This window comes from Cupressus sempervirens, chromosome 3, assembly GCF_028749045.1.
Source record: "Cupressus sempervirens isolate cs-2001-9-10 chromosome 3, ASM2874904v1, whole genome shotgun sequence".
Taxonomy (NCBI): domain Eukaryota; kingdom Viridiplantae; phylum Streptophyta; class Pinopsida; order Cupressales; family Cupressaceae; genus Cupressus; species Cupressus sempervirens.
In genome coordinates, this window is record NC_143120.1 from 536,785,632 (window position 1) to 536,857,720 (window position 72,089).

The window sequence follows — 72,089 nt, forward strand, 5'->3', positions numbered from 1 at the left end:
AGGAAGCAATTGAAAAGAACACTGGTGCCAAATGGAACAAGAGAGGAATGATAATAGACACTATCCAAGACCCTCTTGTTGACTTTGCTGTTACAATTATTGCACATAAATTTTACCAATCTAGCAGACTTAATAGTGTACCTTGCATTGTAGTGGATGTGGGTTATAAACTAGTGAAAAAGGATCATACTTATGATCTTGCAGAACTACAACTACAACAAATTAATGAGAATTTAGATGCAATAAGAAGAAAAAAGGGAGCATAGTGCAAGTTTGGTGCAATTTTGATTTGCGTATTTTTCTATGTATAGAATGAATTTCCATGTTTTGGTAAAGTCGTTTGGAAAGAAAATAGGTCTATAATAGCTCAAGTTAATGAATACATTGAACAAATGGGAGCTAATTTTGAGACTCTAATGACTAGCTATTTTGAAGATTACAGGAAGACCATGAAGCAAAGCCTAAGAATACCAGTTTCATTAGTAGAAAAGCATGTAAATGATGTATGATTTCTTGTAGATATTGATTATACATACATACAAGTAGCAATACCAAAATTTAGATGGTTAAGACCTCTTGGATGTGAGATAAATATAGATGAGGCATTTGTAGCTATAACTACATTATTAGCTGAGGAAGTGGACAAAAGTGCACCACATTTTGGTACTTATGATGTGGTAAGTGTACACTTGAAAGTGTCCCACTCTAAACCCTTCTATCCAAATGATTCCATGAGTTTAGAATGCTTGGATGCTGGCTTAGAGCTCCCTATCCATGAAGTGCAAGAGAGTATATTTCAAGAATAAGAAGGCTCTCAGATGAGCCTTAGAGATACTCTTCTTGCTAGTAAACCATGCAATGGGAGGTTCCAAAGACAAGATGCAAGAATGTAAATGTCCCAAGGATTTCCTCAAGGATGCAATGTAACTAAAGATTAAGCTAGAATGAATATGAAAAGTGCAACTATTCTAAGCATGGATGAGAGTGTTACAATCCAACTATTAGACTATGTGAGATAGATTATTGCAAAATAGAAGCTACAACTAACATGAAACATGAATTTAAGCTAAAATGCTATGGTACAAGAGAATGTAGACAAGAAATAGAAGTTCTCCACAAAGCTCCAAAGAAACCTGTTAGAAAACCTACAACATAACCATATTCAAAAGATGGATGGTTTGAGGGGGAAAACTCTCTCCCTTTTAAAGTCATACAGATGGTAGAGATCAAGATGAAGATGGTGGATGATCAACGGTGGAATTTGAAAAGAGGAGTGATCCATGTGCACACACAAGTCAACCAATAGAATATAAGTTGACTTGTCATATAAGACAAAAGTCACAAAGCCTTTTCTTTTAATTGCAAAATAGAAAAAGGACTTTATGTGTGCACTTTAAGTGGGTTAGAAGAATGGGGTATTTTATTTAATTAAAAGGGGACATGTTATTTTAATCAAATAATGAACTTAGGATAGCATAGTCAAACTATAGGTTATAATCAAATAAATTGATTATTAGCAATTTGGTCTAGGTAAATGATTAAATTAATTTAGCCAAAATGTTGAAAAGGGGGTTAATAGCCTAGATGACCATTTTTAAGTGATTACATTTGCCCCTCTTTGACTAATGTGTGATCAATCTGGGAACACATTATGTCAAAGAAAATAGAAAGGCAAGTAGGCGGTGATAAATAAAGATATCTAATTTTGAAGAACAAAATGTAGAAAAAGATAGCAAGTCCTGAATGTATAGCCTGATAGTGGTAGTACTGAACACTAGGAAGAGAAAAATATTAGAATTCAAGAAGAATTTTAACACCTAGAAAAGATGATAGAGTGAGAGCAAGTGAGAAGATCAAACAAATGCTCCTAAGCAGTGATAGAGTATTTCTGCCGCCTCAGGATCGAAATTGAAATGATGTAAGGGGACATAGAAACAAGCTAGATATGAGAAAATTAGAATATATAAATGTACAAGATGATAGATAGATGATTATAACCCAAGAATGAATATTAAAGAGACTGATAAAATGCCCCAGTTTGACTAGAGTTGACCTTGAAGGATATAGCATTAAAATTAGGTCAAAACGAGCAGAAAGGTGATTTTAGACATGAAACAGTGAATTGAAGTAGATATGAAGTATGGAAATGATGAATACATGAAGAAATGAAGATGCCCCAGTGATGATTTGGTGATTAGACCTCAAAAGGTCAGCTAACACTCAGAAGAAAGTAGAATTTTAAAAGACAATTTTGACCATCAAGATGAACTCAGAGTTTGATTTTGATCTCGAAAATGAATCCAGGATGTCAAAATTATTTAAGAGGTCAAAAAATTATATAATGTGATGATAAGATAGAAAAGAGATTAAGTGAAAGATTAAGAAGGTGAAAAGACATTAACAAGAAGAAAGTAAAGAAATATATGAAAGGAGTTAGCCGATATGTCTGTGAAAAGATGAAGAGAGAGCTCTCCCCATATGCAAGAATGCAAGACTTAGCTAGAAAATGAACCTAGAATGAAAGCTAATATGAAAACTGTTTTACCAGCAAGAAGTGAATAACATTTAGACTCTTAATTTCATCATTGAGCATTTATTAGGGGCATCATGAGATCATACAACCATCACTAGTATAACTATAAGGATATGAATATGATCGATATCAGATAGGTATGTGGAAATCCAATCTAAGCATCAAAGACATGTAAGTCAAGATAACTACATGATTAGATTCCCTAAGTTTAATTTAGCAAGATTACACCTGTATCAAGACATAAGCACCAAGATAAACCCCAAGTGCAATCTTGCAAAATAGTCAAGGATGATACATTTGTAAGTCAAAATGTTGAATAGGACAAGCATAAATGCTTACAACACTATAGAAAAAAAAAGTATACCCACAAGTAGAAATCAAGAAAACATGCCCCATGCCCCCAGTCTTCTAGTCAATGACATCCTTGAAAGACTATTAGGGATGGAACATATATTAAAGAAATTTTCATAGACAACACACAAAGTAGATAAAGATCAACATAGCTCAGTTGTTTAAGTGTTAAAGTGCGTGTGTGTAAGTCACTTGGCCATTTCTTCAAGACTTGATTCTGATAGTGAGAAATATTGCAAAATTGGAGACCGTAGATAAACTATCTAAAAAGTGTTATAAAACACTAGATGTCAAGGTGGGGGAAGTGTTGAGAAACATTGTTTTGTGAGTTGTCAAAGAAACCCTAATGCACAAGAATACCTCAATAGGCTAAGTAGCTATGCCCTCGAGATGAGGACAAGAAACAATTCCAAGCTAGGAAATGTGTAGCGAAGTGGATGATTGAGATTGATAGACATAGGTGCGAGGGTTTCAAGTAGTGCCTTGTTTCTAGGTTTTCACCACTTGACAGATTTTTTTTTTTAGGACTTTTTTTTTTTGGGGTGATACATCAAAGCACCTATTGCTAGGTTTTCACTAAGATGATCATTTTTTTAGGAATTTTTCTAATTTTTAGGATTTTTTCAGCATCATATATGATTTTTTGGATTTTTTAGAATAATTTAGCGATCACTAGTTCTCAAGCAAGATCACATCATTTTCTTCCAATGTCTAGCAAGGTTTATGAAATGATGGAGAAACAAGCCAATGGATAAGCAAAGATGAATAAGAAAGGAATGTGAAGCAAGTGAAAGTGATCCTCAAGAACTGACTCCTCAAGAGTACCCAAGCTAGGGAAAGAGGTGAAATAGGCATATGAAGCATATTTTGGATAAGCAATGGAAGTAATGAGAAAGATAGCGTGTAGGATAAGCAATGAAGCCAACAAGTGAGATAGCATGAAGTGTGTAGTCCAAAAGATTAGCCATGTCAAGAAACCTATGAGAACCATGATTTATTTTATTATGATCAAGACCAAGGGGTCAACTAGATAGGATAGCGATGGGATAGAGTAATAAGAATGAAGCTAGATGTGAACGATATGAGAGAATGAGAAAGCACAAATAGAGAATCTCATGGATAAGATAGCCAATATGCAAAGATAGCTCAACATTTTCAAGATCAAAGAGAGAAGAGGGGATAAATGGATGATGGAAGAATTATGCATGATGCCTATTTGCCAAGTTTTCATCATGGTACTTATCCAAGGTGCCACACAAAGTAGTTTTCACCATAAGATAAATTTATTTCTCTTTAATTTTGCTACCAAGGTGCCACAAGAAGTGGTTTTCACCAAGGCACATTTTCATTTTTTTCATTTTTCATTTTTTTTTTTGAATTTTTAGAAAGAGCTCAAGTTGTTTGAATGTAGATAGTGCTCCTATAGAAAAGATAAGTCATGATAAGCCAGACCATAGAAAGGTATGCTCAAAGATGTTGATAGGGTTATGAAAGAGAAATGGTAGTAGGAAGAGTATATGGAGGATAATAGTTCATGTATAGAAAGTAAGTGTAAGCTTTAGAGGATTTCATGAGGGTAGTTGAAATATTGGACAAGATCAACATTGACACACACCTTGAAGGGTATTGGAATGATGGAGGAATCATGGATGAAGTAGCTTGAGGTTTAGATGTATGAGGTGGTAGAAGAAATTTGGAAAAAAGTGGAGTGGAAAGCTTTGGAATATTTTTAGAAATATTTTTGGAAGAAGAAGGAATGGAATCCTTTGGAAGCTTGAATGTCAACTTTGAAGTATTTTCAATATTCAAATCTTCTAAAAGAGACTTGGGAATCCATATAGCTTCAGATTTTCCTTTGGATACTTCGAAACACATTTCTTCAATAATGGGTTTAGGAACCCATATTTTCTTTGATTTATCTTTTTTAATACTGGACCTTTGTAGTCTCTTTTGTGTATTCTCCTTCTTAGCATTCACATGTCGATTAGATGGGATATAGTGATCTTCATTTTTCAATGGATTCTTATGTTTATTCTCACTTCCAAAGGACTTAGGATTTTTGGATGAATAAGGTTGATATGACTGGTTTAGATGTATAGATGTGTGAAAAGTCATCAAGGATGAGTGTCTTTGTTGATCTTGAGGTATTATAGGAGAGCTAGGGAATGAGCTAGGAGTGAATGTAGGAGATGGAGGAACATAAGGCCCCAATATGGATGGAAGGTTTGAATGCTTTAGCTTAGATGGATAAGGACCAAGGATAGATTTAGAAGATACAAAGGGATAGTGGGAAGGGATATCAACATCTTTAGAGTGAGAAACATGGTCAAAGCCATCAATAGACTCATGAGTGGATTTTATAGGAACATCACTTTTAATAGGAGTAGTTGAAGCTTGAGCACAATTTTGAAGTGGATATATAGAAGTAGAACATGAGGGGATGCTTTGATCTTGACAAGTAGCTTTGGATAGCATATGAAGAGAACTTTTCTGATAATTTTTAGTAAGCTCAAGGGATATAATGGATGTGGTATCTTCATCATACTTAGGAGGTGGACAAGATATAGGATATGGAGGGGAAAAATCTTGAAAGAGATGAAAGGGTACTTGATCTTGATCTTTCTTGACATATATAGCTTTTTCTTTTTGAGGGTCCTCTTGACATGGAGCTCCTTCTAAGGACAAGGGAGAACGAAGAGTGAATGAAGTAGTGCATGGATTACGCATAGTAGTGCATGAAGGTTGAGGATGTTTAGGATTAGTAGCATGGAAAAGGTTTGCAGCCAAGTGAAGGTTAGCTTGAGTTTCTTTTAGAGGTAGCCATTGAGGGTATGCATATTGCATATGGAAAGCACTAGGTTTTTTTTTTGATGGGGGCATGTTGGAAAGCTTTGAAGTGTTGGGAGATGCGCAAGTGTTGGAAGAAGTGGAGTTATCAAGGAAACCATCACTAGACATAGGTTCATTAATATTATCTTTCTCAAGAAAAGTATCCTCATCACGTGAGTCATTAGAGGTATCAATAATTCCATTATCAATAAGATCTTGGATTTTATGTTTTAGCTCAATGCAATCTAAAGTCCTATGCTCATTATGTTGATGATAAGTAGAATAGATATCCAAGAATCTATTTCCATATGAGCTAGCCTTGGGTAACCTGATGAGCTTGGTGCTAAGAAGTTTTTGCAAAGTGTCATCATAAGAATCTTCCAAGGGAGAAAAAGTTCTATTAGAATTATCTCTAGAGTCCTTTTGTTGTTTCTCAAGTGAATGGTATGCATCCATGCCTTCATCATTATCTTGGTCAAAGATAGGTCCATCATGAAATTTTAGCATAGGCTCAAAGGAGGTATCCCTTGCTTGTTCTCGAAAGAGGTCTTTAGATCTAGAAGATGAAGACATTTGATGTCTTAAAGTAGAGCATGTAGACCTAGAAGAAGAGGATGACTTTAAAAAAGGTGAGTCACATGCATGTAAAGACCTTAAGGAAGATTCATTTAATGATGTAATATTCTCCTCTAACCTTTTCTCAAGTTTAGACTTCATTTCTGTCATGCACTTAGAGAGATGAAGGTAAGAAAGATCATTTGTCTCTTCTAGTTCTTTGTATTGTGCATATAGATATTGAAACTCTTTAGTGACATGGAGGATATCATGATCATCTATATTTGGTTGAGGTTTGGTAGCACAGGCTTTGAATTCCATAGTGGTAGATAGATAATCAAACATGAAGGAGACTAGAGGAAGCTAATAAGGTGACACAAGATAACTTGATGTCCAAACTAGAGAGGTAGATTATTCACTTGCCAATATAGTAAAGATAGAGTAAAGTGAATTGTCAAGAAAGTGTCCAAGTTACTTATGACACTAGTGACTCAAGTCAAGAGCTAGGCAAGAAGCCAAATAGCCAAGTAGATAGAGCAAGTGGGGTAACAAGTGAACAACTTTCCCAACCCAAGAGTGTAGTCAAGAAATCAAGGTAACCATTTTAGCAAAAGGACAACTAGCAAGAATGCATAGACCATGAAGACAAAAAGACCAATAGCACTAAGACCAAAGAGCCACTTTAATCATGTTTAAGCACTAGAGACATAAAAAATTACAGCCAAATGATGAAACCCCCCTTAGTAAGTAACACAAGAAAATTTTTTCACTTGACATTTTGACTTGGTTGACAAAGTTTGACAATAATTGATAGCATAGCAAGTTTGATGTTCAAAAAATATTTCTTTCCAAGCAAGATAGTGACACATGGAGTAGTCTTCAAACAATCAATCAAGGGAAAAAACAACCTTGCATGATACAAGCATATGTGAGGTCTTAAAAGAAATCCTTAGAACTATCATCATGTGTATGTTCAAAAGATTTTCACAGGTCTAGCACATTCGAGAACACATCAAGCAATATCTACCTAAAAGTCATGGTTCATTACTCAATAACTTGGCCCACACTTGATTCTCCTTTGCCTCACACCAAGTGGTTTCCCACAAGAGATATTGGGTTTGTCATGAAAGTGCCATAAGCACAACCAATGGAACACATATGGTGAGTGTAAAATCTTGGGGTGATCTGGGTAGTCCACTAGGATCAATCCTTGCACCAAGAAGTTGAGTGACTAAAAAAGGTAGTTACTCACTTAGGGTGTTTAGATATGGCTTCCATTCATAGTGTTCCTCTTGTTCCCAATTACGAGACACCTCACCTTGCGATGAGTAACCGATCTCATGACGACAAGAGTACCTTAAGCATTCTTGCCTAGTGATCTCCCTATGGTCAAAATCTCATACGTGATCACACTAGGCAAAGAAAAAGACTATGTATACCAAGGTTTTGTGTCCTTGGTAGCCTTGAGTTTATAGTGGGTTGGAAGAGCCAGGTAATCAGCTTGTCCCCACTTGGGTCGTTCTTCTCAAGTTGTCTGAGAGCAGGCCCTCTAAAGGATTCTAAACTACAGAAAGAGTGGATCAACTTTTGGAAGTCAAGATTTTTGATTCACTACAAGGGTGAAGAGCATACTCTCCTATTCCATTAATTTTCTCCCAAACAGACCAAGAAGATTCAGTTTCCTCTTGCTCTTGAAACCAAATGGTAAGTCAAGATTTCTAATTCACCACAAGGGTGAAGAGCATACTCTCCTATCACCAAAAGATCCCAATTGTAAGTTTTAATGTGCCTAAAAATAAACAAATAGTATATGCCACACATGTAAAAGTAAAGAACAAGCAAAATTGGGTTTTTATGCATTGGGTAGCTTTGCAAACAATCGTTAGTAGCCCTTGTGCATTTGAAGCTTTGACATGCGTTCGTTTTATGCAATGTTTCAATTCTTTTCACAAAGATGGCAACCTACAATCACAACTTTTTAGCACCACAAGTTAGTGTGAAATAACATAAAATACTGCAATAAAAAGTGGTTGGTTTCCTCAAATATCCAAGTTATCTTCCAATCAAGTGTATGCAAAGAAAGTGCAAACTAATCACAAATGCTCTCATTTTTACTCTTTGCTTTTGACCTAGTCAACAAGATTAGACTTTTTTCTTATGATTTCGGATTCAAAAATAGAAATTAAAAGAAGAGATCCATAATAAAAATCAGAGATCTTTCCAAAAATGCAAGAAATTCAAAAAAATCTCTTCATTTGTGCCCTAGGGACCCATTTTGTCAAAACAGGCCAAATTTATTAAATCAGGTTTTTGATCCCTAATACAACCTCAAAAGTCAAAAAACAAAGAAAGTACCCCCATTAGAATTGAAAAAACTTTCTAAAAATGTAATTTTTTCCAAAAAATGCATTGATTTGTGATCAAAAATGGCTTTTTATGAAAAAAAAGAAGAAAAAATCATAACTCTCGCAAATCACGTCAAAATGCTCTGATATGATCAAATCTTTAAACCAACTGGATTTTTGGCTTTCAAACCAATCTACTTATGGGTTGGCCTTAAAACCAAAATGATAATTCTAAAAAAGCACTTGATTAGATCTAATATGTTGTTGTAAAAAATTAGAGATAAAAAATAAAAGCAAATGGAGCTAGAAGCTTGAATGAGATGCAAAGTGTAGCTATGCTAAGTATGTATGAGAGTGTTAAATCCAACTATTAGACTATATTATTTAAGCTAAATGTAAAAATTAAAGCTAAGCTAAGCTAGAATGTCATGGATGAGAGAATGTAGACAAGAAAGAGAAGTTCTCCACAAAGCTCCAAAGAAACCTGTTAGAAAAATTGCAGCATAACAATACTCAAATGAGGGTGGATTGAGGGGGAAAGCTCTCTCCCTTTTAAAGTCATATGGATAGTAGAGATCAAGATGAAGATGGTGGATGATCAATGGTGGAATTTGAAAAGAGGAGTGATCCATGTGCACACACAAGTCAACCAATAGAATATAAGTTGACTTGTCATATAAGACAAAAGTCACAAAGCCTTTTCTTTTAATTGCAAAATAGAAAAAGGACTTTATGTGTGCACTTTAAGTGGGTTAGAAGAATGGGGTCTTTTATTTAATCAAAAGGGGACATGTTCTTTTAATCAAATAATGAACTTAGGATAGCATAGTCAAACTATAGGTTATAATCAAATAAATTGATTATTAGCAATTTGGTCTAGGTAAATGATTAAATTAATTTAGCCAAAATGTTGAAAAGGGGGCTAATAGTCTAGATGACCATTTTTAGGTGATTACAGTAAGGTCAAAGGTGGATATGGAGTTGAAGACTGCCTCCACTAAAGAAGAAGGATAAACTTGTGAAGAAACTTAAAGCCAAATTTGGTGAGGGCACTGCAGAAGAAGAAGAAGATGAAGAAGCTAAAGATGATGAAGAAGAAAAAGGACATGAGACATTTGATTTGACCCAATGCATGGATGAGGATGCAGAAGAAGAAGAAGGTGCTGAGCAAGAAGCATCGAACGCTAAACCTAAGAAGAGAAAGGCACAAAAACAACCTACTACACAACCCAAGGGGAAGAAGAAAGCAACACAGATAAGCTTATCCAAGCCAACTACAAGGGCAAACACAAGGGAAAAAACACAAGTGACAAAGGAACAAGGGAAGCAAAAAGCCATAGGGCAAGGAGGGACTATAGAACAAAAGAAAAAAAGAAAAAATGTTGCACCACTAGAGTCAAATGAAGAAAAGATAGAATCTGACAATGATCAATTTAGATTGGTAAGACATTTCACCAAATCTAATTTGGAAAATATTTGTGATAACATTAGGGACAATGCAGATTTGACTGGATTAAAAGGAATTGATTTTAATAAACTGTCAAGAGAAGAACAAAACATAGTGGAAGAGTCTATCTACACTATGATGGCCAAGTTGAAGACTACCCCACTTGAACATGACAATTCTATGCCTAAGGAGCTAAGATCCATTGTAGAAAATAAATGGCATTACTGCCTAAATATGGAAAGGGAAATAAGGGAGTCAAAATTGGTTCATGTGATATCTAACCTAACTAAAGGTCAAATAAGAAATGCTAGTAAGAAACATGGGAACAAATTTTCACCCAAATATAGAGCCTTCAATATTTTATAGAATAAGATAGAGGATGTTATATAGAAATCCACACTAATGTGGAAATTAATTTATGGATTGACTACTATAAAGGAAGGGTAGGAAGATCCCTTTGAGGGAAGAAATCATGAGAAAGAAGAGGAGAATGAAAAGGATGAAGACGGAGAGAAAGAGAAAGAAGGGGTAACCATGGAGAAGACACAACAAGGTGAAGAGACAACATCTAAGGAGCAACAACCAAAATAGAGTGTCCAAGACACCCAATTGCCACCACCAAGTCCTCCACATACAACAAATTTAGAAACTGTAATTGTCAAGGATGTTCTTGACACCTCAGGTTAGAATATCAATCCATTAACTGCAGAGGATTTCAAAAAGATCATTCAAAAAATAACATTGCAATTATAATTATGCACAAATCCTATTTTGGTGAGTTTAGAAGAGTTGCAAAAAATTATAGTAGAAATTAATATAGAGAAGGTGAACACACAAGAACCACCTTCACAACCTCCCACAGCTACATACAATCAACTAAAACAAGACACAATAGCTAAGGTTGATCTCATGGTAATAGAAGGAACAAGACACAATAGCTAAGGTTGATCTCATGGTAATAGCAAGAACAACTGCCAAGGAGCCAACAAAGGAGTAGACAGGACAAGATGTTCCTACAACACAAAGTCAAGGTGCACCTTCACAAATCATTATCATTGACCAGGGTAGAAGAGAAGAAGAAAAGGAAGAGGAGAAAAACCCCAAGGAAAGAGAACAAGAGGCAATACAAACATTGGTAAATTTTCCTACTATGGGGACTCCTACCAAGAAACCAAGCACTAATGCAATACTGATGCAAATCTTAGCACTAGGCTCAAGCTCCACCAAGGTAGCAAGGGTACTTCACTATAAAGACCCTGCACTTGACGAAGAAATAGTCATACCAAGTTATGACTTTAAAACAATGAACCTAGCATAGAAAAATGAAGTGCAAGAGGAACTGGAGAGAAGGAAGAAGTAGGAGATACTCAGAAATGAGTATAGACAAAAGCAAGAGCTACTAGAAATCAAAGACATATTCCTTGATGCATTCAGCTTGCCTATACCTAATGAAACAAAGCCCATCATGGAGAAATTGTCCAACATAGTGGACCAAGTACAAAATAAGGACCTTGATACTAATGTCAAATTATTAGAATGGTTTGAAAAGAAATTTCAAATTAAAGTTAATGAGAAGATATCCAGTGAGATAACACTACCACAAGTGGAACTAGCTAAGAAAGTAGAAAAGGTTAAAACAGTACTTGAGAACATATTCTCATTGTACTCAAAATTGTGTGATTCATCATATTTTACACAAGAAAATAGCCAGAGAATACTGAGCTTGGAATAGAATATTAAGATATCTAGCACACAACTACCTAAAGATCCAGCTCAAAGTGAGAAGCATTTTGTCACAATGCTTCACACTTAGAAGGAGTTAGTTGTATTGATAGCAAAAGATACCAAATTAATAAAAAATAAATCTACTATTACCCTACATCTAGAAGTACTACATAAGGAAATGGCCTATGAAAAAAATGTTTTAGTGAAAGACCCTAATATTTCTACCTTAGAAGGCCTTGTACATCTTGGAGCAAAGACAACCATCTAGCAAAAAGCACTAGAAATTGCCTTAGACAATTGGGATGCTTCTCTAAAGATGATAATGGAGGTAAAAAATTTTTTTTTTGGCTAAATATTCTATTCATTCTTTGGACCCTTTGACATAAGTTTCAAAAGGGGGAGATAATACATATGCATATAATAAAAATGGGGGAGATAATACATCCTTTGATGGAGGTAATAAAGAATATCCAAAGAAGGAGATGTTCATGCAAGGGGTAGATATGATAAAGATAGGAGATAATAAGAATGGATGTGTAGATAAAGGGAGATGATATTCAAATTTTGAATAAGGAGATGCAACAAAAAGGATACAAAAACTGTAAGAAGATGTAAAAAGGGGGAGTAGATATAGATTATAAATAGACTAGAAATAGGGTACACAAAAATAGAGGCAAAGGAATGATAAGACAAATAATGGAACCATCATGAGATAAATTTTGGAAATTTTGGTTACATAAATGGCACATCAGCTTAGGGGGAGTTACAAATTTTTAAGGTATATAATCTTTTGAACAAGTTTTTGAAGTTTTGTACATATGCTGAATAGATTATGTATTATACTCATAGAGATTAGACTCATAATTCTTAGTTAAATGTTTTTGGCACTCATGTCAAAGGGGGAGATTGTTGGTCTCAGATTGGTTTTGACAATTGAGTGTCAACACACTTAACCAATTCTTAAGTTGATACTGAGTATAATATAGATGCTGAGCTACAATGTGTGCCAAGCCAAAAATTTAGTAGGTGTTGAGTGAACTTTAGGTGCTGAGCATGTATCAATTTTTGAGTGATAAGTGATGTCAAGTCACTATAGGTGTTGAGAAAAGTTTAGATGCTAAGCAAAATAGAATTAATATAGGAGCTGAGAAAGAGAAAATTTATATATGTGCCAAGCATTAGCAATTAGTAAGTGCAAAGTAATGTAGAATCAACATATGATTTTGTGCCTTCACAAACTTAGATGTAAACCATTTTTGAAGCTGACTCAAGATGAATCTCAAAGGATCTTGAAGATAAGATCAAATCTTTTGCATTACCTATGTAATCAACATTAAGCCAATCAAAAAAATGGAGAAGGCATGCAACCAATAGGAAAAGTGAAAGAATTGAGTAGGAAAAGAAGAATGAATATTGATCATAGATTCATACCTAGCCCTAGGTCTTGAAGCCTTTAAAAGGAGGACTAAACCCCATTGTGTGTGTCCATGAGGAAGATTTTATGGGAGAATGCTAGCAAAGTGTAGAAGGGTGTAAAGACTTAGAAAGAGTAGAACAACATTGCATAATTTAGTTGATAAAGAATAGAGTATTTAAATTTCAAGGAGAGACATATCAAATCAAGCAAGGATTAGAACAGATAGAGAAGAAAAAGGATTTGGAATTAGCAATTGAAGATTGCAAGTCATCGAGTCAAGAATTTCTAATACTCTCTAGCCATTGTATTAGGAATAAAAATCCTATGCTGTTAGGTTGGTTTAATAGCCATGTTGTAAGCCTTTAAACAAGGTGTTAGATCTTTTAACAAGGTAACATTCCAAGTGAGTGTATGGAAATCCTTTAACTAGGTCACTTTTAACAGGGTGTAAATTATTTATCAAGATAGGCCTTTCATAGGGTAGACCATTGGAAGTGGTCAAATTTTGTAACCTTTAATAGTTACATATTGTTATAGTGATACTTTGTGGGTGTCATCCCCACCCTAGTTTTGCCTTCTCATTTTGGAGGGTTTCTGGGTTACCAAAATCTTGTGTTATCTTTTGTTATGCATGTCTTTAATTTCATGTTTATTAGATGAATTAGATGCATGTGAATGATTTCAGCTAAAATATTTTGAAAAGGTTAAAGTTAGTTACTTCACCCCCCTCTTAGAAGTAAATCTTCCCACTTTGTAAATTCCAACACTTTGGTGGGACCATGGGAGCATACTCTACCCTTGGTGGTGTACAATGCATAGCTACAAATTTGCATAGTGTGTAGTGCACACCACCAAGGGTGGATGGGGCTATATAGACCCCATCCATCTTCATTCCCCACTTTACATTTTTATGTAAAAAATCATGCCCTCCACACTCCTCTCGCTCTAGCTCTATGCATCCGTGCACACCTCACCAAGTTGTGCATATTGTGCATCATGTGCCTCACATAGTGCCTACTACTGTGCCTTCACTCATCCAAGTGTTTCAAAATTGAAAAATGTAAACTTAAAAATCTTAAAATTGTAAAACACACAAAATGAGGTCCGGTTTGGTGCACAGGCATACATGTTATCTTTTATTTTTCTTCAATAAATAATAGGAGAGATAATTAGATGTTTTTGTGTATTTTACGATATTAATAAGATTTATTATGAAAAAATAATAAACACCTTTTCTTTGTGTAGATATAATGGCATCCACATTTGGTGAAAAGATGGCACCTAAGCCCATGGTTTTCAAGTTCTAAGGAGTACCGTCAAAGTCAAAATTTCAAGATGAATATGCAAAAATTAAATATAATAATTTGGGACAAACTAACTTGGGAGAGTTCTTCAAAATTTGCAACAAATCCAGAGAGAGATCAACTCTGGTATATGCTTTGATCCAATCAGGGTTGGTGAGTGTAGCTTTGCACCCAACCTTAGTACAATCAACATAATTAATCATGACATTGGCACAACACTTTGTTCCTAAAGAAAGAGTGGTGAAGAGTGTAATAGGGGAAGTTGTACTAGACCTACCACCTGACAATATTGAAAGGGTCTTTCATCTCCCAAGGGTAAATCAGTTCATAAGACTTGTATGAGGCATTGAAAAGGTGGTATAGGGAGCACCTAAAAGAAGCAACAAAAATCATTCAATCATCTTACCTCATTGAGAAGACTCCTCTAGGGAGGGTAATAGGAAAGGTGGACATGACAAGAGGATACATGAAGGAAGATATTGGCTACTCTATTCATTTTTTAAAGTAGATTCATGGGTCTACTAGCAATTTGGCACATCAACATTTTCATGGTCAATTTCATTGAGACAATGAAGATAGCCAAAATGCTACTTGACTGGGCCACCACATTAAGTGAGAATTTGTGTGAACAATTGGCAGTCATTAAGGATAAGAAGAAGTTGTATGTGACTTCTTACATTGTATATTTACTAGTATCTAGGGCCACAAATTATCCTAGATTGTACAAGAGAGGCAACACATAGGATCCCAATGCCTGGCCTTATATTGTTTACCCTCAACTAGTGAGGAAGAAACTCTCAGCATAGAGCAAGGAATATAGGATCATAATGATGTGTTCATATTCACAACCATCCAATTCCTAGAGGGAGACTATGCAAAGAGGTTATCTGATGAGGAAATAGTAGAGATAATAGCTCTTGGGGCCTACTACATCCACTTTAAGACATTCACATATCTATGAGTTGCTGGTGCCTCTGTCAACCCTAAGAAGCTCCCTAGATATCCAAGTGATAAACTAATTTTTTTGGAGATTGCACAACAGATTGAATCTACATATGATAGGGTTAGGAAACAACAAAAACCATGTTGGATGTGGCCCCTGATCATAGGACCATACTAGGTGAAGTGAAAGAAAGATATTTTGTCTTTTGAGTGGGAGTGGGAACATTATCCCCTTGAGAAATACAATTCTCCTCGAGCCCTATTTTGATAATTTTGGCAAAGTGTAGAGTCTGGCTAGCAAAGAATTCCATTATGAAGAGGCCATTGAATACCACTAGATGAACACAACAAATGAATATGATGTCTGCATTAGGGACTATTGGAGGATGACTTTGTATTAGGTAGAGAAGGCTCTCAAACTAAGCATTCTAGAGGAAATAAGGTAGAAAATTTTTGGGAAGCTATTGGAAGCCCTGTTCAACTTATACAAAATTGGAGAGAGACCCATCATGAATACCGAGATTGACAAGGAGGGCGATGATATAATTCATTGGGCAAGGCATGTAATAAAAATGACAAAAGATTGGATCAAGAAACCTTTCCAACTTGATCTAATACCTGATACTATGATATCTCACATGTAAGCCCACCTAGAGAAAGGAAAAGGAAAGAAAGTTACAATTCATACCTTCATAGTGTAGTCTCCCATTAGGCTTGGAATAGTATACCAACTTGACTACTTAATTGGATACTATCACCCTCTAGAGAGGAAAGGAAAGAACAAGAGAAAAAGGAGCTCTCCTTGAAGGGTTAATACACAAGAGGGTGAGGTGCAAGCACCTTCCCAATAGAAGGAAGAAGATGTATAAGGGCCTGAGGATACTGTAGCTACCTAAGTCTAGGATGACCCTCAATTGCCTCCCTTTGTGCCTGGCTAGACTGAAGGAAAAAAAATTCAGCAGGTTTCTATTCCTCCTCCATAAGAAGAGCCAGCATCCCCTTCGATCTCTATGAATCTAAAAAGGATCAAGATTTGAATGAAGAAGAGGCAAAGGGTGACTAAAAGAATGGTGTCTTTCCCATCTATCACTAAAACCATTCTAGAGGGAGAAGATGAAGATGAAGAGGAATAGCTACCTTTACAACGAAGAACCTAGCTAGCCAGAGCAATAGAACAAGAAAGAAGAAGAAGTTCCATAATAACACCACCATCTACCTTAGAGGAACCCTTGGAAGTCTCTTCTTCAAAAGGTGAAATACAATAATGGGTGGATGAGAAAAGTAAGGAGGGCAATGGCATTTTTAAAATATCAGATTTTGATTTTATGTCCATTGGGATTGAATTGGTTGGGGATGAGATTAGGGATACCCCTATAGGTAAACCCCAACAAGAAGATTAGATGCAAATGCTACTAGATTCATAGGGTCCCGATCTTACTCCCCCATCTCCACCACAAGTCACGGTGGTAGATAAAGGCTTGGTTACTCCTCTATGCCAAAGTTCAGAAGAGGAATAGATTTAGAAGGAACCTTCACAAGAGGAGGAACCAGAACAAATGGTGATAGATGAAGTGTTGAAGGAGGGACAAATGGTAGAATATTCTTAACCACCTTCCCAAGACACTGAGGTGCAAGCTGTAGGGGATTATTGAGATAGAGATCGCAGAAAAAGAGCCCTCACAAAGGGAAAGTACTTTGAGGAGGAGTGATAAGGGAAAGGAGGTAGCATAACATACTCCTTCATCCTTGAGAGGTAGATATTGAGTTGAGTGAATCCCAAGATGGCTTAGGAAAAGAAATATGAGGAGTACAAACCTAAATTCTATGTGATGAGGAAGAAATTTTTGAGTTGATGGAGATTTTGAACAAACCCAAGTCTTTGTTACATGAGGTAAGACTGTCACCATTTGTCAACAATACATGAGACCAGGATTTCTTTGCACAAGTGGCTATCCCTCTTGGAGATACAGATGTAGAAAGCCTCGGTCCTCAAGACTATCAAATTAAAGAGGTCATGCTTAGGAGGCCCACACAGGATACAACCAGGTTAATGGTGACCATGGGGATAAAGGAAGTCTTTAGGAGCATGGAACTAGAAGAGGTCAAACTTTAAACACTTCAACAGAAAAATGAGATCTTGAGGGGATATTTAGCTAAAGTGGTTGGTCCTCTAGATCCTGAGCACCTCAAGGATACATTGAACACCATACTCAGAGAAGGGAGAGTTGTACATGTGGACCCATTTTTGAAAGTCTGTCAATAGTGGTGGGAAAGTTTTGAAGATAAGGGAATTTTGATAATCTAGGGGAACTTGAAGTTACTACATGCTATGCAAGAGAATGTGAATAAAATGGTAGTAATTTTGAAGTAGGACTTTAGCATTATGGATGAGGTAAGGGCCTAGAGTAAGGACTTACAAATTTTGCAAGCAATAAAGGGGCAAAGGTGCAAATTTTTGGTTGATGTATATATCATAGAGGAATTAGATTTGATTAATGATTAAATAGAGAAGATTGCTAATAGTAATAAAGTAATGGAAATATTACATTGTGGAGATCTATAGACTTAAGGACCAAGCTTGAGAGTGAGTTTTGGAAGTAGAGAAGCATTACAATGATGCATGCTTAAGGATTTTTGAAGATGAGGAATGGGAGAAGTTGTTGCCTATAGAGGAAGTAGTAAAGAGTTTAAGAAGTTTTTTGAGGAAGTTGCTAATGACGATGATATCCGGAAAGCTTTTAGAATAGAAGAAGCCTTGTTAGAATTTGATACCAGACTCAGAGATTTTTCTTACACTCAAATTGAGGTAGAAAATTATAGACAAAAGGTTAAGGACAAATATGAGGCTCTATATTTACTAGATGTGGCTAAAATTATTGAGATTATAGAGAAATTCAAGGGTGAACAAATAGACATAGTCTTGGGATGAAGGGGAACAAAACCTAGATGCTAGAATTTCAATTTTGACACCTAGTAAAATTTTGAGATTTTGGACCATTTTGAGGTGTGCAGCTCTATAGGTCAATAGCTTTGCAAGTGCACAGGTCTGCAGGACCACTTTTCTATAGGTGCACCAACAGTTAACTACTAGATTGAAAAATAGAGCTTTCCATACATTACAAATGCATTTTGACGGTAGTTTAACTCCGACAGACACCCAGTGAAGGATCAACTTCCAATTTTGGCACTTCTAGACACTTCCACTTTGACTCAAAGATTTCTCATTCTTTCTTCTCTCATAATTCTTTGTTTTTTAACATGTAAAGACTCATGCATCCAATTAATGAATAAAAATGGATGGAGTTCTATTTAGCACTAGTTAGATTCTTAGTTTGTATATAATTAGTTTGTTTTATTAAATTAAAAGCTTTTTATTGCATGAAGATATCTCTTACTCTCAACACAAATTAAGGATATGATTTCTTATAAATACTCCATTGTAATATGTAATTGGGGCTGCCATTATTTTGCAATAAAATTATGCTTTTGGTGCTTGCATTTGGAGTGTAGTAATTCTTCCCTGAATGTGTCATATTTTTGAGAATTTACGTTCATGGAATGTGATTGAGCCAAAGGTTTATTTATTTGTTTTTGTTTGTTTTTAATTCATTATTTTTGGTGTTTGTTATGCTTTTGACAAATTTTGCTGACATGACTAGTTTGAGAAAAAATCATCGAATTGTGCCTACATAACTTTTCATATCGCATGAGTGCACATTTTGTGGACTTGTGATTTGATGAAGGGTGAAACATCATATGACCATTAAGTTTCTCACCAATTATTACATCAGTGGAATTGAGGAAGCATTGCTCCTTCTTTCATTAGTTACCTACCGATTTCTTCGAAAGTTTAATTCGAAGACGTGTCATTTTCCATAGCTTATGTCCATTAGGAATTTCAATTCTATGTTATTTGATTTAAGGTTTTGTTATTTGACTTGCTAACCCCCCTTTAGAGTAGGAATTCATACTAGTTGCACTGTTAGATTGCATTCAGATTGCATTCATAAAAAGACATAAAAAATACAAAAACATAGTTTTTCTTGCGTATTTTATTTTGAAGCAGTGTGCAGATTCATCATCTCATCTGAGATCAAAATGAACTAGCAAAGGCCTCCATGTGAACAATCACATTTATCTTCAATTGAATTTATTTTAGTAGGTCATGATATCAATGTAGAACCTTGGCATTGATTCACAAAATCAGCTTTTCAAGAGAGGAGTTCGCAAGTATTCCTACCGTTTAGCATCGTGCATAACAATAGCTCAACATGGTCGAACCACTATCTATGGAGGAGACACAAACGTTCAAAGAGCCAAGTTAGAGAGCCTAAGAGGTAAGTTTGATGACATGAGGATGGAAGAAGGTGAAAACATTTCTCAATACATTGCTAGATTAAAAGAAGTTTTTAGTGCAATAAAAGGTGCAACTGGTAAAATAGATGATGATACTATGCTTACCCACTTCTGCAAACCACATAGTGATAAATGGATTCCTTGAATTCAGCCACTTTCATTTGAAATTTCATCATCTTCTTCAACTCCACCTCCACTCCAATCACCTCCACAAAAACCACCCTTAAGTCTACCAAATCCTTCACTGACCTTTTTCAGAAATGCTGTGGACTCACCAATAAACTTGAGAGGTGCACTTCATGACCTCCCTAAGAATCCCAAAAAGTTTTGCCCAAGGTTCATATATGGAAAAATATGAATTGTTGAAGACCATATTAAGATATTCAAAGAAATTTGCAACTAAAAGCAGATTGCCAATGAGGATGTGGTCCTTCATTTATTCCCTTACTCTTTGGGGGAAGTTTCCTACAACTAGTTTGTCAATTTTCCACCTGGGTGTATCTAAGATTGGGAAACTTTTATCAACCCAATGGTGATACATCAACAATTCATATCAATTAAAAGGGATCCAACTGAGATAGTTTCATGCTTCAATCATCACTTTGACATGGTGTATTGCAGATTAGAAACACCATACACTATTCTAGTTGAATCGGTCATTCAGATTTATTTGAATGCTATGGACCCTCTTACTACTATCTCTTTGAGAAGGCTTCCTTGAGTAGATATTGATACATTAGAAAAGGTCTTTGTAGAAGCAATAACTTTTTCTAAGCAAGCCAATCCTAATGTAGGAGGATTGATGCTTCTAGCCCAAGCTATCACAACAATGCCAACATACCTAGTCAAAGTGTCCCATGTACCTAGTCAATTCATTCCTATGAAACCAGTTCCACTACAACAAGCACCCACTCCATAGAACCTGATGTTGACATATCTAGGGTATGAGCCTCCTAAGATTGCTTTCTTCGAAAAGAAGGCAACCATTTTTGTAGAAGTGAACAATAACTTCATTTCAAAATTTGATTAGATGAAAAATATTATGTCACAAATGAACAATGAATTGACTTGTCTTAGGTTGTCACAAGGAAAAAACAATAACTTCCTAAGAAACAACGTTGGTCCTTAAAACAACAGTTATGGTCAAAATTACAACAGAAACTTCAATGGTAACAACAACAATGTAGGAAACAATAATGGAGGAAACAACTTCAATCCTCCTAATCAAAATAACGGCTTCCAGAGAGAATTGATAGTGGAACACCCATTTGAATAATGGAACTATTCTTGCTGATAACAATAACAAAAACATTTAGTATGCAGATATTAATTAGTATGACGATGGTCACAATGTACCTAACAATGATGGTTTGTACTATAATGGAAGTCAAGAAATGAATCAAGGCTCACAAGTAAATGATAATACTCCTCCTATGTAATTCAATGCTATGCTAATAGAATACCATGACCCTGCACAAAATTCATAGGTAGAACAATTAGTTGATGAATAATTCTCATTTCCATTCAGCCAAGAACTTGACCTTCAACAAGTAGAGATGTTTTCTTTTTGCAATGACAATCAGAATACCTATAACTTGAGAAGTAGAAAGGAACCTCTGATAGATGGAATTCCTCTAGCACTACAACCAAATCCTCTTGATCCAAGGGTGAACAACAATTTGGTGTTGGTTAAACCATCATCTAGAGGAAAACGAAATTAGAATCAAGTGAATGTACTAACAATATTGAGGAACCTTGCTTGGTCTACCAAAAGATACAGTGCAATAGAGGAATTGAAACAAACAAAGACCAATATGTCTATGTTTGACATGTTGTAAAACTATCCACAATGATGAGAAGTACTCATGAAGACCCTAGACCATACAAAGACTTCCCACAATGCAAATACAACCCCCCAAAAGGTGGTGTTGCGACAAGTTAACACTATAGAGGCATTACCCACTATGTTTAAAGACAAGGTAGAGGTGCTCCTATTTTTTCTTAGTATCAAAATATATGGGAAGAATATTCATAATTGTCTTATTGATTTAGGAGCTTCGTGCAATGTCATGCTATTATCCATAGCACAAAAGTTAGGGGTCACCCCTCAACCTACCAACTGGATAGTGATACACTTGGACAAAATAGAGGTAAAAGTCATAGGTGTATTAAAGGATGTGTAGATATAGTTGATAGTTGACCCAAAAATTCAAGATGTCATTGACATACATGTGGTTGATATCCTAGAGATGTATAGATTACTCCTTAGTAGAGAATGGACAAAGTGTTTAAGGGGATAGTTTTCCATAGATTCCACACAGCTTTGGTTACCATGGAAAGGTCTGCACAATCAAATCAAGATAGATGCATAGCCCAAGTTAAAAAAGATAATTATAGATTACAATTCCCCTAATGAGGTAGCCTTCTTACAAATAGATTTAGGATCCTACAAGGTGATGGTTTTTGATACAATGTCAACTAGAAAACTAGATGATCAAGATATGGACCCCATGATTTCAGCCCTGAAAGATGAGATCATCACACAATTCTTAGACCATATGTTGGCTAATCTGCAATCTTTAGGAGAGGAAATTGATCCCAATATTCTCCTCCTTCTGGGATTTTGTCAATTGCATAAAGTTAGCCATTCAGAATTTGAATTTTCATCATTTCAAGAAGCAATTGCTAAGGTATTAAGACAAATGGTTGGAGTAAAGAAAGTCAATGACCAATAAAATGAACCTACGAAAAACTAAAGTCCTACAAACACATCCAATGCTATTGAAGAAACTAGAGGGGAAATTAAAGATTTGAATGCATCATATAGTGATATGTCTTTAGACGGTGGAGGTTTGTCTTCTCCTCCACCCAGAATGATCAAAGTATAAAGAAGAAGAAAATACATAAAAGGCCAAGGATGGATTTTAGTAGTCATTCATCCTCTGCCTAAAGTTGAAGAAATTCAAGAACTGATAGGGGAAATTCAAGATAAATAAGAAAAACATGCACCTCCCCTATCAAGAGTTCACAATGGAGAATCATCAAGTCTACCTCCTAGAAAATTACAATGGGTTCTTAAGAAACAATCCTTTAAATCCCAAATAAAGGAAAATTTGAGGACAAACAAGCATAAGGTTAGAAAATCAAAAGAAAGTCCAATGTGGATGCTTCACTTCAATAGCTCCAAATGCAAATCAGAAGCCGATGTAGGTATTGAGCTAGTTGGTCCAAAAGGTAAATCTTTTCTATGTAGCATATCGATTACAATTTAGATGCACTTACAATGTTGTAAAGTATGAAGCCTTAATTTGAGGACTCCTCTTTGCACTTGAGAAAGGAATTACAACTCTGATAATTGAAGGGGATTCTCAATAGGTTATTCAAAAAGTGAAATCACTGTATTCTTGCAATGATAGGAGATTGCTTGCCTATATAAAAAGGGTATGAAATTTGTTAGATGACTTCCAAGATTTGAACATAAGTCTAATCCAAGAAGAAAAAACATGGTAGTAGACACTCTTGCTATTTCAGCAAGCACATTGTAGCCAATTAAAGGAAAAAAGTTAAAATGATTGTTAGTTGAATTAGTTGCTGCTCCATCTATTTCAGACAATATCATGAACTTCCAAGTTTTTTAGGATGATCAAAATATACTAGAATTTATTATCAAGAAATAGATGACACCCCAGATGATGAACCTAGGGATACCACAATTCAAGACCAAGATGGAATCTTGAACCTGAAAAACAATACTATTCTAAAGGGAATGGTTGAATTAAAATGTATCTTTGATCATGATGAATCAACACTTAAGAAAAAAATCTCTGGAGAAAAGGGTACTGAAAAATTTGATTCATATAATTTAGGAATAGAAGATGATCCCAAGATGGTAAGGATTGGGAAGGCATGCAATTTACAGGAAAGGGAAGACATGCTCAAATTGCTCATAGAATATAAGGATGTTATCACTTGGTGCTATGAATATTTGAAGACATATGATCCTTGGATCATTACGCATGATATCCCCCTCAAACTTGATGCCAAACCTTTCTGACAAAGGAAAAGACCTATCAATCCTATCCTTGAGCCTTTGATAATGAAGGAAGTCAAGAAATTGTTGGATGCAAAAATTACTTTCCCTATGCATCACTCTACATGGGTGGCTAATTTAGTTCCTGTATAAAATAAGATTGGAGAGATTTGACTTTGCATCAATTTTCAAAATTTAAATTTGGCATCTTAAAAGGACAATTATCCATTGCCCTCACTGGATGAAGTCTTGCAAATTGTGAACAATTCGAAAATGATGTCTTTCTTAGATGGATATTCTGGTTACAATCAAGTAATGGTAGAAGAGGAAGACATATTAAAGACTGCCTTTATGATGAAATGGGGAACCTTCACCTATAGGAGAATGCCATTTGGATTGATTAATTGGGGGGCTACATTTCTGCGAGCCATGGACAAAGCATTTAAAGGATTGATTAATAGATGTATAGTTATTAGTATGGATGACTTGAATATCTTTTTGAAAGATCAAACTACTCACATTGCTGACCTAAAACAAGTGTTCAATAGGTGTCATAAATATGGCATATTTCTCAATCCCAAGAAGTGTTCATTTGGGGTCATTAAAGGAATGCTCCTAGGTCATATCATTTTTGAGGTTGGCATCTCCATTGATCCTAATAGAGTTGAAGCCATTCTAAAGTTATCACCCCCAAATAGTCAGAAGGAACTCAAGTCTTTCTTTGGGAAGATTAATTTTGTCCAAAAATTCATAAGCAAATTTCCAGAGATTGTGCGTCCTCTTAATAATTTTCTCAAGAAGAGAGATAAAATAGAATGGGTTCCTGAAGTAAGAAAATCATTCGAGGATAATAGGGTAGCCATTTTCATGGCCCTAGTATTGGTAAGTCTAGATTACAACCTTCCCTTTACAATATATTCCTTCACTTTAGAGCATTCATGTGCTGGGGTCTTGACCTAGAAGAAGGAGAAGGAAGATGGAAGAACTATTACATTTATGAGTTGCCCATTGAGAAATGTTGAGTTGAATTATTCTAACCTTGAAAAATAGTCTTTTTCCTTGGTTAAAGTGGTGAAAAAGTTTCACCATTACATATTAAGGAGTAAGGTGTATGCTATAGTACTCGACCCAATAATAAAGACATTGTTGATGCAAAATGAACTTGGAAAAAGGTGAGGTAAATTGATGGTAATACTTCAAGAGTTTGACCTAGAGATCCAACCTATGAAATTAGTTAGAGGTCAAGGATTGTCAACAATGATAGGTGATAACTAGATTGGTGATGAAAAGAAATTGGTGACAAAGATCAGAAGTAAATGATAGTATCTCAAGTTAATAATGGCCAAGGTTTGGTGACAGATGTCTAGTACTAGGATATTGTGTAATATCTCCTACAGGATCGATGCCCCAATTGGATGAACAGCTCACAATGTAGATGACTTAAAATGAAGTGCGAATCTTATATGTTGCAAGATAACAAGCTATACAAAAGGAACTATGAAGGGATCTACTTGAAATGTTTAGGATTCGAGGAAGTGAAAGAAGTCCTAAAAAAATTTCATGACAAGTATGGTACAAGGCATGATTTGGTGGAAGCGACGGCTCATATGATTTTGAGATTGGGCTACTTTTGGCCCATATTATTCAAGAACACTTTTGAGCATGTGCACTCTTGTCATGTCTATCAAACAAGTGCTAATAGAGAAAGACACCCGACAATGCCACTAGAACCTATATATGAGGTACACCCTTTCATAAAGTGGGGGCTAGATTTCATTGGTCCAATTAACCCACCATCATCTACTGGACACCCCTACATTCTTATAGCCACTAATCATTGTATGAGATGGATAGAAGTAGAAAATTACAGAAATTGCACTGCCAAGGTGGTGACTAATTCTTTGGAGGAACATATTGTTACCAAATTTGGGATGCCATTCATCCTTGTGTGTGATAACGGATTCACTTTCACGTTAATATTTTTGACTCAATGGAAATTTGAGAATAAAGTTATTATCAAGTTATCTTTAATTTACTAACCTCAAGGGAATAGGGTAGCAAAATCCACAAATAAGAATTTGAACACAGTAATAAGGCGATTGTTGAAAGAGAACCCTAGAGACTAGCATACACAATTAAAAGATGCTCTATGGATAGGTCAAGTAAGGGTTAAAAATGCTTTAGGGACTTCTTCATATTTGATTTTCTATGGACAAGAACTAGTATTTTCACTCAACCTCAGAATTTCTATTTTGAAGTTCATAAGTGGATACATTGAAGATGCTGACAAAGTACAAGTTAGATTGACGAATCTTCTAGAGATGGATGAAAAATGGACAGCTGCATTGGAACACATGGCTAAACATCAAGCTGTCATGAAGAGGTGGTTTAATAAGAGAGCCATGATAAAGTCTTTTAGGATTTTCAACCTTGTTCTACTTTGGGATAAGGTGAAAGAAAAACTGGGCAGCCATACCAGGTTTCAATGCTTGTGGACTGGTCCTTATCAGATTGCAAAAATCCTTGGAGAAAGCACTTTTGGGCTCAATTCCTTACAAGGGGAATTTCTACCCTTACTAGTAAATGGAAAAATTTTGAAACATTATTTTGAGACCTAAAAGAACCAAAAAAAAGAAAGAAAAAAGTTAGGTTTTATTTCTGCATTTAGATTTTGTTTTAGCAATTAGTTAAGGTTTATTTTTGTAACTATGTTTAGTTTTTGCAAGTGTGTTTTTCTTTTAGTTGTGTATTTACTTTCAAGCTGTGTTAGTCCCAGGGGGTAAGGTGCACTTGAGATTTTATCTCAAGATGTTTTACTAACTACTCTTTGGTTCTAATTTTAGAAAGAGGTATTTTTTTGTCAAAATATTTGGATGATTGTGTGTCTTATATCAATTGAGTAATGAACATTGCTTGCAAAGATAGGGAGACTTTTATTCTTAAATTCAAGGTTCTAAATTAACGAGCTCTCAACACTTTGAAAACTTAAGAATCAATCATCTTAGGTGTTCTCAAGTTAAGGTTGAAGACAAAAAGGGATGATTCAAACCCCAATTGGTTCAAATAGGAGGGGTCTTCTTGAAGGATTGTTAAGATCATTGTTTGGTATAAGAGTTTATAAAAGTTCTAAAAGAGGAATGCAAGGGATGTTCACAAAAGATCAAATCAAAGAAATGACACCAATGTCTTGGTTGCATAGTCTAAATATAGTAAAGATATAGAATCAAGAGAAAATAAGGGAAAAAAAGAAGAAGAGAAAGAAAAGAAAAAATAAAAGGAAAAGGATGGTGTTAAGACTAAAGGATTCTAAAGATCTAAAATGGTAGAAAGATACAATTTCAAAATGAAGTATCTTGTATATTGCTTCATCAAGTAGTGACATTACAAGCTACATGGAGTGATTCTTCAAAATTTTCCAAAAAATTAAAAGAAAGTGATAGCCTTCTAAGAGCCCTCAAACTAATTCTGTCATCTAGTCAAGCAAGCGATTGGTAAAAAACCTTCATAAAGATTCTAAATGGATGAGCCATGAAGGGTGGAAGATTGTTTCCATGTTGTTGGAAAACTTGGAGAGACTGCATCCTGAGATGTTGAAGGGAATGAATACATGAATCACACACTGAGCTTGAAGGTTTTGGATTTTGAAGTTTTTACTGTGAAGTCATTCGAATTACGCTCAAGTCATTCAGAGTTCAGTTGGTGTTTGACACATGTTGAAAGATTTTTTTTTGATGAAGAAATCCCTTTGTCTTTTCTTCCTTTTTTTGGGGCTATTGCTTGTGGTTCCACAACACACACCCCATTTTTTATTAGGAAATGGGGACCCCTTACTTTGCAAAAGATTTGAGCCAATTTTGAGGCCTTGAGTTCCCATCTTGACATCAAAGAGTCAGGAAAGTAAAAAGTGAAAAATAAATAATAATACTAATAATTTAACTAAGTGCACACCCACACACCTCATGAAGGATGTGGGAGCACATCCCACCTTTGGTGGGGCTGTGGGAGCACATACCACCCTTGGTGGTGTACAATGCACATTTGCGCATTTACATAGTGTGCACTGCATACCACCAAGGGTGGCCAAGGCTATATAAACCCCCCTCCTCCTTCATTCCCCACTTTTCATTTTTATGTGACAAATCACACCCTCAACACTTCTCTCACTCTAACTCTATGTATCCACAAAAATAGGTGTGCAAAACATATGAACACCTCCGTGGTACCCTCATCATGCCAACTCATCAAACTGTGTTGTGCTCACCACATCGTGCACACCTTACCAAGCCACATGCACTGTGCATGACATGCGTCCCACTGTGCCCACTACTATGGATTGAATCATCCAAGTGTTTGAAAATTTAAAAATGTTTAAAAACTTAAAAATCTTAAAAAATTGTAAAACACAAAATGAGGTGCATAACTGCACATTTGGTCTAGTGTGCAAGTACACAACTTATCCTTAATTTTCTTTGATAAATAAAAAGAGGGGTAATTAGATGTATTTGTGTATTTTAGGATATTAATAAGCTTTATTATGAAAAACTAATAAACATCTTTTCTTTGTGCAGATATAATGGCATCCACATCTGGCGAGAAGATGACACCTAAGCTCGCGGTTTTTAAGTTCCAAGGAGTACCGTCAAAGTCAAGATTTTAGGATGTCTACATAGAAATTAAGGATACTTATTTGGGACACACTAACTTGGGAGAGTTCCTCAAAATCTGCAACAAACCCATATAGAAATCAGCTCTAGTATCTACTTTGATTTGATTAGGGTTGGTGAGTGCAGCTTCGCACCCAACCTTAGTACAATTAGCAGAGTTAATCATGACATTGGCACAACACTTTGTTCCTAAAGAAAGAGTGGTTAAGAGTGTGATAGGGAAAGTTGTATAGGACCTATGACTTGACAATATTGAAAGGGTGTTTCATCTCCCAAGGGTGGATCAGTTCATAAGACTCTCGTATAAGGAAGCGGAAAGGTGGTATAGGGAGCACCTGAAAGAAGCAAAAAAAAAATCATTCAATCATCTTGACTCATTGAGAAGACTCCCCTAAGGAGGGTAATAGGAAAGGTGGACATGACAAGAGGATACATGAAGGAGGATATTGGCTAATCTATCATTCTTTTGAGTAGAGTCATGGGTCTACCAGCAGCTAAGCACCTCAATATTGAGACAATGAAGATAGCCGAAATGCCACTTGACTGGGCCACCACATTAAGTGAGAATTTGTGTGAACAATTAGTGGCCATCAAGGATAAGAAGAAGTTTTATATGACTTCTTGCATGGTATATTTGCTAGTGGCTAGGGCCAAAAATTATCTTGGACTATACAAGAGAGGCAACATGTAAGAACCCAATGCCTGGCCTTATATTGTTTACCTTCAACTGGTGAGGAAGAAGCTCTTGACATAGAGCAAGGAATATAGGATCATAAATGATGTGTTCATATTCACAATTTTCTAATTCATAGAGGGAGACTATGTAAAGAGGTTATTTGATGAGGCAATAGCACATATAATAGCTCTCAGGGCTCACTACATCCAATTTAAGACATTCATGTATCTTTGTGTAGTTAGTGCCTTTGTCAACCCTAAGAAGCTCCCTAGATATCCAAGTGATAAACTAGTTTTTTTAGAGATTGCATAGTAGATTGAATCTGCATATGATAGGGTTAGGAAACAATGAAGACCATGTTGGACATGGCCTCCATTCATAGGACCATACCAAGTGAAGTGGAATTAAGATATTCAATCTTTTGAGTGGGAGTGTGAACATTATCTCCTTGAGGAATACAAATCTCCCTAGCCCTATTTTGATAATATTGGAAAAGTGGAGAGTCTGGCTAGCAAAGAATTCCATCATGAAGAGGTAATTGAAGACCACTTGATGAATGCAACAAATGACTCAATGTCCATATTAGGGACTATTGTAGGATGACTTTATATTAGGTAGAGAAGGCTCTCAAACCAAGCATTCCAGAGGAAATAAGGCAGCAAGATTTTGGGGAGCTATTGGACCCCCTGTTCAACTCGGACGAAATTGGAGAGAGACCCATCATGAATGCCAAGTTTGATAGGGAGGAGGGTAATGATATAAATCATTGAGCAAGGCATGTAATCAGAATGACAAGGGATTGGATCAAGAAACCTTTCCAAGTTGATCCAATACCTGATACTTTGATATTTCATGCACAAGCCCACCTAGAGAAAGGTAGAGGAAAGAAAGTTACAATATGTACGTTTGTGGCCTAGTCTCCTATTAGAACTAAAATAGTATACTCACTTGAACACCCTATTGGATACTATCACCCTCCAGAGAGGAAAGGATAGAACAAGAGAAAAAGAAGCTCTCCTCAAAGCATCGATACACAAGAGGGTGAGGTGTAAGCACATTCCTAGCAATAAGAAGAAGATGTATTAGGGTCTAAGGATACTGGAGCTACTCAAGTCTAGGATAACCCTCAATTTCCTCCCTTTGTGCCTGGCCAAACCAAAGAGGAAGAAATTCAGAAAGTTTCCATTCCTCCTCCACAAGAAGAGCCAACATCCCCTTCTACCTCTACAAATTAGAAAAGGATTAAGATCCGAATAAAGAAGAGGCCAAGGGTGACTAAAAGAATGTTGCCTTTCCCATATTTCCTTGAAACCATTCCATAGGGAGAAGAGGAGGAAGAAGAGGAAGATGAAAAGGAATAGGTGCCTTTACAAGGAAGAACCTAGCTAGCTAGAGTCACAAAAAAACAAAGAAGAAGAAGTTCCACAATAACACTACCATCTGCCCCAGAGGAACACTTGGAAGTCTCTTCTTCAAAAGATGAAGTACAAAAATGGATGGATGAGAAGAGTGAAGAAGGTGATGACATTTTCAGAATGTAAAATTTTGATTTTATCCCCATCAAGACAAAATTGGTTAGGGGATAAGATTAGGAAACCCAATAAGAAGACTGGATGTAGACGTCACTAGATTCATAGGATCTTGATCTTACTCCCCCATATCCACTACAAGTCAAAGTGGTAGATAAAGGCTCAGTTACTTCTCCACACCAAAGTTTAGAAGAGGAATAGGTTTAGAAGGAACCTTCACAAGAGGAGGAACTAGAACAAATGGTGAGTGATGAAGTGTCGAAGGAGGGACAAATGGTAGAATATTCTCAACCACCTTCCTAAGACACTAAGGTGAGAGTTATAGGGTCTATTGAGATAGAGACCATAGAAGAAGATCCCTCACAAATGGAAATTACTCTGAGGGGGAGTGGTAAGGGAAAGGAGTTAACAAAACATACTTCTTCATTCTTGAGAGGTAGGTCTTCAGCTAAGTGCATCCCAAGATGGCTCTAGAAGGAAATAATGAGGCTCACATGAAGCCTCAATTCTATGCTAATGAGGAAGACATTTTTTAGTTGGTAGAGATTTTGAACAAACTTGAGTCTCTGTTACATGAGGCAAGATCGTTGGCATTTGTCAACAATACATGGGACTAGGATTTGTTTTCACAAGTGGCTATCCCTCCTAAAGATATAGATGTAGAAAGCCTCAATCCTAAAGACTATCAATCAAAGAAGTCATACTTTAGAGGCCCACATGGGACACAACTAGGTTAATGGTGACCATGGGGATTAAGGAAGTCTTTAGGAGCATGGAATAGGAGGAGGTTGAATTTTGAACACTTCGATAACAAAATGAGATTCTAAGGGGATATTTAGCCAAAGTGGTTGGTGTTCTAGATCTTGAGCACCCAGAGGATACATTAAACACCATACTCAGAGAAGGGGGGGCTATACATGTGGACCCATTTTTGAAAGGCTGTCAATAGTGGTGGGAAAGTTTTGAAGATAAGGGAATTTTGATAATCTAGGGTAAACTAAAGTTAGTGCACACTACACAAGAGAATGTGAATAAAATGATAGTGATTTTGAAGTAGGACTTTAGCATTATGGATGAGGTAAGTGCCTAGAGTAAGGACTTACAAATTTTGCAAGTAATAAAGGGGTAAAAGTAAAGAGTTTTCATAGATGTATATATAATAGAGGAATTAGATTTGATTGATGATTGGATAGAGAAGATTTCTGATAGTAATAAAGTAATGGAAACATTACATGTGGAGATCCATAGACTCAAGGACCAAGCTTGGGAGCAATTTTTGGAAGTAGAGAAGCATTATAGTGATGCATACTTAAGGAATTTTGAAGATGAGGAATGGGAGAAGTTGTTTCTTGTAGACAAAGTAGTAGAGAGTTTTAAGAAGATTTTTTAGGAAGTTGCTAATGAAAAGGATATCCAGTAAGCTTTTAGAACAAAAGAAGCCTTGTTAGAATTGGATACCAAACTCAAGGATTTTTTTGATACTCAAATTGAGGTAGAAAATTATAGACATAAGGTTAAGGACAAATATGAGACTCTAGATTTACTAGATGCGGCTAAAATTACTAAGATTATAGAGAAATTCAAGGGCAAACATCTAGACATTATCTTGGGATAAAGGGGAAGAAAACTCAAATGCCAAAATTCTAATTTTTTCACTTAGTAAAATTTTGAGATTTTGGACCATTTTGAGGTGTGTAGCTCTACAGGTGCATAGGTCTAAAGGACCACTTTTCTAGAGGTGCACTGACAGTTAACTGCTAGTTCCAAAAATAGAGCTTTCCATGCATCAAAAATGCATTCTAATGGTAGTTTAACTCTAATAGACACTTAGTGAAGGATCAACTTCCAAATTTGGCACTTCTAGACACGTTCACTTTGACTCAAAGCTTTCTCATTCTTTCTTCTCCAATTAATGAATAAAAATGGATGGAATCCTGTTTAGCACTAGTTAGATTATTAGTTCGTCTATAATTATTTTTTTATTAAATTAAAAACATTTTATTGCATGAAGATATCTCTCACTCTCAACACAAATTGAGGAGATGATTTCTTATAAATACTCCATTGTAATATGTAATTGGGGCCACCGTTATTTGGCAATAAAATTATGCTTTTGGTGCTCGCATTTGGAGTGTAGTAATTCTTTCCTAAATGTATTATATTTTTGTGAATTTATGTTAATGGAATGTAATTAAGCTAAAGGTTTATTACTCTATTTATGGTTGTGCAATTCATTAGTTTTGGTGTTTGTTATGGTTTTGATGAATTCTGTTGATGTAACTAGGTTGAGAATATATCATCAAATTGTTCCTGCATAACTTTTCTTCTCACATGAGCACACTTTCCATGGCCTTTCAATTTGATGAAGGGTGATACATCATACAATCATTAAGTTTCTCACTGACAATTACATCAGTGGAATTAAGGAAGCACTGCTCCTTCTTTCATTGGTTACCTATCGATTTCTTTGAAAGCTTAATTTGTAGACGTGTCATTTTCCATAGGTTATGTCGATTAGGAATTTCAATTCTATGATATTTTCTTTAAAGTTTTGTTATTTTCTTTGCTAACCCCCCTATTAGTCTAGGAATTCATACTAGTTGCATTGTTAGATTGCATTCATAAAAGAAACATAAAAAATACAAAAACATAGTTTTCCTCACGTGTTTTGTTTTGAAGTAGTGTGCAGATTCCTCATCTTATTCGAAATCAAAATGAACCAGAAAAATCCTCCTTGTGAAAAATCACATTTATCTTCAATTGAATGGATTCTAGTAGGTGACGAGATCAACCTGAAGCCTTGGAGTTGATTCACAAAATTAGTTTTTCAAGAGAAGAGTTTGCAAGAATTCTTGCTGTTTAGCATCATGCATAACGACAGCTCAACATGCCTTAACCACTATTTATGGAGGAGACACAAATGTTCAAAGAGCCAAGTTAGAGAGCCTAAGAGATAATTTTGATGACATGAGAATGGAAGAAGGTGAAAATATTGCTTAATATATTGCTAGAATAAAAGAAGTTGTTAGTGCAATAAAAGGTGCAACTGGTAAAACAAACGATGATACTGTGCTAAGTAAAGTTTTAAGAACATTGTTTCCTGTGTATGACATTAGAGTGTCTACAATCGAGGAGTTAAGATGTATGCCAGGGAATGATCTAACCCTTGACAGTTTGGTAGGAAGACTCACTGCCTTTGAGTTATCAAATTTTGACAAATATAGACTAGATAGAATTGAATCAACTTTCAAGGAAAAATTGTTACTGAAGGATTCTGAGGAGGTAAGCCAAAGAAGAAGAAAAGGAAGATAAAGTATGCATCCAATGATAGTACTATAGATGAAGAAGACATTAAACAATTGAAAGCATTGCTGGCTAGAAGATTTCACAAAGGAAAAGGTAAATTTAATGGTATGTTGCCTATCATTTTTTTTAATTGCAATGAAGTTAGTCATATTGCAACAAGATATACACAAAAGAAAAACTTTAGAGAAGTGAATGAGCACAAAAATAGAAGAGAAGATGATGGAAGAGACTACATAGATAAAGGCAAGAAGTCATGCTACATTACTGATGAGAACAACTATGATAAAAATGGCGATGAAGTGGTATATGTTGCAATGAAGGATGAATTAGATGAGGATGAGGTCACTACACTTATGACTTGTGTGAACAAGAATGAAAAATGGATAATTGACAGTGGATGCTCACATCACATGACTGGAGACAAAAGTAAGTTCATTACCTTAACTTGTTATGATGGTAATAGTGTAAGATTTGGTAACAATGCACCATGTTCAATAAAATGAAAAGGGTCTATTAAGCTTACAGACAAGATCTCATGTGACAATGCTTACTATGTTGAAGGATTGAATTATAACTTGTTAAGTGTGTCACAACTACATAATTTGGGGTGCAAAGTTGAGTTTGAAAACAAATTAGCTAAGATATATGACACAAATGGAAATCTAATACTAGGAGTAATCTGTTCTATTTGGATATAGAAGATACTACTTGTCTTATTGCAAAATTTGATGATGTATGGCTTTGAAACAGAAGATTATGTCATGTTAACTTTGATAATTTGATTAGTACTAGTAACATGAAAAGAGTTAGAGGTTTGACTAAGTTGAAGAAACTAGAAAATATAATGTGCAAACAATGTTAGCTAGGCAAAATGACAAAATAAAGTTTTAAAAGTAAAGCTCACACCTCTAAGGAAATACTTGAAATTGTTCATATTGACTTGTGTGGACCTATTGAAGTGTAAAGCTACAAAGGAGACAAGTATATAATGCTACTTATTGATGATTACTCTAGAATGATGACAGTCATGTTTGTAAAGAAAAAATTAGATGCTTTTCAAATGTTTAAATGGTACTTGGCAAGAGTTGAGAAAGAAATAGGTAAGAGCTTGAAATGCTTGAGATCAAACAGAAGAAGTGAATTCACTTCACATGAATTTGAGATGTTTTGAAGTGACAGAGGAATCAAGAGATAGACATCAGCACCTAGAACCCCTGCACAAAATGGAATTGCTGAAAGAAGAAATAGGTCAATAATGGACTGTGCCAGAACACTAATGATGGAGAAAAATGTTGCCCTAAAATACTAGAGAGAAGTTGTAAGTACTACAGTATACACTTTGAACTATGTGCAAGTAAAGAAAGGTACTCACTCTATACCATTTGAACTATGGTATGGTCATACACCTATTATGAAATATTTTAAGGTATTTAGAAGCAAATGCTACGTTCTTAAAGATGTTAGGAGTGGAAAGTTTGATGCAAAGAGCAAAGAAGGTATATTCCTTGATTACTCCACAAGAAGTAAAGCTTATAAGTATTTAATTACTAACACTAAAAAAATTGTGAAAAGTGAAAATGTGGATTTTGATGAGTTTAGAGAAGCACATGAGGTTGAAACTACAAAAGAACTAGAAGACTACAAGACTTTTGCATACTACTATGAGGGAATGCCTACTAAAGAAAATGTTACAATTCATGCAACAAGTGAACAACAAGTTTCAAAAACTACCGAGTCACATCTTATGAATGCTGAGTTGCATTTAGATGCCGAGTTGCAAAATGAGGAGATTGGACAATCTAAATCTGAGATTGGCACACATGAAAGAGATGTTGAAACACCTAATAGAGAAGCACACAGTGATATTTAAGCAGAGAGATAGAATGCAGCCACAAGAACTAAGCCTAGATTATCCAAATATGTCAAAAGACCCCATCCTACAGATCAAATCATTAGAGACAAAGATGCAAAGCCAATGACAAGAAATAGGCTGAGAGGCAAATCATGTTTGCTAAGCATGAAGGAACCTAAGATAGTAAGATATGTATTGGAAGATGATGATTGGTACAAGGCTATGGAAGAAGAAATTCAACATATAGAAAACAACAAGACCTGGAGCCTAGTTCTTAGACTAGAGGACAAGAATGTGATTGGCACAAAATGGGTATTCAAGAACTAGCTAGATGAGAATGGTGAAGTAACAAGAAATAAAGCAAGACTAGTTTGCAAAGGGTATGCACAAGAAGAATGAATTGACTATAGTGAAACATTTGCCCCTATTGCAATAATGGAAGGAGTAAGAATTTTTCTTGCTTATGCTGCATACAAAAGTTTTACAGCTTATCAATGTTAAGTCTACATTTTTGAATGGAATATTAAAAGAAGAAGTATACATAGAATAGCCAGAAGGATTTATGGACAAAATAATAAGAGCATGGTATGCAAACTACACAAAGCCCTATATGGATTAAAGCAAGCATCAAGAGCATGGTATGAAAAACTTTAGACTTATCTTGTTAAGATTAGATTTGAAAGGATAGATGATAACAACAATTTGTACATGAAGATAGATAAAGAAAAAGGTATACTGTTATCTAATTTTTTTTTTGATGACATTATATTTGGAGGACGAGATGCTCTGTGTAAAGATTTTGCAAATTAGATGAAACAAGAGTTTGAAATGTCAATGTTTGGTGAGATCAAATTCTTTGTGGGACTACAAGTATATGAAATGAAGTATGGTGTATATATCACTTAATCAAAATATATCAAGGAGATATTGAAGATATTTGGACTTGAGGACTCAAAACCAGTAAGTACACCTATGGTAACAACACTCAAGCTATCAAAGAATGATGAATTAGCTGAGGTCAATCAAACATTGTATAGATCTATGATTGCAAAATTGTAATATGTAGTACATAGAAGACCTAGCATTACATTAGCTATGGGGATAGTTGCTAGATTCTCTGCTAATTTTAGAGAGAATCACTTGATCGCAGTAAAAAGGATAATGAAATACTTGAAAGGAACAGAAGAGTATGGTTTATACTATTAGAAGAATGAAAAGTTTGAACTAAAAGCCTACACTGATGCTGATTGGGTTGGAAATATTGATGACAAGAAGAGCACCAATGGAGGAGCATTTTTCTTAGGCAGAAGACTTGTTACATGGATAAGAAAGAAGTAGAGTTGTACTTCTCAATCTACTGCTAAAGAAGAGTATGTTGTTACTGCTATTAATTGCACAAACATTGTATGGATCAAACAATTGCTAAAGGGAATGAAGGAAGAAATCATTGAACTAGTGACACTTTATTGTGATAATACAAGTGCTATGAATATATCAAAGAATCCTATTATGCATACAAAGACAAAACACATTGCAATAAAGTATCATTATATAAGGGAGTTGGTTCAAGACAAAGAGGTCAAGATGGAATATATCAACACAAAGGAGCAAATTGCTGATATCTTCACCAAAGCATTACCTAAGGATGCTTATGAGTATCTGAGAGGTAAATTAGGGGTGATACCCCTATCAAAGGCTATGTAAAAGATAGAGGGAGTACCCTGCATAAGATAACCTAACATTAATTTCATACACATTGATGCAATGGATCTTACTTTAGTAAGTTTCCTAAAGTAATTACGAAATTGGAATTTCAAAATAGTCACAAGAAAGGTGGCAGAGTGAGAAAATTAAAAAACCTAAAAAAGTTTATATCTGCATATATAAAGATGTCAAGTGTTAATTACATGTCTTTGGCATTGTTGTTGAAGAGGGAGAAAGTACAATAAACTAATCAAGAGCATTAGAATCAAGAGGAAGAAGATCAAAAGAAAAAAATCAAGTCAAAGGGAGAAAATATAGTAGAAAAGAGGAACACTAAAGTGAAGGTACATAATTAGAAGAATCAAAAGACTAGAAGTAGAAAAAGGGAGATATTCTGATATTCTATTGATCCATGGAAGAAGAGAATGAGAGATTTTGTAACCTAAGAAGGAATTTCTAATAGAGGGAGAATTTTTATTCACAAGCTTTCTTTTTGGTAATTCCTTACTATTTTAACCTAGTTAGTTTATCATTTGTTTGACTAGTTGATCAGTTTGGTTTGTCATCAATGCCAAAGAGGGAGATTGTTGATATATGATTGAAAAGATCATTTGAGTAGAAAGATTGTAATTGCTGAAGAAGTGTTTTCAATCATTGTTTTATCAGTATTTCAAACCTGCTATATGTTGTTAAGATAATTGTTTATATGTTTCAAGCACTATCACTTAGTTGATTGATGAAGAAGATTTGATCAACAAGATGTAACAAAAGTACCTAGAAGAAAGGTTGAGTTATAATTATGTATTGAAGTGCAAGAATTAGTTAAGATAGTGATAACATAATGTATTGATGATATACTTGAGGTTACAAAATGATTGGATACACTTAGAAAGTTTAGATGAAAAAGGTTGGACAAAGTTCATTTGCTAAGCTTGACCAAGTTGATAGAAGGTGCCAAGCAAAGTTAGTGTAAGTCGAGAAAAAAGTTAGTTGGAGCCGAGTGAAATCAATTTCTAATAGATGCTGAGTAGGTTAGTAGATGTCAAGCAAGGTAGTAGATTCCAAGTGATTTTCAATAGATGTCAAGCACTAGTAAAATCCAATTGATATTGAGTGATTTTATAGTAGATGCCGAGTAACATAGTATGTATCGAGCATTAGTAAAATGATAATGCTAAGCTGCTACCTTATGAAAAAGATCAAAGATTCGCCAAATAAAAGCCGAAAAGTTTGTTTTTGTAGAACTTGTAAATCAAGAGGTAGATAAGATTGCTAAGCTGGAGGCACATAATCTTATGTAAACTATTTTGGAGGTGAATTCAAATGGATTCTAGGAGAAGTTTCTAGAGAAGACAAGATATGGGGTAGATACATAATCCATCAAAAACCCTAATTCTTGAGATGGATATTGAGTTGGAAAAAGAGTTCTAATTCCCTATATGTAGGGAAGTTTGGTCATGACGCTAAGTTAGTTGGAGGTCAAAGAGTTTTTGGATGCAAAAATCTAACAAGGAGAAGGAAGAGGGTTTGCTTCATCAAGTGACCTAAGTGAATAAGTCTAATATGGTGAGCTAAGGAAGAAGGCTATAGAAGGATGAATGCTTGAAGGGTGAACAAGCTATCAAAATTTGAAAGATAGGAAGCCAAGCAGAGATGAGGACTAAATAGTGATTTGTAATCTACAAGTAAGGTTGCAAGTTGTATCAGATCAAACTCTACTATTACTCTCTAATAATTGTATTAGATTAGGGTAAATCCTTTGGAGAAAGGTTGACTCAATAGTCATTGGAAAATCCTTTAATAGGGTGGCATTCCAAATGAATAACCTAAAGTCCTTTAACAAGGCTCACTTTTAACAGGGTGATTGAAATCCCTTAACTAGGTCACATTTAACAGTGTGTGTTATATAACCTTTAACAAGGTTTTCCTTTAATAGGGCATCACTTTAGAAGAGTGAGAAAGGAGTAGCACGTTACTAGTGGTTTTTCCCAAATTGGGTTTCCATGTCAAATCATAGTGTCAAGTGAGTTGATGGATGTGTTGTGTTTTATGCTTTACATTTTTTCATGTTAGTTTAACAGTAACATATCAATTTTGGTTTACACACAATGAATGCATGCATGGTTAAGAATGTTAAATGGGTTCACTAAATTGTGAAAAGTTTTATTTGGACAACTGGACCTTGAATAAAAGATTGAAGATTCTCCAAATAAAAGCCAATAAGTTTTTTTTCTTGGAACTTGTAAATCAAGAGGAAGATAAGATTGTTGAGCTAGAAGCACATAATCTTATGTAAACTATTTTGAAGGTGAATTCAAATGGGTTCTAGGAGAAGTTTCTAGAGAAGACAAGATATGGGGTAGATACATTGTATCCTACCTAATCCATCAAAAACCCTAATTCTAGTTGAGATGGATATTGAGTTGGAAAAAGTGTTCTAATTCCCTATATATAGGGAAGTTTGGTCATGAGGCTAAGTTAGTTGGAGGTCAGAGAGTTTTTGGATGCAAAAATCTGACAAGGAGAAGGAAGAGGGTTTGTTTCATCAAGTGACCTAAGTGAAGAAGTCTACTATGGTGAGCTAAGAAAGAAGGCTAAAGAAGGATGAATGCTTGAAGGGTGAACAAGCTATCAGAATTTCAAAGATAGGAAGCGAAGTAGAGATGAGGACTAAATAGTGATTTATAATCTACAAGTAAGGTTGTAAGTTTTATTAGATCAAAATCTATTGTTACTCTCTAATAATTGTATTAGATTAGGGTAAATCCTTTGGAGAAAGGTTGACTCAACAGTCATTTGAAAATCCTTTAATAGGGTGGCATTCCAAATAAATGACGTAAAGTCCTCTAACAAGGTTCACTTTTAACAGGGTGATTGAAATCCCTTAACTAGGTCACATATAACAGTGTGTGTTACATAACCTTTAACAAGGTTGGCCTTTAATAAGGCATCACTTTAGAAGAGTGAGAAAGGAGTATCATGTTATTGGTGGTTTTTCCCAAATTGGGTTTCCATGTTAAATGATTGTGTCAAGTGAGCTGATGGATGTATTGTGTTTTATGCTTTACATTTTTGTATGTTAGTTTAACATTAACATATCAGTTTTGGTTTACACACAATGAATGCATGCATGGTTAAGAATGTTAAATGGGTTCACTGAATTGTGAAAATTTTTATTTGGACATCTGGACCTTGAATAACTTATTCACCACACCCCCCTCCCAACATATTTCAAAGACTTAGGCTCCTTGAAAAAGTGGGCCAAGCTTTGAAGTGTATTAGGTAAAATTATAGAACCAAATGAAAAAAACCCTTGCTATGAGTGCCCCCCCTTATATTACTATTATTGAGTGGAAGAATCTTAAAAAGGATGCCATTGAGAAAAAAATAATAGATGATGAAGAAATGGTACTGCTTGAGGAAAGAAGGTATGCCATAATATTAAGAATGAAATTATGTGATAATTACTCTGAATACTTATGTGATCTAAAATATTTCAAACTTTACATAGGTTTCTTGACACATAAAAGGCAACCAAAGCAAGAAAATAGAAGCACAAACAATACAAGCTCATCTTGGGTGGATATTCAAAACTTGATGCACAAATTGTAAGTATCAGTAAATGAAAAATTATATGAAAATATTTATAAATTGTAAAAAATTTGGTCTTGATGAAATTGATTAGAAAAAATTCATGATACCAAGCAAAAATGTAGGCCATGGAGTTTTTTAAAAACTTTTGAAGAGGACAATAAATTAGCCTACACAAAAGACTATACATCTATGGCTGGACGACTTTGAGCAATGAGTGCGCAAGGTTCTTCTATTAGATCTATCAATGAGGTAAATAAGTCAATTCTTTTTATTTCAAATTGAATACTTTAGCAATTACTATATTTGATATTAAATTCCAAAAATATAAGTTGTTATATTTGTTTAAGTAAGGAAACAATGATTATATATTTGTTTAAAACTTTAAAGTGAATATATTTATATGTATTAAAATGAATGATTAAGATTTCTTAGCATTTGTCTTCTATTTATATATATATATTTTTGATAATTGCACTAATTATTTACATTGGATTGTAGCTTGCCAATCTTGATACATCAACCAAGTACCGTAGAGGTAGCGATTTGAATATGGATCCTAGTACTCAAGGTATATATTTTATATTCGATTTTTAATTTCTAAACTATTAATACAAGAAAATATTTTAAATTGAATTTGGTATAGTAATACAAATTTAACTATAATATGTGTTTGGATTAAGAAAATATATTATATTGTTGTTGTAGGGGATGTAGAGGTTGTTCCTGACGAGTGTGTTGATGTCCAAGCCAGTGGGTAAGATGGTGTGGTTGGACAAGGTAAAGAGTGCTACAATGTTCTTTAAAATATTTAAAGTCTCAACTTTTTAAAATCTAACCCTTTTGTTTGTTATCGTAGAGGGCTTTCCTTTGCAAAGGACAATGAGTGCACAACCATGGGTGAGAATAAATATCAATGAAGACATGGATATGCCTCTACAACAATATAGGGAAGAGAAGAAAGAAAGAAAAACAAAAAGAAATGATTTGTGTGAACTTATATAACTTATTTGATAATAAATGATGTTTATGTCTAGATGTTTTACTTATGTTCTAGATTGAATGTTCATGTAAATGTTATAATGAATCTTATGTTTTAATGTTAATATGAATGTTCTAATGAAAATTATGTGTTAATGAATGTTATGATGTGATAATTCATGAATGTTACATTTTATTAATAGAATGAATAAATTTTAGATGCTAACAGGGAATTTAGATGTTGGGGGGGAGGGGGTGGGGTGCAAATGATATGTGACCTTTACGTGGTTAGACCTAATTAGTAGAGAATATTAAACTATTCTCAAAACCAAGTGTTGCTCAACATTAACCTATGATTGCATGACAGCTAACTATGTGAATCTCTTGGTTTTAGGCAATGTAAAAGGATGCCATAGTCAAACTCATTGATTTATGAAATTTAGTTATAGTGTATGAATTATTCAAAAGAATGGATCTCTATGGGATTGCCTCAATTACTCTTCTCTAAGGTATTATATTGTTTCTATTTATCTACAATCATGTTTGATTGTGTTGTTACATTTACATCAATGTCTTGGATCACAATCTATGATTCATTGTATAAATAAGAGAAAGATATTGGAAAGCATGATCTAATTTAAATAACATAATTAATGTATTTAGCTTGATTTCTTCTAAATTTATTGTAGAATTGATGCTTTTGGGATTTATCTCACTTTTTCTTACTATTGGATAGACAAGAATTGCAGAGATTTGTATAACTGAGAACTTAGGAGAATCTTTCATTCCATGTCCAAAGGAGGAGGCCTCAAAAGAATATAGTAGTGTTGAGAAGACTAAAAATTTTTCAATACATAGAAAGTTCATGTTCATAGCTTCTCATGAAACACCATTAAGGTGAAGCTTGGAAATAGATAAGGTTGCAATTGGTCATTGTGCTTCAAAGGTAGAATTCTTTTTCTTGTGTATTCATATCGAATGGAGCTATTTTTCTAATGGATCTATTTTGATGTAGGGGAATGTTCCTATTATATCATATGATGGACTCCGTCAACTACATATCTTACTTTTGTATTAGCAATTTCTCATGTCTTGTGTTGCATTGTAATTATGGCACTAGGATTTTCTCCTCTTATTGTTATATACAAAAGAAACTTATGGTCATGGTTAAATATTAGAATAAATTTGTAGATGAAGAAATGGAAATCATGGGAGGAAGAGACTAAAATGCTAGATTATGAATTTTCAACTATTTAATCTAATATTTTCCATTTTCTCATTGAATGATTGCATTTGATAACTTCTATTGTAAATTGGGAGCCATGAAGAAGAATTTGAATAGTGGAATTTTTTATATATTAGATCATTCCAAAGTGTACATTTATTCATGATTTTTTAAATTTTTAAAAAAATGAATCTTGTCATACCAATTGACTTGATATGTTGGGAGGTAGTATACTTAAAGGGTGAAACAAATCTTCTAGGGTATATGAATACACCATAATTCATATGCTTGTGCATTCTATTGTTTTATAGTGTTCTCATGAACTATTCTTATTATTTCTTTTGAGCATGGTGATATTTTGAATAATATTATAGGACGGAAGTAGAGGATCCTAAAGTCTAGTAAAAGATTTGTCTTAAAAACATGGCCACATTAGCAAAGAAGGACACCACAATATGTCGTGTACTTGAACCTATGTTTCATTTTTTGATAGTGGGAAACACTAGTCCCTTCAGGATGGACTCACACTATGTGTTATATATGACATGCAATGCTTAATGGAGAAAGTAGACAACATTTATAATTTCACAATTTATAATCCTTGTTGCAAATTACAATATGCAAAAGTCAATATTCATTGACTACATCTCTAGGTTTATATACGATATCTACTGATTTGAATTTTGAATTTTAAATTCAAAACACTTTGGTTAAATTACAATTTATATGTGAATATTTTAGTTACTATTTCCAAATGCCAATTTTACATTTTTATTTTAATATTTTATGACATTTCATGCTTTTTTGTTGGTCAATTTGCAGGCCATTCTACTAATTTTCTATTGTCCATTCTCATTAAACATCTTGATCACAAGAGTGTGGTACAAAAACCTCAAATGTAGATTAATATCATTGAAATTTTTCTATCCTTGCACAATAGTCAAAATCACAAGCTTTTGTAGCAATGGTTGGTGTCATGTCTGATCTGACAAGGCATTTATGCAAGAGCATGTATTTTACTTATGAGGATTCCAATCTTAGTGATGATATAAACAACTAGACCAAGTATTCTCATGCTGCAATTGAAGAGTTTCTGGTGCAATTTGCAAAAAAAGTGATAAATTTAATAGTTATTTTCCTTTCTTGAATGCACATGTTGTTAGACACATATGAAATTAGTATTAAATATGCACTAATATGTAGAGTTGGTCAATATAATTTCAAAATTCAGCTTGTTTAGAAACAATCCTAAAGAGGTGCCAAGAAATTGTTTGAAAGAATAAGAAATGCCTATAGATAAGGAAAGTGGAATTTTTCCTAGAAAAACATAGATGTTAGATAGTAAAGGAGTTTCATCACAAAAACTTCTTGTAAATTTTCTCTACAGGAACCTACCATGACATCTTTGATTAACTTTTGCATTTTTAGGTTAGTGATGTTGGTCCAACTCTTGACATGATGACTGTCTCATTAGAGAATCTTTTTACAACCACTGTAGTAGCTAAACCAACAATTACAACAACATATCTTATTGCACATATCATATCATCTTTACCAAATCATTCATATTATAATAAGGAATGTCTTTTTTCCTTATATTCCTATTTATAGTTATTGCTAGCATCACTAGATAATTACTCAAATTTTTGGGCTTTTCTTTTTTTATCATTTGAGGCACAAGGGTTCTTAAGACATAGGATCTCTCTTGTCCAGGCTTTTCTAGAGGCTCTATTTCATTAGTTATTGCAAGCTATGGCACATCTAGATAATAAAATAAGGATTGGAGCCCATCAAATTCTTTCAATTGTCCTTGTCCCATCTTCTACTTGTCCTCAGCCTGAGTCTCATCCTCTAGATTCACTAGGAGTGTAGGGACTCAAGAGGAAAATTTCAGGAACTGATTCAGTGTTTTCTTTATAATCTTTCATATTTTTGAAACTAAGAAAGGAAAAGGGATCTTTTCATGGAGATAAAAGTAAATATAATGCTCAAGAAAATGATATAAAAGATATTCAGAACATGTAGAAAATAGGGTACATGCCTGAAGAGGTGGGTGGACCAAAAAGTAATGCTGATATTAAACACTATACAATTTATCCAAGGACTACCCAAACTCATAGCTTGAAGCTTCTTACATTATGTGCTATAACTAGTGGAAATTTCTTCAAGGAAACTATGAAGTATGTGGTAAGTATACTTTACATGTTATATGTCTTAAACTTTTTTTGACATCTCTTTTTGAAAGACTTTTTTTTTTCCCATTCGTACGATGTGGTAGAACTTTTCACTTTAGGGTTGAAAAATTATTTTTACTTACGAAACTATTAGGAAACAAGATCTCTAAGGTTGAATGGATATCAAATGATGCTTTTAGTTTCCTCACTATTTACTTAGGCAATATACTCTAAAAATACACCAACAAATTTTGAGGCAGTTTCCAATACTTATAGTCTTGCATTACTATTCTCTAGTGTCAAGGCAATCTATGTTTTAACTTTTAAGTTATATGCCTACTTTCTCTTTAATTACATTAGTTCTTTTTTTGAGGAATATTTCTTACGTAAAATTCTCATGTTTTCCTTTACAATTTATTGCCTAAGTATATTGTGCATTTCTTTACTCAGACATAAAGGTTGGATTGTAGAAAATACTTTCCTTAGGAGTTACATTATTGATCACAACCTTATAAAAGTAGGGCCAAATTTAGAAAGTTGAAGAAAACAAATATATATTTGTTTATGCTAATTGATGGCAGATTCTAAATGTGTGATAATGACTACAATGGGTGGGATTCATCAATAAAGCTATACTTATGTTCTTGTTGACCTATAACTTCAATACAACATATATCTATAATCTTGAGAAAGAGATGCACACCATTATACTTGTTCCCTTTCCATATGATAATTTAGACATTTTTAGTCCTTGGAATACCACTTTATCCATTACCAAAATTAAGTATTGAAATAAGAATACTACATTCTAATTAATTTTTGTGATCTGATTTCAATTAATCTTTGTTGAATATTATTTTGATCTATGTTCATTCACTAGGGCAGAGACATTTTTATATTTTCTTAATGAGGTGTGGATGTAGATGGAACTATTTTGAAGAGGGTAGGATTCCTTGTTTGTCAACATGGCTACATCATCTTGTCAATGAGCCTTGTCACAACATACTAATTCAGAGATGGAATATACATGCTTATAGAGTTCAAATCATAGTACAATAATTCAAAGTTTCCAGCTTGCTTTCACATTAAGGAGCATTTCTCTTGATCATGAAAGTAAGTATTTAGTTTTAAACCACTTTAGTTACTTTAGGACCTTCTCTATGAACCTAATACATGTCATTACCAATGGAATCAATCAACAAAAATAAATTTCTATGATATGTTTGAAATGTTTATCTTGAAGTACACCATCCAATGGTTTAGTGAAGAACAACATGAAACTCTAAATATATGTATGATCTATGTATCAAATATCTATTGTTTAATTCAAAAAAAACATACAAAAGCTATGTTTGGACTTATTTGGGAAATCTTGTATGTTCAAGTGGTAGACAATGTGATCCAAAGGATGTGATCATTACACCAATGTGGTCCTTATTTTTCTTAAGAATTAAGTCACACTTTTCTTTTTAAAATTTTGATATAATGTTGTTAGCAATTGTTTGAATCTCCAATATGATCCATATTGTTTCAATTTTTGACATATCAATTAAGTTTGTTATTAGTGACACACACTTATTCAAATTCTATAAGCTACCAAGCTCATTGAATAGTTCACAATGTTTTCCATGTAATTCAGTAGCCACCAAGCTCTTATAGGTGCTATCAAGTCTTTTGGACTAATCCTAGTGGTTACCAAACATATTCAGTCAGTGTGAAGTCTAGCAATTCAAATTGTGCATTTTAGCATACACTGAGTTTATTAGTGTTTATTGAGCATTATAGTGTCTGTTGAGTTTGCAATTCATGTGATATGAAGCAAGTGTTAACCAAGCTACTTTATGCTAACCAAGTGATTCAGTGTTTGTCGAGTTGCACAATATCTACCGAGTCACTAGTGTAGACCAAATTCAAGACTACTTAAAAGTGATCAGTATGGATCGAGCTTCTACATCTACCAAGTGCATGATGATGCCAAATATTGACAGTGGATGCTGAGTATCAAAACCTCATTAAATCAGTCTTCAAAACTCAAGTATCTTCATATGGGCCGACTTTGTAATATTTGTGTTACCTTGTATCATGGCCAACTTTGATATTTTGTAATTTGGATTGGTATATATATGTAATGTATTATACCATATCATTGTGTAAGTGTATGTATTGTAATGTGAATATGGATGTGAAAAGTTCAAGTTATGAATGCAACATATAAAGAGTGAATTATGAAGGCCATAATAGTATAAGGAGCAACAGAGACATATCTATCATAGAAAAGTGATCAGTACACTAAGGAATCTCTATCAGCAAACTCAGTTGCAAATTAGAGATCAAATCCTTCATTCTAATAGGTGAACTAGTCAAAATCCTTTATCAAGGTAGACCTAACAGTCTTTTATAAATCTCTTTACTGAGTGCATACTTCATTGTATGTTTGTAAATCCTCTCACAAGGTGGACCTAGTAGTCCTAATTGCTCCTAACAAAAAAGATCATCAGAAGTGATCAATGTAAGCCTTAATAGGCCAACTTTATACTATAGTACTAAAGTTTGTGGGTATCATCCCCACCCTAGTTTTACTATCTATTTGGAAGGTTTCTAGGCCAACTGTTCAAGTGTTATGGATGATTTCATGTTTTCGGTTTCTCATGCATGAAATGAGATCAGATGTGATGAATTAAGTGCTAATTGATTTATTGTATTAAGAATTGAAATTGGTAAAGTTTTAGAAGTTATTGATTCACCCCTCCCCTCTTAGTAACTTAGCATAGTCTTGAATATTTCCAAAAATTGGTATCAAAGCATTGTGGTTCTTAGGAGAAAGCTTAACAACTTGAGCAAAGATCAAGATATGGAGATATTCAGACTTGACAAAGCTATTGACAATGAAAAGTTGAATTTGGAAATGGCCATTGCCCAACTCAAGAAAGCTAAAGAGCAACTTTCCCAATCTCTAAAAAGAAGAAAGGAACTTGAAAATCAAATGAATGATCATCTTTACATTGAAGAAAGAATTGAAGACTTTCACCCTTCAAGTAACTCAGATGAAGAAAATGAAGCAATCAAAGAACTCCTAGAGAAGAATAGTTCCCTCCAAGAAGAACTAAGAAATCTAAAAAGAGCATAAGAATTTTAGTCAGTAAGGTTATGTGAAGTTTTGGAAGATAAAATAAGAGATGAATGGAAGACACAATGAAATCTAGAACCAATCCCTTCAACAAGAAGATCTTATTGATCAACTCTCCAATGTAAATGAGGAAATCATGAGCCTAACATTTGAAAATGAAAGAATAAGGAATGATCTAAATTCTATAAGGAAAATCAATGAAAGAATAAAAAATGATCTAAGATCTAAAAGACAAATCAATGATAGATTGAGGAATGACCTAAAATCTAAAAAGAAAATCAATGAGAGAATGATAAAATCTCAAGCAGACATGGATCAACTAAATGAGAAAAACCTATATAGGCAAAAAGGAAAATTAGGAATTGGATACAAGGAAGGAGGTGAATCCTCCAAACAAGGTGCTCAAAAGAATCAAAGACCTACTTGCAATCATTGTGTTAAGATAGGTCATACATCAAACAAATGTTGGAGCAATGGAAAAGAAAAATTCAATGGAAAATGCTACAAATGCAATCAACATGGTCATAGGGCTAATGAATGCAAAGAGAAACCAAGATTTGAAGGAAACTATCATAAATGTAATAAACATGGACACAAAGCATCAAAAAAAAGAAAAAGACATTGAATCGTACAGAACAAATTATAAAAGCAATATTTGGTTGGGACTACAATACCTAGTGTAGATGCCATTACTGTGGATAATTTAGACACATTGGTATGAATTGTGTTAAAAATCATATGAGGAAAAGAGATACCACCAAAAGATGTTTCATTTGTATAGAACTTGGTCATCTTGCCAAGAATTGTATGAATACTGGTAGAATTGAAGATGAGAAGAAAGAAAAGGCTAATAATATCTAAAGGAAATGAGACAACAATGGATTCCTAAGTCTACTAAGGATACTGGTCTGAGAAATGATGGTCAACTCACTCAAGAATTGGGTGACTCTACCATTTCTAATTAAGTTCTCAAGGAAGAATTGGAACCAAGCTATCAAATAAGACATTCAAATTAGTTCTAGTTGAAAGGTGACAAAGATCTAAATCTATATACAAGATACAAAGGATCACTGAGCAAGATCAATATTAGTTATTATGGAGCTACCTTCTCTATAGAGTAAGATTGGGTCATAGACACTACCAAGCAAGGTCGGGAGTAACAAAAGCAATTATAGTTACTGAATCATAAAGATGTCACCAAGTAATCAATGCCATATAGTGGATGATAGCCTATCAACTCATTTATTTCCATACTAAGCATTAATTGTGAAGTTTTATCAAAAGGCATGGAATCAAATTCATTTCTTATAGTAAATTTTCAAGTACTATTGTGACAAGCTATTTTCTATGCAATCAAAGCAACTTGAGTGAATTTCCTGCGAAAGTTTTTTGAACTTCTCTCAAGCTACTAAGCAAAAATGGCATCCAATAGTAGTAGGGTCAAAAGAGGGTTTGAGATATTGGTTCGATGAGTTGAATGAAAAGCACTAGATTTCAAGCTCTACACATTTCAAGAAAATCAAATTTTTGTTAGACATACAAGCTAAATTGTTAAGAGAAGAAGTAAGGATCCACTCAACATTGATTGGCATACAAAATGCAATTCTTCCAATCATGGATTCTATGCATAAAAATATTGTATATTCAAAAAATTTGATCCATGATAATAACTTCTCTGTTGTAGACCACATTATTGAACTATCAATAGAGGTGCAAATTACAATTCATACATGCAAGGTCTTGCAAGAAAATTGGCATAAAACCTTGGCAATCACCCTCAAGGTACACTCTAAATTCTTATCTTATTTTGGTATCTCTATGTAAATAAGTTAGAATAAATCTTTGGCATTACTATCAAAAAGGGGGAGAAATGTTATATGTATATGGGAGATATGGGAGAAAAGTTATATTGAGAAAAATAAGACATGTACATACACAGAAACATAGTATGGGGGAGAAATATGCTATGGTGGAGAACTAGTATCAGTAAGACATGTATATAGAAAAAGATGTATAGTATACTATATATACTTACAAAGATCAATTTTGAAAAATCTCAAAAATATACTGAGCTAGTATCACATGGTGATGGATATAAGGTATTTAGTTTTGGGCTAGTAAATGTTTTTGTCACTAATGCCAAAGGGGGAGATTGTTTACATATTAGTCAAGTTTGTTATTAGTGACATGCACTTATTTAGAATTTGTATAGCTACTAAGCTCATTGAATAGTTCATAGTGTTTGCCATGTAATTCAGTAGTCATCGAGCTCTATAGTTGCTATTGAGTCTTTTGGACTAATCCCAATGGTCACCAAGTAGATTCAGTAAATGTGAAGTCTAGTAGTTCAAACAATGCATTTCAATATACACCAAGTTTATCAGTGGTTACTGAGCATTGCAGTGTCTACTGAGTTAGTAGTTCATGTGATGTGAAGCCAATGTTAATTGAGCTACTTTATGCTAACCAAGTGATTCATTACTTGCTAAGTTGCACAATATCTACCGAGTAACTAGTGTAGATTGAGTTCAAGATTACTTAAAAGTGATCAATATGGATTGAGCTTCTACATCTACCAATTGCATGACAATGCTAAACATTGACAGTGGATGCTGAGTATTAGAACCTCATCGAGTCAGTCTTCAGAACTTGAGTATCTTTGTATGGGCTGACTTTGTAATATTTGTGTTAACTTGTATCATGGTTGACTTTGATATTTTGTAATTTGGATTGGTATATATATATAATGTATTGTACCATATCATTGTGTAAGAATATGTATTTTAATATGAATATGGATGCGAAAAGTTCAAGTTATGAATGTAGCAGATAAAGAGTGAATTGTGAAGGCCATAATAGAATAAGGAGTAGTAGAGACATATCTATCACAAAAAAGTGATCAATACACTAAGGAATCTCTATTAGCAAACTCAGTTGCAAATCAGAGATCTATTGCTTCATCCTAATAGGTGAACTAGTCAAAATTCTTTATCAAGGTAGACCTAATAGTCTCTTATAAATCTCTTTACCGAGTGCATACTTTATTGTATGTTTGTATATCCTCTCACAAGGTGGACCTAATAGTACTAATTACTCCTAATAGGGAAGATCATTAGAAGTGATCAATGTAAGCCTTAACAGGCCAACTTTATGCTACAATAGTAAAGTTTGTGGGTATCATCCCCACCCCAGTTTTACTTTCTATTTAGAAGATTTCTATTCACCAAATCTTTTTGTTCAAGTGCTATGGATGCTTTCATGTTTTCTATTTATCATGCATGAAATTATATTAGATGTGATGAATTAAGTGCTAATTGATTTATTGGATTAAGAATTGAAATTGGTAAAGTTTTAGAAGTTACTTATTCACCCCTCCACTCTCAGTAACTTAGCATAGTCTTGAATATTTCCAACATCAATGACTTCAATCACACTTTAAAAGATATTAAAATGTTGATTCAAGGCTTTTCATCTGGCCCACAGGTTGGAAGGAGATTTAGGGTGTGTCTGTGTGCATGGAGACCTCAACCAAGGTGGAGAAAATGTAAGAGGTGGCAGGATAAAAATTTATTCACTTTGTGCACTTTCCTACAATTTCACCTTGCATCTCAAATAATTTCTCACATAACACTTTATCAAATAGTCCAATACCTCATTCCTTCCACAACTAGAATGGTGAAAAGAGATTTTAAGTGAGAGATCTACATATGCTACACACATGCTTTCTAAAATCTATTCTACCAACTTCTTCATTTTGTCACTACCAAAAATTTGCAAATGAAGTCCATGATGATAGATAAAATAGGAAATTAAACCCGTGTGGAAGTATGTTGAAGATGGCTATGCCAATTTGGGGTATTTAGCTAAAATGGTATGCAAGCCAAATTTATGATTTCACATTTTCAATGAATGCCTACAAGAGAATAGTAATGAGGCACTGGCTCAAATAATTTACACATAATCTTTAAATTGGCACATTGATAATAGCTTTTCCATCCTAACCAGTGGGGTTATAGCCATTTGTAGATCTCAACAATACTTGGTCATTCATCCCATGTGTACATTTAAATATTTCATCCATTTTTTATTGTACCTACACATGCAAAACATCCACTCTTTGTCTTATTTATTGCTATTGCAAATGCATCAACATATACTAGTGAAAAATGCCAAAGCTCAAAATGGCACATGAGCAATATTGATAGTATAGATGAAAGGTTTGGCAGACACTCTCATGTTTTTGAATAAGTGAAGATTTGTAGAGAATAGTTTGGTTATAAATGCTTTAAAAACTATAGAAGAAATGCAATAAGTAGTTGCAAAGATGCATTATTTGAAAGGAAACCCCTACATTATATGGTGCTCTACATATAAATGTTTATTCAAGGGTGACACTTCTCTTGTATAGTCTATAGTGCTTTGCTAATCTTATAACATATTATTAATACCTTGTTTTTAAGTCCATTACCTTTCATTGGAGTATGCACATATTGGAATGTTCCCTAAAATGAATTGATAGAGAAAGGAAGAAGAAAACATGATTATAAATGCATTGGGATGCCTGCACCTCTAGAGTTCTCTGCCATGGCAAGAACTTACAATAGAATACTGAAACTACCAATTTTTTATTATTAAAATTCAGCAAGCTATCATAATTCTTATGGCTTGTCTGATGGGTAGTCGTTGCTCCAAAAATATTACCATCGCATATCATCACAGTTGTGAAGGCTACATCTGACAGATGGTCATCACTCCAATAGAATTTTCATTGCATACCATTGTGATGTCCCCTTCAAATGGATGACCATCAACCTTACAACACAACCATTGCACTTGTGACAATAGACTAAAAATTTAAGCCATCATAATTGTGATAGTAGATCATGGCAATATCTACAATGTGAAGATGAACTCTTTCTCTTTCTTTCTTCCAAATTACAATGGCTTTAGGAATCCTAATTATGGTAGATGAGCTTGCCATCACAATCTGTGACAATAAACATTTGACACTTATTTGATGCAAGCCAATTTATGGTGTTGTCACTTGGGCGATGAATGGCTATCATAATTGAAATGGCCTACCATCATAATTGAACCCAAATGTAGTAGTGTTTAATTATCCCTTTCTCTCTCACCCACAATAATCTCTAGATATACCCCCACTTTATCTTTCTCTTCCTCCTTACTCTTTATATACAACCCCTAATCTCCCTCCCTCCCTCTCTCTCTCTCTCTCTCTCTCTCTCTCTCTCTCTCTCCAAATACACCCCCTCATCTCTCTCCCTCCTTTCTCTCTACCTACACCCCCAATATCTCTTTCTCTATGTGTAATCTCTAGATACATCCCCTTATCTCTCTCCATTCTCTTTAATTACATCCCCTATCTCTCTCCCCCTCCCTTCTCTTTAGATACACCCCAAATCTCTCTCTCTCTAGATATACCCCATATTCTCTCTCTCTCTCTCTCTCTAGATACACCATCATACCCCTATCTCTACCCTTATCTCTAATATATATATATATATATATATATATATATATATATATATATATATATATATATATATATATATATATATATATATATATATATATATATATATATATATATATATATATATATATATATATATATATATATATATATATATATATCTACTAAAAACATATGTCTATAAAAAAGCATAATATGAGCCCTCTCTTATCTTTGGATATGCCCCCTAATCTCTCTCTCTCTCTCTCTCTCTATATATATATATATATATATATATATATATATACATATATATCTCCCCTATAAAAATATAATATTATTTCTAGTTTGTAGTACATATAAGGTTAAGGTTAGGTATATACTTTACTAAATGCTTAGTACAATCACATACAAAGTTAGGGTTAGAATTGGGATCCAAGGTTTACAATTTCATTTATATGACACTTAGTGCTATGGTTAGGGTTAAAAAATGGTTAAATATTACACTAAAATTAGGGACATGGTTAAGGGAAGTATGAGATTTAGGTATAGTGTTGGAGTATTTGGAGTAGAACTATGGTCAAAATTGGGACATAAGTTTTAAACATGACTCGAATAATAGAAACAATTTAATTGTATCATGTTCATGAAAGGGGAATTATAAGTTCCAACAAAAAAATGTGAAAGAATAGATAAGAATCAATTTAATAGAAAATATTTCTCCATGATGATATGAGAACATTATATATTATTAAATTTTTACTAATGTTAATGCAAGTTTTATTGCAATGATTAAGAAATGTAATCAATAAATATGCCTATCATGAAGGACATATATATAAACTTATGATTTTCTTTCTTGATAAAAATATTTAGTAGCCACATCCATATAAGACATCTTTTGTTAAAATAAAAATAAATTTTCTTGTTCTCCTCTTAATGAAAGTTACATAGAACAATGAAGAAACATAGCTACCAATAAAACTTATTAGAAGAAGCAAAAGGCAAAAATTGGAGACAAGAATAAACTATATACAAAGTATTTATTTGTAATGGTGTAAATACATGTCACATTCTTCAATGATTAGGATTGTATTGTGATCTTTAATTGAAAATGAATGTGAAAGACTTTTTTCATCATTGAGGGAAACCCATCCACTTTTGCAAATGAGTCATGGAAGAAATTTTTTGCATCTTTCATTTGTATTATTTCTATTTCCTCAACATAGTCAATTGCTGATATTGTGTTCTCCGTAACTGTAATTATAGTTGTGTGTGACACTAATTATTTGCAGGAATTTATCAAACTTAGTCTCAAAGAAATTATTTGAGCCCATTGAAGTAGTCAAGCTAGTATCAATAATGTTTTGTTCTTTGTTTGAGGCATCCATAACTTAAATAGTAACCTAAAAACTTATAAACAAATATCAACATATAGAAATAATTAGAATAAAAAAGTATAAGTAATTAACATAAATTATTTCAAATGTATAATGCTCAAACTAAGATAAATACAGATCAAAACTATTTTATTTGGGACATTTAGATTGTAATTTTTGAAATATGGTAGCATTGCCTTGTATTTTTCAAACATAACAACTATAAACATTATATATGTTTTATATAAAAAATACTTAAAAAATAAAACACGTACACATCTAATTAAAGAGTGACAAAATATAAAATAAATATAAATTTCAATGATATGGTGACATTTCTATTCACATTAATGATAAAATTTAATTATAAAAAATAAAAATATAGATATTTTGATTTGAAACATGCAAATGTAAAACTATCATGAAGCATACAAATCTAAAACATGCAAACCAAAACTATTTTGAAATATGCAAATCTAAAACTAATATGAAACATGCAAATCTAAAACTAATTTAAAACATGCATATTAAAAACATGCAAATAAAAAGTATTATTTACTATATAAATAATATATATTTTGAATACACTTTAGATCTAAATCAAACATGCAAGGCTAAATTATTACAATGAAATTTGAACAATTTTGAATGCACTTCTAAATCTAAATGAAACTAATTGAAATTGAAATCTAAATCAAAGTAGAATATTATAACTAATTTTGAAACTAAATTTACATCTACATCTAAATCTAAATAGAAAACTTAAAAAAAAAAAAAAAAAATAGAAATAGAAATCTCAGCTATGAAAAAAATTACTCCAAAACTTTAATCTACTCCACTTCAAAAACTTCAATCTGCTCATTCAATAATCTCCACTTCTTCCTCCTTACAAAAACGCAAAATGAAAAATGAAATGAGGAGTCTTTGTTTTATAACTTGTTAGAGGCTCCTCATATCCCACAATGAATGTCTCTTGACATTCCATTAATTTGTTTCAAATTCTTCCATTCCCCATGGAAAATAAGCATGAATGTGCATGCAAAAATAAAAATAAAAATAAAAATATTTCACATTAAATTTTTTAATGAAATTATTTCATCCCAATTTTGAAATGCAACTATAAAACTATTATGAAACATACAAATCTAAAAAATGCAAACCAAAACTATATTGAAATATGCAAATCTAAGACTAATACGAAACATGCAAATCTAAAACTACAAATGAAAAGTATTATCAAATATATAAATGAAATGGATTTTGAATACAATTCTAAATGTAAATGAAACTAATTAAAATATAAATTAAAATCAAAATAGAATATTATAACTTATTTTGAAACTAAATCTACCTCTAAATCTAAATACATAACTAAATCCAAATATAAATGCAAAACTATTAAATGCAAATTTAAATTTTTTTGAATAGAATTTTAAATCTAAAGGAAACTAATTAAAATTGAAATCTAAATCAAAGTATAATATCATAACTAATTTTGAATCTAAATCTACACCTAAATCTAAATCTAAATGAAAATTTAAATAAAAAATAAAAAATAGAAATCTCACTTGCAAACAAAATTACTTGAAACCTTCAAACTACTCTTCAAAAAATCCAACCTAGTTCTGCAATAATCTCCACCTCTTCCTTCTTGCAAAAAAATAAAATAAAAATGAAATGAGTAGCCTTTTTTTTTAAAAACTCGTGAGAGGCTCCTCATATCCCCCAATGGATGTCTCTTCACATTTCATGAATTTTTTGTCAGCATGAATACTGATGATAATACATTGTGGGAGTATCCTCAGCATTGGAGAGTATTGATATGTTTCATATATGACTATGTTTGTCATTGATCTTGTTGGTGTTTTAAAACTACTAAGAAACAAAATGCTTAATACCAAGATGACAGTACTCACACAATCTAAAGACTAGCCAATTCTTATTAACAATTGCATGTGCAAAACATTTGGGCCCAACTTCAACAAAACCAAGGGTGGTTTTCTCCTCTTCTGGCTCTACAAAACCAGGGTGGGTATACCCAGGGATGATTTAAGACTAGGAAAACTATATGAGGATTGTTTTTAGTTTCATCCTGATTCTCATCTCAAATCCTCAAATACATACACAATTCTTGATAACTTGATACACACATCCCATACAACAGATATGGCCAAAAATTCTTTTATAGATCTGCAGGTGTTCTCAACAATAGTGGCTAACTAAAGCTAAACTATTCCATGCAGACAAGTACTAGCCAACTTTGAAAATCTACAGGAAATAAAAGTAAAAAATTGATTTGATGTTGCATTTTTACAACCATTTGTGATACTTTTCTCTTTCAACTGGATCAAATTTGATTAGTACCTAATCCATTGGGGTTTAGAGTCTATAAAAAATTCTTAGATCTAATTTGTTGCCTCACAACAAATTTTATCAGCAATTCTTATCATAATTTATCATTCAAAACCTTTCCACTACTACAACAACCTTATCACATTCACCAAAGCTTTTACTTAATCCATTGAATTAATAGTAGTGATAAATAGATATACAACCTAACTAGATTGCATTCAATTACACAAGCCTTTACTTATACAATATCAAGATAACTAAGTAATTAAAAGGAGACAAGATTTCGAAAGAACTGATATGGGGATATTTCATAATTTGTATTCATTTTCCTTGAAAATTGTATACAATTTATAGTAGACTCAGAATGACCTTCAGAAGAAACATGGCTCATTCTATATTCATGTATTCTCAAAATCTGACAGAGAAAATACACCACAAATTCATTCAAAATAATGGACCAAAGATAGACTATCACTTAGACAAATAGAATTCGGACCTTTTTTCTAGCCCTAGGATCTCACTTATATAGTGTGAGATGCAACAAGCTTCAGGCTAAGAGAAAATGACACGTGTCTTTTACAAGGAAAAATTCATATACACCTATCATAAAATGACAAAAATGTTGGTAATAGAAGATGTCCAAATCAAAACATTCCTTTTGATGGGTCAGCTTCTGTCACATGCTTTAATGTTGCTGAGTTGGCTATTATTCTGATCCTTCATTGTATGCAACAACCAAATTAACCAACGATGAAGTTTTTTCTGATGATGGCACATCAACCTCCACTTGTGGGCTTTCACTATTTTTATCCTGTATTGTGGGAATAACTTCTACCTTTTCCCATTATTTAGTTGTATTGGCATCTTGTGGTCTTGGGTCTGTAGTTGAAGGTAACAGATTATCCTTTTCCTTTTCTTCCAGTTGGGTCTGAGTAGTGATGGGGTCAATGATTTGGATCTCCTCACCTTGTACCTCATCACTATCACTTTCATCTTCATCAAACTGTTCACCAGGAGCCATGTCTACCATCCACTTGTCAAATAATGTGTCATCTGGCCAATTGAACTGCAAAATATCCCTCTGTCTTTTCAGCACATATTCAGCTTCATTATTAATGGCAATGAATTCTTGTTTTAAAGAATTAAAGAATATTTGGGCCTTCACCATTTCTTCTGTTGTGGTAGCCCACCATGCATGCCCTACTTTTTTTATGACTTGATTCATCCTTAAAAAAAATAAATCGTCAAGTTCTTTTGCCCATTCCTCTTTTCTTTTCAAATTATTTCTTTTGTCAAGGGCACGAGGAAACAAACTCAATTTCTAGCTCTTATACTTGTTCAAGTAGCCTACTATTACCTTTTGTAAATGAACTCTTTTATTGTCAAAATCAGTAAGATCGGAAATAATATCAAATGTTTTTTTCAATTTGATCCAAAGAATCATCTATAACAGAAAAACACAAAAATATTACTGCTTTCTCCCTTTTTACCCATTTATTCACAATAGGCTTTAGAGCCTCATCATTAGCTTTCAAATCCTCCCAGATACTAATCACCCTGGCCAACTGATCATAAATTAGTGGCCATTCAACTTTATCCCCCGAATATGTGAGAGCTTTTCTTAGTTTATCTTCATATTTGGATTCCAATTCTACATGTAAGGCCCACAATTTACCTTTTTCTTCTTCAAAATCCTCAGCAGTGTAATATTGTGGCTTTTGGGGTGTATCTGGTATTTCTATGAGGGGGGTGGATTTGAAAGGTTCTGGGGGGTGAGGGTATGTTATTCTAGGCCTGATGGATTTTCCCAATAGCTTGTCATATCAATCTTTTGAGAGAACACTACCCTTTTGCAAAATTTGGGCATTCGCTATGTCGCCATCGGTAAGTCGCATGAATTTTTCTGATAGCGACTTAGCGAATGCTAGCAAAAACTTGGATGCCAGTGAAACCATTGATAGTTTTCTTCACATGCGACTATTCTAAAAATTGACAAGCCTGGGATACAGTATGTGCCATAATTTACCTTATGCTTAACATTAATTCTCAGCGCTAGATTTCACGCTTCAGCATCACAGATACGTGTCATTGACTCGTTAACTCGCTATACTTATCAGTCGAGCATTTTTCCATAGCGAGTTAACAATGACCATAGATTTCAAAAGGATTTTGTAGTGGGGTAAAACTAACTCAACAAGGATTGAACAACAAAATCATACAGGTGGGAAAATAATATTTGCTTATCCTCCTACTTTTTAAAAATTTTCACGCCAGGGAAAATTTAAATAGAACGGGACACAGGGTTTTAACAAAATTTTCAAAGGCTATCAACAAATGACTTAGCTTGAAAAATCCTATTCACCAGTAATGGATTCGAAACTAAAAATTTTATCTGGACAACAAAAACCTATTATCCAAAAATTTAGACTAATAGTGGCTCTATATGGGGACATTGAATTCTCTGGATTCAAGTGAGGGCTCAAAATTTTTGGGATAAGTAGACCACAAGCAGACTCCCAACAAAACAACCACTTACTAAGAGAACAACACATACGGGAAAAATATGCATAGGAAACTATACACAGACAAAAGGATTTACAGATATGTACAAAAACCCTAAACTACTATTCATGAAAAAAAAATAGTATTTTTTCAAGAAAAATACCTCTTCAAGAACTGTCCATGAATTGGCAGTTCAAGAATATTGTCTGATAAATCTTTGAGTACATAAGAATCCTCACCCCAAGTAGTTTCAATCAAATAAGGGCCTAACCATATAGGATCAAATTTGCCATGTTTCCCTTTATCTTCAATTTTGGCATTCCACATTAAGACTAGAACTCTATCTTCAAAATTTCTACTTACCGTTCTTCTATCATAGAGTGTCTTAACTTGCAGTTACAACTTTTGATTCTTCAAACATGCTTCTCTCCTGGTCTCAATTAGCCCTACTAATTCATCCAACCTTTCTTGCATATCATCAATGATATCTTCATCATACATTTGTATGTAGTTATACAAACCTACCAGGTTGTTTTGGGGCATTCTTGCTTGAATTCCATACGCTATATCAAATGAAGCTACACCAATGGCTTTCTTCATAGTTACCCTGTCAGCCAATATTGCTAACTGTAACTTGGAATCCCATGCTTTTTTGTTATCATCCAAGGTTCTTTTAATGAATTTTAACAGGCTTTTATTGGTGGACTCATCTTGTCCATTTCCTTGTGGATGATAAGGAGAGGATGATGATCTTGTCATTCCATATTTATCACAAAATTTAATGAATTCCTCAGACCTGAAGCACATTGCATTGTCTGTTACAATTTTTTGAGGGCAACCAAATCTGGAGATAATATTATTTAGTAGGAAGTTATCAACAACTTGTTGCATTTCTTGTGGGAATAGCCTCTACCCATTTTGTAAAGTAGTTAGTAGCCACTATAATCCAAGAATAACCAGTGCTAGACTTGGGGGAAATCTCTCCTATGAAATCCATACCCCGCTGTTGAAAGGGTGCTTGAACCTCCACTGGCTTCAATGAAGTATTGCCTAAGAACTTTAGTTTTCCAGCAAACTTCTGACAAGGGTCACATTTCCTAATCATAATTTGGGCATCCTTGAAAAGGGAAGGCCACAAAAATCCATCCCTCATTACTTTATGTGCAATGGTCTTGGATATATAGTGCCCTCCACACATTCCAGCATGCATTTCATTCAAGACTTCTTTTTCCTTTTCTTGATCGATACACTTCAGCAACACTCCCTCAAAATTTCTCCACCATAAAATGCCTTGGACAATTATGTATCTGATGGCTTGCAATTAAGTACTCCTCTTTTAATTTTCAAGTAAATGGGGAGGATCTTCCATGTGTTGTAGGTAATATATAACATTGGTGTACCAATCACAATGATCCATGTCACATAAGCCAGGTCTGAGGTCATCACTTACCACATTTATCTGATTGGCATCTAGATTACATTCAGCCATGAGTTTAGCCAAACCTTGACCTCTTACCAACTTAGTTATCTATATTTCAATATTGAATTCTTAGATCCTATTGATCCATCTACACCTTCTACCTAAGACTTCTTATTGAGCAAATATATCTTTCACTGCAGCACTAGGTACAAAGGTAATGACAGTAGCACCTACTAGGTAGCACCTAAAAGCCTTTACATCGTTCACTAAAGCATATGCCTATTTTTCATTTATCTCATATTTCAATTTAGCAGGCTAAAGTGACTTACTAAAAAAGGAAATGGGCTATTCATATCCTTCTTCATTTTTCTACAACAAGACTGCAGCTACAGTGTGAAAGGATGCAAAAGAAAAAATATGCATAGGCTTTCAATAATTTGGAGTTCTTAGTACTAGAGCATTTTTTATTGCAGTTTTAATATCTTTGAATGCTTGTGAAGGCTCACCATTCCAATCTATAGTGGCTCCTTTCTTGAGCATCTTTGAGATAGGTCTACTAATTTTAGAAAAATTGGTAACAAACCTTCTGAGAAAATTGACTTGGCCAAAGAAGGATTGAATTCCTTTTACATTTTTTGGCTTGGGGACTTTATCAATAGCCGCTACTCTCTCAGGGTCTATTTTCACCCCATCCTTGGACACTATATGTCCTCGTAATTTGCCTTCTGAGACCTTGAATGTGCATTTCTTTGGGTTCAAGGATACTCCATATTCCAGAGCTTTCATAAAGATTTTTTCTAAATGTCTGTAGTGATCCTCAGCCTTCTTAGAATATGCTATAAGATCATCCTGGTACACAATCATAAATTTGTCAATATAATAATGAAATGCCACATCCATGGCTCTTTAGAAAGTAGCTCTTGCATTAATCAGGCCAAATGACATCCTTACATATACATATGTTCCCCATGGGGTTGTGAAGGCTGTCTTGAATTTTTCACTTTCCTTTACCAAAACTTGATTATATCGAGAGAAACCATCCATCATTGACATTAGCTTAGAACCAATCACTTGCTGAAACATGGCTTCCATATTGGGCAATCCATAATTGTCCTTCAAAGATGCAATGTTCAGATTTTTGAAATCCATGCATAATCTTATATCTCCATTTTTCTTTCTGATAGGTACCAAATTTGAAACCCAAGTAGAATGCCTAATTGGTTTGATTATACCCCCATCCCTTAGTTTCATCAACTCTTCTTGCATTTTGGGAGCTAGGGTAGGGTTTACTGGTCTTTGTTTCTGTCTGAAAGGTTTTACATTATCTTTTAATGGTATGACATGCTGGAAAAAATCTTCCCTATAAGCCTTAAGGTCATCATATGACCATGCAAAAACATGTCTATACTTTCTAAGCAAGTTAATCAATGTTTTCCTAATTTTAGCATGTAGATTTTGACCAATATAAACCTTTTTGGGAACTTCATTAGTACCCAGGTTTATCTCTTCTAATTCCTAAGGCTTAGGGTCCTTAACTCTTGGTTTTACTCTATCCTGGTTATCAAAAATATTTTCCAAGACCACTAACCCCTTAGGCACCTTATTTGTTTTCAATTGCATAATCTCCTGGCCAAAAATGGTTTCCTTACCATCTATGGTCTCAATCAGTTCACTGCAATCCATTTCCTGACCATGGTACTTATCTTCATTTAAAAAAAAAATTGTAATGTCTTTTTCATCTTCAAAGACTTGCCAATTTTCAATGTTATCAGGTATGGAAGGCCTATTTTGTACCTCAATTTGAGATATTCCTACAAATGATATCTCCTTAGGCTTGATTGCTACATTTGCTAACAAATGAGCCATCTTATTTTGAGTCCTATCTCTCCATGAGATATCAAATGCATTAAAAGATTCTATCTGATCCCAAACTGCATTTCTATATTGCTTTAATCTCCTATTCTTGGATGCATAAGTTTCTTTTATCTGGGAGATAACTAACTTAGAATCCCCTATGACAGGTAATTTCTTAATTCCATGATGTGTGACAACTTTCAATCCTAGCAACAATGCCTTATATTCTACAATATTATTTGTGCAAGAAAAATTCAAAGTGAATGAATATCTAAAAGTATTTTTCTTAGGGGAAATAAAAACTACACCTACCCTAGCACCCTCTTTTGAACTTGCCCCATCAAAAAACATTGTCCATAACACTGGTGAGTTAGTGCAACACTCAACTTCATGTTCAATGATAGCAGGTAAATTTTCAACTTCTTGAATAATCAATTCATCTCAAAAAGCATTGACACCAGTATCTAAGAAACAAGTGGCATCTTTGTCAATTTCTTCCCCTAAAATGTGATTAACCCTTGGTTCTCTATTTACCTTGACAGTTTTATCCCCAATGTGGAAAGTAGTATAAGTTAAGTCACATTGTAGGCTTCCCCCCATGGGAGCACTCCATTTGTGAGAGAGAAACATTCCATAGTGTGGAGGTATATCCACTATGAGGACAAATATGGTTAACTCTACTTCAGGATACACAACTAATTTTAATGGTAAAGTATTTATGGTACCTATGACTGGGACTTCCCTAGCATCCATTCTTCTACATCTGCCCTGCTTGGTATCCACTTTCAATCCTAAGGCTTCCATTACTTTGAAACGCATTATGGTGTTGGAAACTCCTGAGTCTATCATACAGTTTTTTAGGGTCTTCCCTTTTATGATCAGACTGAGGAAAAAATGGTCAATATCTTCTATAAATGCCACTAAGGAATCATCTAAAAACATTTGGGGAATCTGGGATATGATACCACTTTCCTCTATTACTAGTGGGGTTTGTTGAGCAATAGTTTTTCCTACAACAATATTATTGTTTCCTATCCCTCCCAACCATGATAAAGCCTTGCTCTTATGTTCTTCAATTCTAAGAAGTTTAGATAAAGGTACTTTTACAATTATTTGGGACAACATAGATATCATATCAACAGGTTCAACAATAGTGGGTTTTAGAAGAGTACCTAGAGTTGAAGTTCTTTAAATAGCAGGCATCACTGTTTGCTTGATAGTATCAAGTTCTAATTTCTTTGGTTGCACAACTACTTTTGCCATTTCATTTATTTGAAACTGAACCTTCTTTTTTGGTTCCCACTTCTTTCCCTTGTTGTCATTGACCTTAGGCACATCAACATTGACTTTCTTATTTTGATCACTCATCTTATGGGTGATATCTTTGATGAATACATTGGATGGCTTTCCTACATCATTATTTATTGTTCTATTTCTCAAATTGTAGTTACTATGAACCTGAGAAATCATTTCTATTGTGATTCTATCCATCTCATCTTTGGAAGGCATTCTTAAGCTTGTGTGACCTACATCAGAGGATGTAACACATATCTTATCTATATCATAACCTTCATCATCTAAAAGCACTTGCTGGTGATGTAAATGATAAGCAATTCTCTGGCTGGTAATATCATTTTTAGGTTCCTCAGAATTAGAATCTATAGAGTCATCACACATGTTCACCATATTGCAATTTATATCATCATGGCTTTTCTCTTCACTTCCTTCTCTAGGCTATACATCTTGGTCTTGGGAAAAGACTGAGCAACAACACAATAATTAGTAGAATGAGGTGATTGACATACAATGCACCATGGTACATCATCATTCATATTTATAGTGTTCCTTTATAGGGGATCTGGGGTACCCTTGTCTTTCACATTTTGTGTCTGGTTGGGGACTAGCTTACCATCTTTCCAATGGGTGGTGTAAGGGTAATTTTGCATTCTAGGTTGCCTACTGAAATTGCTGTTATTCATAGGAGTTCTCTTAGTAACATTTGGCTTATTAGTGGGATTCATCTTCTTTAGTAATTCCAAAATTTGGCTTAGAGTAGGTTCTTCTAGATTCTTTCCTATAGGAGTTTTATCATCCTCCCTCTTGTTATTGATCTTGGGATTAAAAAGCTTTGGATCATCCCTCCTACCCAGTTTGCCAGATGCCTTCCTATTATTCTCTGTATTAACTAAAATTTTATAGGCATCCCTTAAGGTCTTGGGATCCTTATCCCTCAATTGATAAGCCATTTTGCTATCAAAAGCATTGAAATATTTTGTGAGACAAACATCCTCATTTAACCTCATAACTTGAAATAGTCTATACATACCTTTCTAGAATCTTACATTGAAGTCGAATGTGGACTCATTTGGGTTTTTCTTGATGTTATTGAATTCATTCAACATGAATCCTACATTAGTGTTGTCTCCATATTGCTCTTTGAAAAATTTCTCCAAGTCATTCCACGAGGTGATACTATCATCAGGAAACCTCCTAAACCAATCCCTTGCATCTTGAGTTAGTGAATGCACAAACAATTTCATTACCATATCTTCATGTTCAACTTCATAATCATTCAACATATCAATGAAAATTCTCAAGTGTTCTTCACTAGTAACAACATTATTCCCAGAGAACTTAACCACTTTGTCTCTTAAATCAAATGATATGGGATGTGGGGCACCAGGAATACCAACAAATGCTATTTGTCTATACTTTTCTAGGTATACAGGTTTCTTTTAGAAACCAAGAACATTTGAGGTACTTGCTATGTTAGCTTGGCTTAGAGGAGCAGCTTGGGATTGTTGAGGAGGGACAAATGGGACTTGGGTGCCAATAGCGGATGATGAGATAGGAGCAGATTGGGATATTTCCAGAGTTGAGATTATTGGACCACTAACTAGTGTAGGAGTTGCAAGTGGGATAGAAAAATTGGGCCATGAAGCCAATGCAGAATTAGATTTTATGAATTGGATCTTTCTTCTAGTTTCTGCGGCTTGAGCTTCATTCTCAACCTTCTCAAGTTCTTTTGCAAGATCTTCCCTCTCTTTTCTAGCTTTCTCCAAATCTAGATCTAATTTTGACATGGAGGGTTGTATGGGTTTGCTTGGTATAGCTTGAGGCTCATTTATTTGGATTTCTATAGATTTGCCTTTCCCTTTATCTGGAGCTTTTACAGTGGGCTCTACATGGTCCACTTGAATAGGTTTATAGGCTTGGACTTGAGAAATAACTGGCTCTTGCCTTCAATTTAGGCATTTTTCTTGTTCTTGAACTTTAGCTCTCAGATTGTCTACATCTCCAAATACATCAGTATGGAGAGTTGTAGTATTTTCTTCTAACTTTTTATTCTACTCCTTCAAGGCAGCCATCCTTCTTAGCAGAGCATCCCTTTCTATTATTGTACCCAAGGTGGCTTGCTCCTTTTCTTTTTCAAGAAAAATGTGTTTAGCTTCTTCCTTAGCAATCCATTTCTTCAAAACTCTTATCTCAGAATGCACTTCTTTAGGATCTGCAAAAGTAGCTTCTGAATCAGCAGGATCATCCAGATCTATAAGATTTGGCTCTATGTATGGGGCTGCTCTAGGATTAAAAGGATCATCCTATTAACTCCTAAATCCTAGCCTATATTTCATATTATTAGTCTCAGGATGGTTTTCACACTTGAGTGCCAACACACTTAACCACTTTCTACATTAAAGCCGAGTACACTATGTATGCCAAGTCATAGGTTGTGTCGAGTAAGGAAAGTCATCAGGTGTTGAGTAGCCTTCAGGTGCCAAGTGAAGATCAAGTGCCGAGTGACTATAGGTTCCAAGTATGATATAGGTGCTAAGCAATATTCAGGTACTGAGTCATAAACAATGCCGAGCAAGATAGGAATGATATAGGAGCCGAGTTACATAAGGTGCTGAGCATCAAGAAGCAGTATGTGTTGAGTACCTCAAAATCAACATATGAATTTGTAAGTTCACAAACTTAGATGTAAACAATTTTCATGGCAAACATATGATGAATCTTGAAGGATTTAAGTGATAAGATCAAATCATTTAAATTTCCTATGCAATCTACATGTAGCCAATAAGAAAAATGGAGAAGGCATGCAACCAATGATAGAAGTATAAGGAATAAGTAGAAATAGATATTTAATATGGATCATAGATCCACATCTAACCCTAAGTCTTCGAATGTCTTTATAAAGAAGACTAAGTCTCATTGTATAGAAAGGGGACAAAGGTGTGGAAGGTAAACTATTTTCAAAGTGAAGTATAAAAAGACTTAGAGGAAGAGATCAGCAGAAGAATATTTAGTTAATCAGAACAAAAGCAGGGGATACAAATGAATATCGAATCTCAGAGGATCAAGATTAGAAGAAAGTAGATCAAGTGCCTATATTCAGCAATCAAGGATTGTAAGCTATCATGTTTATTATACCTAATACTCTTTAGCCATTGTATTAGAAAGGAAATCCTATGATGATAAGTTAGCTTAACAACTATTTTGTAGATCCTTTAAACAGGTGATTAAATCCTTTGACAGGGTAGCACTTCATGTAAAGTATTTGTAAATCCTCTAACTTGGTCATTATTGATACAGTGTAAAGCCTTTAACAGGGCAGACCATTAGAAGTGGTTAAACATTATTGCTGCAGTAATTTTTGTGGGTATCATCCCCACCCCAGTTTTACCTTCTTATTCCTAGAGGGTTTGTGGGTTACCAAAATCTCAAGTGTTATGTGGTGATGCATATTTGTTTCTCATGATTTCTTAATGTTTCTATGCATGCATGTTCATTTCAGAGATATGTTATTAAGGATATAAAAAGGGTTACAAGCTAGTACTTCTAATTCACCTTCCCCCCCCCCCCCCCCACCCCCCACCCCCCCTCTTAGAAGCATTCTTTCCAATAAAATATTACAACAATTGGTATCAGAGCTACTTTCTCTCAAAAAGGAGTCTAACAGCTTGGAGGAAAAGATCTAAAGATGGAAGTTTTCAAACTTGGAAAGATCATTGAGAACCAGGTGATAGATGTGCATCTCACTCTACAAAAAGTAGAGGAAGCTAGAGTAGAATTAAGAAAATATTTGAAAAGAAGAAAGGAGATAGCCATAGCTGAAGATCACATACACTACAAGGAGATTGATACCACACAAGTGTTTGCCAATGGAGACACTAAAGAGTTTGATATAGCAATAGTAGAACTGATGGAGAAAAATAAAGCTCAAGCAAAAGAGATAAGATCTCTCAAGATGGAACATGAATCATAGGCCATAATATTATGTGAAATCACTAAACAAAAGAAAAGAGCAGTTGAGGACAAAGTCATGATGGAAGATGACAAAAGGAATCTTGCAAATAGACTAGAAGAAAAATGTACTGAATTAACAAGGATCTCAAACATGCAGATGGATACACTAGCTCAAATAATGAACCTTCATCATGAACTTAATATGAAAGATATTGAGATCTCTAGTTTAAGGATGTAGAATGAACAATTGTAGAATTAATTGAACAGAGAAAAAGAGATAGCAGAGAATCTCAAGAAGTCAAGCAAAGCCATAAAGTACTTTGGACAGTTGCTAAAATCTCCAAGATCAATCCATGATACATCAGGACTTGGATACAACAACACTGAAGTTGGTGAATCATCAAAGAGTGTTGAGAAAAAAAGTGACAAAGGTAAGGATTCTAAACCCATTTGTCATTACTATAATAAAAAGGGGCATATTGCTAATGTTTGCAGGAGTAGAAGAATCAATTAGCAAAACACACCCAAGAGCAAAAATTACTGTCACAAGTGCAACATGCAAGGACATATGACACAAGATTGTAGATCCAAAGTCCCAAGGACACAAAGATTTAATGGACACTGTCACAATTGCAAGACATATGGACATAGGGCATTTGAATGTAGATCAAAGCCTATGTGGACATCAAATCAACCAGCAAAAGAGAATGAAAGTCACTACCATTGGGATTATAACACCAGGTACAATTGTCATTATTGTCAAGAATATGGAGACATACCCTAGAATTGCATAAGAACACATTTCAAGAGGAACTATAAAAGATGGCTGAACCAGACTACTTGCTTCAGTTTCTTGAAAATTGGACACGTCAGCAAAAATTGTCCAACAAAGGCCAAGGCACCCAAGACTGAAGTAAATAAGGACAAAGAAAAAATTGATGTGGAATACATAAGAACAAACATGAAGAAGACATGGTATAAAAAGGATGGATCAAGTACATCCTATGAAGGGGTCACTTCACCCATGAGGTCAAGTGATCATTTCTCATCTAACTAATCACAAGATAAGCCTATAGGGCTGATACATAAGAAAGTATCAAACATCAGCCCTAAACCATGAAAAAGCACTGCAAAGTATAAATTTGCATGAGAAAAGATGCTAAGACTAAACTTGAAAGATGATGCAAAGTTTTCTTTGGATGCCGAGTGAAACTACTTTGGATGTTGAGTTATTAACAAAATGAGTAGATGCCAAGTAAGTATAGCTGCCGAGTGGATGCCGAGTTGAAAAACATTTGCAAGCCAACTGATAGGTGCAAGTACTAAAATGCATTAAATGCAAAGTTTCTTTTTTCACTTACAAGTAAAAATTGACTCATTCTTGAGCCATAGAAATGAAGAGCAATTACTTTGAGCACGTCTGAGTGATTTTCAAGCTTTTAACTAGTGTTTTGCAGTGATTCAATATCTACCCGAGCAATCTAAGCACTTATCTAGGTATTTCCTTTAGGTGCCAAGTTTTACAGTTTGAGAAGTTTTCATTAATCATTAAAACCCTAGTTTAGATATAAATGGAATCCAGTTCAAAAATGACCGAAGGGAAAATGAGCCATGAGATTCAACTTGTTAGCAACGAAGTTAAGCAACCTGAGTTTAGACCTATACTAGAAGTTGCATACAAAAATGATCCCGCTGGTGCCCTATCTGCCATCTCTAAAAAAGTTGTTATGGTTTAGGATGTGTGGAAGTGTTATAATTGTAAAATAGGAGCCATAGGAGATTTGGAAATCTTTAATGCCTATAACAAACTCTATGAAAATGGTATTCTAAAAGATGAGTTTCCTATCATAGAGAAGAAAGGTTTAACCAAAGCCCTAGTTTTTCCAATCATATTAAAAAATGAGTGGATACGCATAATACTCAAAAAAATCCATGATGGATCATTCTGGTTAGAACAAGGACCAGTCAAAATTACTAAGAAAATGGTTCATAGGGTTATAGGTTTTCCAACCCTAGATTGGCCAAAGACATTGAGAAGTGAAAAGAAGGAAACAATTGAGAAAAACACAGGTGCAAAATGGAACAATAGATGCATGACCATAGATACCATTACTAATCCCCTTCTAGAATTTGTTGTAAGGATCATATCACATAAGTTTTACCAATCTAGCAGGTTAAATAGTGTACCCTACATAGCAGTGGATGTGGCACATAAGCTTGTAAAGAAAGACCACACCTATGACCTTGCAGAGCTCTTATTGCAATAGATCAATGAAAATCTTGGAGCTATTAGAAAGTCAAAGGGAGCACAGTGTAAATTTGGTTCAGTGTTGGTTTGTATGTTCTTCTATGTAATGAAGGAATTCCCTTCATTTGGAAAAATTAACTGCAGTCAGAATAAAACCATTGTTGATCAAATTAATGATTTCATTGCACAAATAGGAGATAGCTTTGATGATCAAATGTCTATCTATTTTGAGGATTTCAAAAATGCAATGAAGAAAAGAATGAGAATACCAGTTTCACTGGTAGAAAAACATGTAAATGACATATGTTTTCTTGTTGATATTGATTATACTTACATTCAAGCAGTCCTTCCAAGAACAAGATGGCTTAGACCATTGGGATATGAGCTTGATGTTGACCAAGCTTCTGTAGCCATCACAACATTACTTGCCAAGGAAATGGATAAATCTACAAAGGCATTTGGAACATATGACACTGTCAAATCAAGAGTTGTTACAGAACTCAAGATAGCCATAGTAGTCAAGAAGAAGGACAAGCTGGTAAAGTAGATAAAGAAGAAATTTGGTGTTGGAGAATCAAGTGTAGTAGGCAAAGTAGAGGAGATTAGTGAAGAAAAAGAAGAAGGTGAGCCAAAACAAGAGCCACTTGAATTGCCTCAAAGTCAAGGTGAAGAGAAAGATGAGAGTGCCGAGGAAGCAAAAACCAAGGAAGCACCCATCAAGGGTAGAGTCGTCAAAAGAAAGACAAAGACACCTTCTACTTCTTAGCCTTCACCAAAAAAGGCTATCATATAAATGCCTAAGAAGCCAACAACTAGAGCTACAACAAGGGCCTCTACCCAAAAGGCCAAAGAGGAAGCCACAAAGAAGAAGAACACAAAGGCATAGGAAGAGCCAAAGAAAAGGAAAAGATATGTGGCCCAACCTGATACTAATGAAGAAGATTAGACTAA

General features: G+C 34.2%; 1 pseudogene; it reads left to right on the plus strand.

Moving 5' to 3' along the window:
* The first annotated feature begins 18,095 nt into the window (after positions 1–18,095).
* On the plus strand, positions 18,096–46,799 carry LOC149567528 (protein SEMI-ROLLED LEAF 2-like; annotated as a pseudogene).
* Positions 46,800–72,089: the final 25,290 nt, after the last annotated feature.